A 62,273-nucleotide genomic window follows, 5' to 3' on the forward strand; every position below is an offset into this window, starting at 1 on the left:
AGAGTGACAAGAAGAAAACCCCCCATTAAAAACAGTCAGCTTGGCCTCAAGTCACACAGGGGGCACAGAAATATTTGGAAGATGGTGCTTTGTATAGCTCACCTGTAACCCACTACGTGTCACATAAAACTAACCCTGGAGCTTAATACAATGTACACAGAATACAGTTTGGTTAAACATCCGGCAGGAAGGCAGATATTAAAAAAGCAGAACTGTTTAGCATAGTAATGTGGTTGAATGGGATTCCTGAAGTCCAAATCTAAAACCTACTGAGAGTCAGCAAATGGGACGACGTGCAGCAACATGAGACACATCACTTGCTTATCACTGCACTTTCACACCAGGCAGCTATTGGCCATCTTGGGCGGCCATTTTGAGGGTCGTAGAGACCACTCTGGGATATTCGGGCCTGGCGGTTACCTTAGCCATCTAGCTTGAACCAGCTAGCAGTTGACCAGCTTTTCACTAGCGGCACACATTTTGACGCTAGCAGGCTTATTCCATTTGTCCCATACTTACTGTTGACTTGCGACTATTGTCATACATTTTACGCAGGATTTGGGAGTTTGTTTTGTCCCACACAAACTCAAGTAAAAGATGATATCATTTGACACGCCATACACATTTATATGCTACTTTTTTGTTTATAAAAAATTCCAATGAGACACATTTGAAGTCTGTGGTTGCAGATTGCATGAAAACTAATTTAAACTGAATTTAAAGCACATTTTATCCATTATATTTCATTTTAAAAATAACTATGTATACATAAGAGTTGTGTATTATAGAAGCTAAAAATTCAAACAAATGCATTGGAAAGAAAATCCTGCTGGTGAACCACAGTCAGAAGCTATTTCCGCTGACTGCTGATGAAAGGAAGCATAAAAGAGAAGCATAATGACTCTGTCTTTGTTTTGTGAATTATAAAGCCTTACAGCACTTTGGCAAATGATGTGCAGTTAACAAACTGCAAAAAATAAAAAAATAAAATAAAAAATCTTCCAGTGAAATGGCCTTTTCTTTCATCCTGAAAGACTTAAAGAGACACACATAGTAAAAGATTATTTAAAGCCATTTTAATTGATCACATTTTCCATTTCTAGTGTGTAAGCCCGCTAATCTCTTCTTTGTTGATTGTTCAGTGACAATTATTCAAAGACGCCAAATGTTGACTGGGTAATTGCACTGAGTGCAGCAAATTAAAACAAACTTATCTGAAGTGGAGGGGGAAAAAAGAGACAGTGAATTTGGTGCTGAGCTGCTATAAAACAATAAAAGCCATCAATCAGCTTTGTATTTCTTGGGCTATTTGAATTCCAAAATGCAATCTATTTTTCATCGTCTGATTTTATTGTTGAATAAACACAATGGAGTTTTAAATAGAAAGATACAAAATGATCTTTTTTTTCGTCCAGTCTATTAACTTTCTTCACTGAGAAATGTAGCCAGAGTTAGATGTAAATGTTGCTGTAATAGTAAGGTCAGTGAATCTACATACAGTTCTGTTCCTACAGAATTTTCCTCACATTAATTGTTGGTTTATAAAGAGTATGTCATGTAATTTTCTGCAAAGAATAAACTAACCTGTATTCTATTCTAAAGTCACATTTTTTGTTATTATTAGTCAAATTTCTTTTCATATATGCTTGATTTAATAATTCTCATAATGACTGTAATTCTGCTAATGCTTGAGAGACTCATATATATTTGATGTACAATACTGAGGTGAGAGTGAAATTTTATTAAAATAACCTAGAAATAAAAGAGCTTAAATTTGTGTGATTTTTATATAAATGTGTGTTTCGGAAGCTAGCTTAAATTTAATGATGTGGTGTCTATTAATCTTTTTATTTCTATTTTTTTAAGTCATTATTAAGCTTAATACGCAGTAGAATCATAGCAGACGAACTGCTCAGCAAAAGTTCAAAAGAAGCACATTCAGGGCACCAATTAGTCACATCCAATTAGTTTTATGGAATAAGATGTGACAAAGAAACTCCCAGAGGAAGTTTAGGAAAATTATCTATATACACTGTTTCGTGGATTGCCAAACATGTCCAAAAATCACTTTAAAATTACAATATGGTCACTAATTTGCTGATTTGTCCTGATCTTCTTTCAAAGTCTGGATGAGTTTTATTTTATTTTTATTTTTTTTTACATCCTTGTAGGGATTTCAAGAAGAAGGGAAGTAACCACTTTCTATTTAAAAGTCCACACAGACGAAATCACCTTGATTCAAAAATTATGATCCCTATAGCTTTGAGGAGACTATCGGCTGTCTAAATTAATGCTTTCTGTATTTATTGCACTATGCAAAATAAAATGTTAAATAATTTCTGTGCCACAGGAGGCTGAGGGGAAGTGAAGCAGGTAGTTTTCTTTTCATTTCAATCCCAGTGGTGATTGAGTGAATAGTCTTCTATTATCTTATCTTCTGTTTATTCAAAGTAAGGAGAAGTTAGTGGATTTTTATATGCATGGGCAAATTACATTTCAATCTGTAGAGACTCACACAGAGAGAGAAACAGCAGTTAGACAATTTTATTGGACCAAGAATTTGGCGCTCGGACACCGGCGGAAGACGTGCGTGCTGAGAATCGCAGCGAGCTTGAATGATCGGCTCGAATGAAGCTCAGGTAGGTCTTCCCCTGGGGCCCAGTCACTGGTGGTGGAGTGGAGCTTGGAGAGAGGAGTCTTGAGGGGACCTGGAGGCGTCTGGGAGGCTGGTAGTGGAAACGGGGAGGAGGTGGGTTGAAGCTCAACTGAAGCGGGTGGATCCGTTGCTTCGCCTTTTTGAAGGAGCTCTTACCAGTTGATTGGATCAAGGTAGAGAGGTGGTGCGTCCTGATTGGCTGGTGATAGGTGATGCCGGAAGAGTCTTACAGGTTGTATTTTCGCCTAGGGCTTCTTTGATTCGTTCCAGCAATTCGGTTTTTTTTGTTGGTTTTTTTTTTTCAAACTTTAAAATGTCAGAAAACCAACTAGAATAAAACACAAGCCCTCTTGATTTTTTTAAACATCAGCCCTCAAAAAAACCCATAACTGTGTTGTTGAAACTAAAGTGAGAGAGGTCAAGAATTGCTCCCCAAACAAAGTTGTCGCTTAGCAACAAGAACATGAGAGGGCTCCTCTCTGAAGAGTCCAAATCCACTTCTTATTGATTTGAGCCAAGATACATTATTGTAAGCACTTTTCTCAGTGGTGACCCTTTGAGTGTGTAATCACAGTTTGTGCAAATGAACAGAGATAACTGGGACGTGTGGCGCCACAAGAGAGAGACGCAACTGAAATGCAGGGTAAAAAACAAGAAATTACAATGTTAGACAGTGTGTCAGAAGATATTCATGAACATGGGTTCATATGGCTTTCTTTAAACAATGATTTTCTTACTCTCATTCTTCCATAAAGTCCAGATTTGTGGCAAGCGCAACTAATGAAAAAAAAGGTACAGCAGAATTCAGTTATGTTTGTAATTGTTCATATATGTCAGTTTTCATTTTTAGTTATTAATGTTGTAATAGACAAACATGAACATGAAAAGGTAAGAGATGTAAAGTGGTGTTATAAGACTATGTACCTGCATTCTGCCAGTTTGTGACTGAACACATTTACTCATTCATTTAAAGAGTTGCAAATGTTTGCTCATTTCTCTCATGTGGAAGAGCTAAAGCTCTTAATAAATTTAATAAAGCATATTTAGTAAATATGTTTTTTTAACAGATTTGCTGAAACTTTCACTTTGTCCTGAAAGTATATGAAACTGAAAGTCTGTGAAAAAATCGAGCTCCTCAGCCTTCTCCCTGCTAACTAGAAAAAAACGAATCAGAGACAGGAAGCGGGTCTTAGCGCTGTCAATCACGACCGTGTGCATGCCACTCAACCACCCAGCCTGTCTCTCCCTCTCTTGCTCTCCGCTGCTGCTACAGCTTCTCGTCGTCAACAGAGCCTGTCGTGAACACTAAGGCTAGTAATAGTTAGAAACCGGGCTCAAGTTCTGACAATGCACAAACTTCATTCATCGTCATGAGCGAAGAATTTTAAGCAAATGCATCGAGTCTATCTTGAGGATTTTAAGTATTTTATCGACAAAGTATGAATTAAAAGGCTTCATTTCACACACCTTCCAGTCCTTGTTTGCAGAAATCCCCCCACGTTTACTTTTCGCTCTCAAGCACAAGGAAACTTTCTGACTGTTCATCCATGAGCCGGGGAGACGGCGGTTCGAGGCTCAGCGTCGAGCGGATCCCACTCGGCTGGTGACAGCCAGATTTATTTTCCCTCCCAGCGCCGGAGCTCAGTTAGCGCTCAGCTCAGCTCAAACCCCCCGGTGCTCCAGCCAATCTATCAAGTCCATCAGTGTTTCATGTAGCCTGGAGGACACTGGCTCAGAGCCCGAATGAGCTCACTTTTCCTCCTCCTCATCTTTCTGCTTCTGCCCCTTTGGACGGCTACAGAAGCCCGTCTCTTCTCAAACAGGATATGCATATGTTGTACTGCAAGATTTCATTTTGGTTGAAAAATTTCATACTTTTAAAGCTGCAGTATGCAGTATGTGAATGCTAACTACAGTTAGAAATTATAGGGTCTGACAATCAGACTAGTATCCTATGTATTACGTGGGGGAAAAAAAACACCTGCCACTACTTTAGTCTGGCCATTTTTGTCAGCTAATGAAAATGTTGCCTCTGCATTCCCAAAAGAGGCGCTTTGAGACTAGATTGTAGAGGTAGGGGGCGCTGCAGCCCTGTGACAGCGATTTACCTCTTCTCATTTGCCAATGCAGGTGGTGACACACCCGAAAGTCCTGCAAGAATCTCTGTTTACTGCAGAAAGCACCACGCCACCTCCATCAATTATCATTTCATCAAAAAATTAATAGGATAAAATGGCCAACGGGTGATTCAGATTGATTAGTAGGAAGCACGAACGAGAATCCGCACGGTTGCCTGAGCAGCAAGCAAAAAGCCAGGCGCTCCCCAAACCGCCAGCCGTCTCCAGGCCAAAGAGGATTCAGCATCAGATAACACAGAGATGCTTACGATTCAGATCCTCCTCTAGGAGTGATGCGACACAGCTGAATGAGAAGACATCAGAAGGAAGGAAAGCTTTTGGTCCTTGCAGGGAAAACGAAAAGAGTTTGTCCTGCTTAGCTGAATTCACCGAGTGACAGATGAACTGAAGGTTCAATCAGAGGCATTTAGAGGGAACCTGAACAAGAACTTGAGTTTGTTTTTTCAAGCATACAGAACACTTTAAAAAAGAAAAAACTGTATATGTTCTGTTTATTCTTGACATTTAGCAAAAGAGAAAGAAGTTACACTTTATATTAGGTTTTAATTAAACTGGAATATTAAGTGATTGAAGGTATATTCCACGCCATAGACACCATTTTTTTTCTAAAAGAAAAAAAAAAGTTAGATATGCTGCCCTGATAAGTAAAAGTTAAGAAGCATATCCTTTAGGACGATAAATGCTAAGGTTAAATTGTATATAGTTCTAAAGCCCTAAGAAGGCAACATTTTATTTAGAAACCTGTCCTGCATCAAAATGAAAATATGAACAATTGCCTGCATTTCAAAAAATACTTGTTGGGTTTAAAGCAAAGAAATAAAGCTGAAAACGTAGCTTCGGCAATTTCAGTTACTCGCCTGTTTGTATTGAAAGATCATTTTCCCCAAAATGTATTAACATGTATTTTCAAGCCACAGACAGTATGCCTACGCAACAGATGATTAGAAACAACATGAGCTCAAATAAATTTGTTCAAAAGGAAGGCAGATGTTAAAAGCATGAGTCTTCGCTAAGTTGCTTTTACCTTCCCACAATCAGACAAGCGTTAAAGTGAAAGTGAGTGGTGTGAAGAACTTTCATTTTGCTATTATTATTTCAACCGTCAAACATCATTTGTCTGCGATTTCCGCATGGCTTCCGGCGTCGGTGGATGTCATTTTATCCAGAAGGCCTGGACGGTATATGTTGTGACAGCCAATCTCTGACGGCGTCTACCCAGCAGGCTCCTCTTTATCCGCACACTGAATGTGTTCCTTTTTATTTATTCATTCATTTCCATGTGGCCAAAGCACTGTCACTTTGATGAATTGGACCTGGAACTAGCCAATTGTTTTCACTCAACGGGACAAGCCTCCACACGCTCCGGACTTAAACATCCACCCCAGGAGGAGGGAGGGGCTCTGCCGTTTCCGTTCTTTAAAGGCGCCAGCGTGAGGGCGTGCGTCCGTCCGTCCGTCCGTCCGTCATCCTCACCCGCCGCGGCTTCGCTACCCGATTTCCCCTGGAGCTTTTCTAATTGCATATGGTTTTGGGGGGCGATTGAAGCTGTTCTTTTCGATTTCATCGGCACCTTTCAGAATACTTCATGCCAGAAGATTACAGAGGCAAGTCCCGCTTTTCACAGCAGCGGTGAGTGGATGTGAACGTAGAGTGGCCTTGTTAATTTGAGATGAGTCGGAGATTGGAGCTCCTGACTGGACCAGCTCTGTGAAGTTATAAAAAAAGGTTTTTAAGTAAAAAAAAAAAACCTTCACACCCACTGAAGGAAACAAAACCCTTTCTTTGTTGTAAAAATGTTATTATTATTATTATTATTATTATTATTATTATTATTATTATTATTATTATTATTGTTATTATTATTTAAAGTAAAAAGCAAAAGTATTCAGACCTTCCTCCAGATTTAAGTCAATAATTCCATAATTCTGATCATAAAACACTAGATCCACTGGTACATTATTGCACTTATAAAATGGGGAAAATGTCTTGCAAGTGAAATAATCTGTCAATTCAACAACCTTTTCAGCAGTATTAAGGAGTTACTGACTTCAAACAAGCTCCTATAACTTGACGAAAAGCTACTAGAAAGTGAGTTTTGTCTTATTTCAAGCCTACTAACGTATTTGCACTGGAAAGTAAACCAAATATTACTTGATGAGATTTTGAGTTTTTTCAAAAAATGTTCTCTTTTCAAATTCTTACACTCTCAAAAAAAAACTCAGTGCACATTCTAACAAGTGTTTTAAATACTTTGGATTTTGATCATAACAAAAAAAAAGGTACATATTTTCCTGGAATATCAGATCAAGCACCATTTATCCTGCAATCCTTTTCATATTGGTTAAATAAATCATACCCTACTTAAACCTGCTCAGGGTCACCGTACAGGCTGGTATCTGTATCTGTCAGTGGGTGAGAGGTGGACTTCACCCTGGACAGAAATGTAAAACAACAACTCATAAAAATATTCAAGAACCGCTGCAGCAATGCAGCAGGGAAGTCTTGGAATGTCACATTTTATTTCAACAACAAATATCTCACCAGATACAATGAATACCCAGTTAATGTAAAACTAAACTTTACTTGAAATTGTCCAATAGGCAGCATGTGTAAGACCATTCAGTGACATTGTAAAATTAGCTCTGGATGGGTGGCAATCAAGCAAGTTAAATACGTAGAAAAACATTTTCCAAGTCGTCCTACAATTGTGTGACAGTGACATTGTCTGGAGGGTCGCGACAATGAAGAGAGCAAACATCTGGTTGAGATGATGTGCGATAATATTTAGTGAACAGTTGGATCAGTGTTATCTTGAAGCTGTAAAACAATATATATGCTTCCCCCCCCCCCACCATTTTGACTAATGACTGTTCCTAAATTTAACATGACATTTTCATTCCTCGCATTGGGTAACGCGTTTACGTGTTTTCTAATTCCACACCGTTGTGAGTTGACTCCTTCCTCCTGTCACTGTTCCTGATTCTAACAATGTAATGCTTTGTTTCAGGCGATAATTGGCTCCTACTTCCCACTGTCATCCTCGCAGATGCTGAGTATACTGCCACTAAACACCAACTCGCTGCAAACTGCCATCATTATCAGCCTGCTGACAAAGCCTACTTGACAGCACAAAAATACGGCGGCAGCGGCGAGGAAAACAACACATGCCTGTGAAATATTTCAGAAATGATAAAAAAAGAGAAAAAAGAAAAATCCCCCAGAATATTTTATCCCCCCCCTGGAATATTTTATCATGAATTTCCACCCCACTGGATTTGCGCACAACAAAGTTATTTCCTCTTCTAGAGATCTGAGATCAGCCCAATATATATGCGTGGACTGGCATGCCATTGGGAATGCATAGTCTTCTCTCACCTGTCTCAGGTGATGGAGGAGAAAGAAGAAAACAAATTATCACTTTTTTTTGCAGCCTTTCTTGGTGCGTTGTCAGTGTTTCAGTAACCATGGTGAAGTCTGGAAGGGTTGTCAGGAACTACAGCTGTAATCACCTTCCCCTGGCGGTGGCGTTGGATTGGAGACTCGCAAGACTTACCTTGGCAGAATGAACAAAGAGTGCAGAAGGCCCAAGGACGCCCCACTGTGTCGTCTAATTCTTTTGCTGCAGTGACACAATGATGTTTGGTCTGTCGGGCTCCTTTTCCTGCTCCTCCCAAATCAGTTAAAGTGAAAGAAAAAAAACAGCGGAGGTTGGATAAATGATCATAAGGGACAAAAAGGTTGTTTTTGTTTTTGTTTTTTAATCAGCAGGAATAACATTAACAGAACCTTTTAGAACTTTTAGGGGATAAAGGTTGGGTTTTTAACGCTGCCTCGAATGAGCTACCGTCAAGGAAGTTGACCTAAATTTCAGTGATCCAGAGGCAAATGAGCTTCTTGCTTCAATGTACTTTCCAAGACAAAATTGTGGATGGAAGGAAAACATGCTGTCACTGTCAGGCTTGTCAAACGTCTTCTTAGCCAGGTGACGTTACTTAAAACTATGAAAATGACAATGAAGCAGCAAAAAAGTCAAACCGAGTCTGAGGGTTGCACCAACTTCCTGTTTGGTGGTAAACTTTCGCAGAGGACAGCAACATCGAATCGGTTCTGTAGTGTTTGGTTCCAACAGCCTAAAGGCTCTAATCTGTCATCGGAGGCACCTTGAAGCTGATGAGGTCAGCAAGGTTAAAGTTCAGAAGCATCCAGTTAGGGCTGTCGCGTTTTAGCTACGTTGTTTTGCAGAGGATGTAGCTACCAAAAAGCAGGTAACATGAATTAGGCCGAGTTCCTGCATGAGGTGTGATAGTTTTGTGTTCATTTGCAGGACGACAGATTTCAAAGTCAGATTCAGGATTTCTTTGAGCAAATCTGAAGTGGTGACATCAAATCTCTGTGGATGGCTTTGCTAAAATACGACAAGTGAATTTTCCAATCAGCTTTCATCCAAACATTTACTTTTTGGGTTTTTTTGTTAAACTAATCTGTGATAGATCCCCACACTGACCAATTTTTAAAGCTCTACGTCAGATTAGCAATGGGACTGCAGTACTATTAATTCACAAATAGCTTTACAGGCCTGGATGCGTGTGCAAAATGTCACGAGTTAGGAGGAACATTCAAGACCTTAGAAGGTTGTGCAAATGAGATAATAAAGGTGACAACTGCAAATTAATGTGACTTTGGGCTTGTCTCCTTCTAGGCTTGAAAGCACATTTTCTTTTCATATCCAAAGTTTAACATTTTAACTCACGCAAATAGAAGCAGTAAAAGTGGTTGTCACGCTAACAAAGAGTCTCAACAATACATCCCCAAAAACCCCATTACAGAATTTTTAAGAGCACAAAGACCCTTTTCTCAACATTATGCAGCTTCAAAATACAAAAATATTTAAGCTGTGACTTTTACTTCAGATTCAGTGACAGCAGAGGGAGGCTTACAGGGAGCTAAATGTGTGTGTTTTTAAAATTTTCTTATACTCCCACCTGCTTGAGAACGGTCGCTCAGGCAAGGTGCTACAGGCATTGCTGGAATGTAAAGCCTGTGCTGTTCCTTGCAGATATACAAACTTATGCTTTCATGCCCAGCCCCATCAACATGGCCCCGTTATAGGCTGCTATCTCCTGGGACTCGCTTCTGCACTGCAGAAGGATTAAAAGCTTTTTATGAAGCATTTTTCCCCAGCCAAAGGTGTCTGCAGGAGCAGTGTGTGTATCATTTTTGCAGAACAACGGTTGAATTGACTGCATATAGCGTGCTGGCACAGGATGGAATACCTGCATCCATTGTGGTGAATTCATTTACTGCCCTAAAGAGATGGTTATTTTTCTGCAGGCTGAAAGAAATAATAAAAAAAAAAGACATTTTCCCTAATGCATTGAAAATCTAGTACATTTTTCCTGTTCTGCTGTTCTTTCTCCACCGGGCTGCATTGGTAAAAAGTTACATGTGGTCGTTAGTTCACAATCTGTGACAATTAACAATCCCTTTGTCCCCCTGTGTGATGAATTGCATATTAAAACGGGCCATTTGTTAGAGGCTTATCTTTCGGGCCGATGTTAGGAAAGGCTGAATTATTCATTATCAGACGATGCTGGAAAGGAGTGGAAGACAAAGATTACGTCTTCAGATATGCTATCTCACACCGGGGTGTATTTGCATGTAGCCCACCCCCAGGACATTCGTAAATGCTTGGCGTCTAATCACAGTGTTCTTAAGGGATCTACAGATGTTCCTGAGAGATATGTTCGGTCCAAAAGTGATAACGTCATGTTTCACAAAGACAAGTTACAGTTAAAGAGAAGTTGTTTTTTCTTTAAACTTATATTTAAAAAAAAAAAAGAAAAAAAAAACTTTTGGCACATTTTGGAAACAAAGCAAACCATTTCAAGGGGTGAATAAATGTAAAAGTTTCACAATATTCTGACAAAATCTTAAGCCATGCTTCATTTATTTTCAGATAAAGGCAAAATTACTATACCCCCCCCTGACAGATTCAAAATACAAAACATTTTTATTCCATCAAGAATTTTGTTTCTGAAAGTGAGTCAGGCATCTTGATATTTCACAGCTTGGTGTGCTGGGTGACACAGTCGGTTGTTGGCCTCAGTTGGTTTTGCCGTTCCTTTTTCTGCCTGGCCATGTGGTTAGAAAGCTGTGTAGCGAGAGTCGGGGTTATGATTCCTGCCTGTTATGGTCAGTGAAAGAGACGGTTTGGACTTCCTGTTTCTTTCTCTGCTCTTTGATTTTGCTCTTCATCAGTGCCGCCTTTTTTCAAGCAACTCTGAGCTCTGGGGCGGTTGGTCAGGAATTATTTGATTTTTATACATGCAATGTGTAATTTCAGTCAAAATTACACTGTTGCCATGGTCACACATCAAAACAACTGTCCAGAAGTTTCAAAGAAAAAAGGGTAAAAGCAAGAATTGTTCCATCTGCACAACATCCAAAGCATAAGCGGGACAGTTCTCATAAAAGCAATGTGAAAGAAGTATTAGCTTTTAAAAATATGTATTTTATGTGTTTATGTGCAGTTATTAAAGTTATGACAAAGTGTGTTTCTCAATATTCAATGAATAAATCATTATTGTTATATTACAACATCTAAACCCTTCTTATAACTGTTAAGCAGCTTTTGGAACTTTTCATCCATTTGCAAAACTAGCATATGGATGTTTGCAGACATGTCAGTCTTTTAAATGGTAGTCTCCAGATCTACGAATTTGGTAGGAAAATACTCAAAAACAATTGTGGCTATAGACATTGCTGTGGCTGGTTCTACAAAATACCACTTTAGGGGGACTGAATACAAATGCAGGCCACACTTTTCAGATTGTATTCCCCAAAGAAGTAAAGTTAAATTACCATTATATGCATTATACCTTCTACTGTGCAATCACATAAAAAACACAAAATCCATAACAATTGTTATGTCGTTTGGGCTTTATGTATGGATACACTGCATATGTAAAAAACAACAACAACAACAACTTAACATTACATTAACTTCCTATTTTTTTAGTTGAATTCAGTGGGTATACTGATAATTATATATAGAAGCTACCTGTACTTGACTATAGTCAAGTACAGGTAGCTTCTATATATACCCTGTTTCTTAAAACAGAATTTTCTTATTTTGTCTTGAATTTGAAAGCAAATGCTTTTTTTAGAGCATTGTATTTACAATAAGCCTTTAGTAAAATAACTCTAATCCTATTAAAAGTTCAAAGAGAAAAGAGAAGTGATTAAAAATTCAGAGGTGGTCTTAACTTTTGCTCTGGTTTGAGATGAAAACACTGATGCAAAAAATGTTCCTGTTTAGATGATTCCAAGATTGTTATTGTTTCATGAAATCATATATCCACTCTCCGTTTGTATTTCACCTCATCGCCGTGTTTATGAAAGTGCTGTCCGTGGTGCTGATTCGTGTGACCGTTCTTTGTGAAAGTGCTGCCATCCAGCGGTTGTCAATGAAAGGTGCGTTCAGGAACAAAAGTGTTTGTTCCTACCCGAGCCACAAAAACGGTTGCGCCGTCAGTGAGGTTTGCTAACATTGCTCATTTCAGTTTTGGTAAGTCTATCTCTTTTTTAGTCTTGACGAATAAACTAAATTATATGTAGAAGCATAAAATCTTTTCTTTTTTATAAATAGTTCCAGGGTTGAAACAATTCGCGGTGTTTAAGTAATACTTGGCGCAGCAGACGCTTTGTCGTACCGACAGTTGCTAACCTACGAATGTCCTTCGCAGCATAAAGTTAATTGTAATCTCTGTCACAACTAGCAAAGTTTGTATTTGAAGTCTTTATTGTTAAACTGTTACGCTTAAATACATAATTCACCGTATAATACACCTGACGTAAGATGAGTTTAACGACCAAATCACGCTCTAATGATGCACATCTAATCTAACTTTACTGATTTCTGTTTTGTTTCTGTGTCGATCTGTGCTGCTTTTTCGCCGGATGTACTTCCAGCCAATGGACTGACATCAGCCAGCACTGATGCTGCTGAAGGATCTGCCCAGAGACGCCCTGCTGCGGCCCCTGTCCAGGAATGAAGTGATTGGCATGTTGGTGAGGCTGAGCATCTTTGGTGCTGCCACATACTACAGCATCAAATGGGTGGTGGAGGCGATGGACCCCACCTCTAAGCAGAAAAGCCAGGCCAAAAAACGGGTATGTCAGTCCTGTGGTGCCAGACGCACGAGATAAGGATGTGTAAAAAGCCTAAAGATGAGTACATTTATTTTGAAGTAGTCACTGTGATTTTTTTTTAATTCAAATATTAAATTTAGGTTCATTTATGCAGTGGTTAACAGTAAGGATATGATTTTCTACGTATTCACCCTTTCTTTCACTACAATCCCACAAAGTGTTTGTTTCTTGTTCAATCTTATTCTCATCTTCTCGTCTCGTACGTCTTTACCAGAGGTGCCAATAGCTACAACAGTGTGACTGTTTCGCTGTAACCTTGACAACGCACCATATACTGTCAACTCTGGATCCTGTTGTCTTTATCTGACTTGCATATCCTAACTCAAGGCAGAGGAGCTGATGAGGCGAATAGGCTTGGAGGGCATCACACTGACTGAGTATGAGATGAACATTGCATCCCTTTTAGTCGATCCCCAAACTATCAGGGTAAAGTTCTCCTTCTGTTTCCGTATTGCAGGGATTATTGAAGCCATATATTTATTTATCATTGTGCTTTTCCTGACTCTGTTGTTTTTTTTGCAGGTGTCTTGGAGAGATATAGCTGGTCTGGATGAGATCATTAATGAGCTGCAGGACACCGTTATACTACCATTTCAGAAAAGACACCTTTTACCCGACTCTAAACTCTTCCAGCCTCCTAAAGGTAACCCAGAGTACATTTAAAATAATAATAAGTATATTCCAGGGTCACCAAATGGCTCAGTGGTAGAGCAGGCGCACCATATGCAGAGCCTGCAGTCCTCAAAGCATTTGATTCCCGTTCGATTCCCATAACCGGTGCGATTAGCTTCTCTCTCCACCCCCGTTTCTGTCCAGCTGTTAATGAATGAAGCCCACTACTGTCACACAAACACTTATTCTAATGCATATTACTTGCTATGATAAAACCAGATAGAATTAGTTTTATTATTGATTTTATCCTCAGTCTGCTTGCAAAGCATAGATTCCAATCCCAAGTACTCTACACCTCAAACAACCATTTTCTATGGAAATATTTAAAGTAGTTTTCCATTTTCTATGGAAATATTTAAAGTAGTAGCCATCTTCTCAGCAAACTTTGTTAGTTTTATCAAGTTAATAAGGATTTGAAAAGTGGAAAAGCTGCTTAAAACACTTTTCTTCATAACGTAGAACAATAGATGTTCAGCATTTACTTCTCAAGTATTTCTGGTCACTCAGCTCAGACTAGATATGCGGTCACAAAAAAACATTCTCCGAGTTCCTTTAGGGCCCCGTTTACACGACAACGATTTTGGGTGAAAACGGAAGAGTTTTGTTGCGTTTGTACTGTACATTTACACGAAACCACCGAATGTTTTCTCTGACAACGGCACAGATTGAAAACGGGTTCCAGAGTGCGATGTTTCTGAAACGTACCGATGTCCTTTGTTGTGTAAACAGAGAAAATGGATCTTTTCTTCCAGAGAATCCCCAGCTCATGCATAGTATGACACAAAACATAGCTGCTTCCTACAATCCACAGAAGAAGAAGAAACTACTCACAATGCTGGTGTTACTACAATTCGTGTTTCCCCATCAGATACGGTTCCCTCAGCGTCTCTTTACCGCTCTGCACCGCCCAGGTGACAAAATACACGGCTGCTTGTTCAGCGCTCTTATCTAGAGAACTACGGACCAGCCCCGGCTCCAGACGAGTTTAACAGGGGGGGCATCGACTTATTTTGTGGGGGGCAAAATGAGTCTAAGTAGTTGAATATAGACAACAACATCAGTAGCCTACAGGCTACTTGTTAACAAGCTTAAGGTGCTGTATCGATATTAGCTAGTGATTGTTTAGCTATCATTACCTGAATCCAGCAGCTTTAATCAACTCAGTCTGTTAGTTTGGGGGAAAAACTGTGCAAAGTTATTTGCATTTTGCTGGTTTGCTGCCATGATTCTAACACACCTGCGCAGCAGCAGCAGCAGGTCTCCTTCACTGCCGCACAGATGTAAACCCAGCTCGGGCGTCTCAGCGTTCATGTGCCGTTTGAAGGCGGCTCAGAAAAACAGGTTACGACTTGTTAACAACGGATTAAACTGTTTTAACTGCTGAAAAAGGTGACAGAGGACACAGATATGGGAAGTGCGGAAGCTCCTATTGTATTAAATTGATATAGGAATAACAGACTGTTGGCCATTCCAAGGTAGAAACAATAAACAGCTTTCAGTCCAGGGGGGGTTGAACAATGTCCCCCAGTGGCCGCCCACGGACACCGTGAAAGCTCGAACAAGGTGTTCCAGTAAAGTTATCCCACTTTTTTCAACTGCTTGCGCCCTAATCAGACGCACATAGTGCATGTTTTCTCCCAGTCTATGGTACCTGATGGGGAAGCGCGAATCCACGTGCCTTCAATTTCTTCAGTTTCAACGAACCTAGCACCAACTAGGCGCGGCAAGAGCATTACACGTTTTTGATGTGTACCGTTACTGTGTAAACAAAGATTAATTAGAACGTTTTCATTTAGATGATCCAACAAAAACGGAACAAAAATTCCGTTTTTGTTGGGTCATTGTCGTGTAAACGCCTCCTTAGACGTTCAAAATAATAATAATTAAGCTATTTGAATTCCTTTCATAAACCTTCTGAGTCAGTCAGCTTAATGTCAAATGACCAGATTCATCCATGTGACGTTGTGACGACAGTGCCTGAATTGTAGAGAGAGGTGTGTGGAGTTATTTCACTGTTTGGTACAGCGAGCCCCAGGATGGCTCAAGCTCTAAATTTAGCTGCTGCGGAAATCTAGTTCAATCCTTCAACTGATTTTTATTTATTTATTTTTTCTCCTCTCTGATTTATCTTTTGTTGTTTACAGGTGTTTTATTGTTTGGTCCTCCGGGATGTGGGAAGACCATGATCGCCAAGGCAACAGCCAAAGCCTCAGGCTGCAAGTTTATCAACCTGCAGGCCTCCACGCTGACAGACATGTGGTACGGGGAGTCGCAGAAACTGACCGCCGCCGTCTTCTCGCTGGCCATCAAAATCCAGCCATGTATTATCTTTATCGACGAGATCGGTGAGTTGTACGTCGCTTTGTTACGTTCAGATCAGTGAGATCATTAGCGGAGCTAAAGAAGAAAGTCGATTTCTTTTCCATTTTGCACTTGATACTTCACATTTTGTAGCTGCAATGCAAAAACACATAATCTTACCAAATGTATTTGTCTAGTTTCTAGTGAAAATATCTTATTAGACTTGAAACAAGACAAAAGTAATTTACAACTAAGTTTTCAGCAAGATGTATGGGCTTGTTTTAAGTAAATAATTCCGATTATTGATGAAAAAGTACATGTTCCGCTGACAGATTATTTTTACTTATATGCTGGCAATAATGTCTTGTGGTAATTAAAATAATCTGCAAAGTAGTTTTTCATCAATATTAAGGAATTATTTTCTCAAAACAAGCTCCTATAGCCATCTTAAAAGTTACTCAAGTTATTCTAATCTTATTTCTAGATATTTGGACTAGAAACTAGATCAAAAATACTTGGTAAGGCATTTGGTACTTTATTTGGTACTTGGTACTTTTGCAGTGTTAATTCACTGAGTTTTACTGAATTGAATCTGTGTCTCGTCTTTTAGAGTCATTTCTAAGAAACCGCTCTAGTCTGGACCACGAGGCCACAGCCATGATGAAGGCCCAGTTCATGAGCCTGTGGGATGGGCTTGACACTACTTTAACCACCCAGGTAAAGTCAGACGTCCCCAGTTTGCCAAAGCATCCTTTGTGTTAAAGGCACAGTGTGTGAATGAGCGGCTGTGGCTCTGTGGGACTGCAGGTGATGGTGATGGGAGCCACCAACAGGCCGCAGGATGTGGATCCGGCGATTCTGCGAAGGATGCCTGCCACGTTTCATGTCGGCCTGCCGGTCGGTATACACACACGCTTATTATTTATCATGATAAATTTCTTATCGTGATAAGAATTTTGATTTATTGTTGTCACGATAAATTCTAATTAATAATGTTTACGACCCTGCAAAGCTGTCCTTGACATTTTTTTTTCCTACTGTTCAATGAAAGCAACAATAAATTAATACCGCTAAATATGAAAATACAGTTGTCGTGCGCAATTTAGTGATAGAAATCACACTTTTTCATGTGACTGGTGTCCTAAAGTAACACATTGCAATGCGGGAATGTCTTTCAAAAGTAGTATTTGTGTTCGTGTGGGTATAATTGATGTGGCGATGATTGCTGTCAAGATGTTCTTTTAGTCAAATTGCGTGAATATTCTGCTAATATTATTATAGTCTTGTAAATAAAGTGTTCATGCAGCCAGGCCCTAATATTCAGTCGTACAAGTCATGTAAGGGATGATTGAAATAAAAGCCTATTTGTACATATATTTTCTGTCAGTTTGACTTTCTGTTTAAGACAAGAACATGACAAAAAAAAAAACCTCAGTTGAAATCAGAACTGGTATTGGAAAAAAAAAATTTGAGATTGTATCTTTAAGCCATATCGCTGAGCCCTCATTTCTACTTTATTTACTAGATAGGGACTTCTTTTAGGGGTATGAGAGTAAAGGGGACTGAATACTGCATCCATAGTTTTCAGGGGTCTTTTTTTACTGTGGAGTAAAATGATCATTATGCTTCTATCTACCTATTATGTTCTACCTTGTGTTTGCAATTCTAATCACGTACAATTTGAAGTTTGTTCTTATAACTTGACAAATACAGGAAAAGTTTAGGCTGTTAAAATACTTTTGCTTGACAATGTATACTTTGATGATTTATTTGTTTAGTTCAATATTCTCAGTATAACCCAAAGCTGGCATTGTGGCATCTGTCTTTGCAGAACGCAAAGCAGAGAGAAGACATCCTCCGGCTGATTTTAGCAGGAGAAAATGTGAGTTGTGATTTTTTTTTTTTTTTTCCTCAACATGCCAGTCTCTCCAGTCACTTTGTCACAGCTCTATTTTCTTTTCCAGTCACTCTATAAAAATAAAAATAAATCACATCAGACTTTATAGCCTTCTGTTTTTTCACAGACAGACACAAACGTAGCCTCAGGACGGCCGAGTGACAAACGTGGTGTGATTTTTTTCACAGCAGCGTTTTTCCTTCTGTCCCACACAGCTGAGCAACGCCATAAATCTGAGGGAGATTGCCGAGAAGACCAACGGATACTCGGGCAGCGACCTCCGAGAGCTCTGCCGCGACGCCGCCATGTACCGGGTCAGGGATTTCGTCCGCAAGGAGCAGATCAGGCAGATTGCGCAGCAGCTGCAGAGCTACGAGGAGGAGGAAGGGTAGGTCTCACACCTGCACTTAACGTGTCATAACGATGCATACCAACGGTCATGTGATTCACTTGTTGCAGTCGTGTGATTCAGATTTTGTAACAAAACATGCTTAAGGTTAACTGGTGTCGTCAAAGTGTGCTAAAAGCCGTGAAAGTAACAGTAGAGCTGAAAAGTACAAAATCGAGATTTCTCCCTCTTTTGGCTCAGAAAAGAAGTATACCTGTGACAGGACTGGGTTAGTTTTCTTCATTTCAACCACTTGTAAAAATGGATAATAATAAAAAAAAACTGTAATATGTAGATTAGCAGTCCAGCAGGAGCAACTAATTATCCTCTCCACTCTGTTAACTCCACTTTCATTCACTCTTCCTGCTGCTGACAGTTTGAACCTGCCTTTCAATTAGAGGAAGCTGAATTTCATGTCGATAAATTACAGCTGGCTAGTTTTTCTTTTGATTTGTTTGTCACGTTTACGTTGAACACATTTCAAAGCAAACTGCTGCAGTGTGGTGGAGATGTTAGAATACAGGAAGCCCCTCCCACACGCCAATGAATGAAAAGGACAGACGGATCTGCTTCCTCGGCGCGTTGCTGTCATTTTTGCACGACCCGCAAAGCTGAAGATATTTATGACCTGAAATGTATGACATTTGAGTAAATGAGGAGTTGTGAAGTAGCAGGTGAAATGGGATGATTTATAAAAACAGATATAGTGAAGCTGTGTGATTGTTAGAATTTATTTTTATCATTAGAGCATAACTGTAGCAAATCCACACAAAAAACACAGCGACACCACAAGCAAACCATCAGTTATCTGGGTTTTAAAACCACTGGCCTGGAATAAATTAAAGTACAATGAGGGAGAAAATAGCTAGTTTATTTCAATATATAGCACATAATTTGCAATATTATTTAATAATGATGAAGATTATGAAAAAAAAACCCCCAACAAATTATTACTTATTTTTTAGGAAACCTTATGGCTGGCACAAATATTGTTCCTGAAAACCATTTGCATTTGAAATAGACTTTTCAGGACAATTAACTTAAAAACCAGCGATTTACATCTCTAAACTGCAGAAGTTACTGAATGTACTGATACTTATTTATGCTGTTGTGGAACAAACAAGTGGAGAAAATAAACAAAGTAGCTTTTCCAATACTGCTGTTTTTTTTATTGTTTCATTTTTATTTACCATCAATTTGAAATGTATCATGACAATAAATCAAAATTCTTAAAGAAAAGAAAGTGTTCACGATAAATGATCAACGATACGATGCGATAAATTGAAATTGTATGAAAATACGACATGATGAAATATGGATGAAATATTTGAACAAAGACCTAAAATTACATTTTACTTAAGAAAAAAATCATTTTCACATTGCACAGTCAAATCTGATTTAATCAAATGTGAACGTTAAATGTCAACGCAAATACTGTACAAGGTTATAAAAGTGGTCAGTACTGTAATACACAACATGCTTTGTTTTTAATATCAGTATTAATTGTAAGCATTAACCCTTGTGTCTACAGATGGGGTCCAACCGACCCCACACACGTAAAACTTGTACCATTTGCCTCAGTCCTCGCACGCACAAGGGTTAAGTCACAGGATTAAAATATATTTATGCAAATTTAAAGATACAGATTCTCTAAAAGATTCAGAGTTAAAAGCTGTGAAAACAAAAGCAACCAGTCTGTAGCGTTGTACTCCAGTGGAGGGCAGCCTGAGCTCTCGGCAGCAACACCGGCTTGTTGTTCAGCTGTTTCCAGTGAGGCAGACACTTATTACAAGAGCTTATTTAAAAACGGCTCTAAACCTTTCAGAACAGCACTGCTGTAATCTCTGTGTGAAACAGTTTTTACCACCTGGACAGAAAACACTCATATCAAGCCTGTCGAAGCTACTTTTTGAAGTGATTCTCAATAGTGGAGGCCTGCTGGTTCCTAAGTTTTTTATTTATTTTTTCACACCGAACCATGGCTTTAGATATGGTCTTAAACTTTCAATCAACTGATAACACTCAGTTTGAATTAAAAAGTAGTTAATGAAATTGAAATTGAAAAGACCATTCTATTGCTACATTGCATTTACCTTTGTTTTCCCTCATGTTTAAGATTCTGATTGGGGATGTAAGTATATAAGTTTGTAGTCCATAGAATATGAAGATCTAAAGTCAGGAAGGCTGAACGTTTTTAGTTTCCTGTTCATTTAAAAGCAAATGAAATGTAGTTTCCTTTTAGTACTTTATATCTCATAAACAATGTTTGTTTTTGTGGTTTGCTAGAAAAATATCTTTGTTATATATTTAATGTAATTTAGAGTTATTTAACATAAGATTAATGAATAACTTAATGCTGTTGGTTTTTGCTATATAAAAAGGTCCTGTGTTATTATAGAAATAAAAGTTAAGTTGGTGTCTTAAAGTACTTTTTTATGTCTTTTTTTAGATTTATTTTTTTGGCACTAATGGACTTTATTGGCAGTTACCAGACAGGACCAATCAGAGTAGGCAGGGTAGGTTGCCATGGTTTCTGACTTTTTTCTGCTCGCATTGCCAGCTTCAGTCTGGTTCCACCGTTGATAACGTCTTCTTGTTTTATTATCTGCCACATTAGCTGCTTATTCCTTTACCTCTGAGTGGATGAGGTGCTGGTCATTTCACCTCTTCATATCTGTTGGAGTTTCTATCAATAACAACCAAAAACGTTTTTTTGACCTCTTGTTAATAAGCCACCGTTCTCCATATGTTTTTGTCTCGGTGGAAAAACAGACCTGATGCAGAAGGGACTAAAAAAGGAGCAAAATATTAAGCTATGATTTTTGTTTGGCTAAATAAATGTGAAGTTTAAATCCAGCTGAAAGTGTATTCTTCATTTGACAGATTTTCAGACAGATTAAAGATTGATGATATTAGCAGATCTCAGGTCAGTGAACAGCAGAGGGAAAATGCTGAACACTCACATCAGTGACAAAAACATTAATAACATTAATTGTTTAAGAGAGAATAAAATCAACCATGAGTTGGTAACGTTGCCATCATCGCTGTTGATCAAAAGACAACTTTGTTGGTTTTCTGCACTCAGTAAGTTTTTGTTTTTCATTAATATTTTTCATTAATGCTTCCATTAAAATGGTGACTTGACTGCCTACAAACAAAACATCAACATCACACAGTTCTGGAAGCCATTAAGCCAAATGGGCCTGGTTGACTTTGCAAGCGGCTTTTATAAGATCTTATTTGTGTAACTCATTTCTGCGCTGTTGCTAAACAACCACTGGAATCCCCTGATGAAGAAATACATTATCGCTGAAGAAAAAAAATACTATTTTTCTTTTCAGAGCGCCATACATAGAGCGTTCCATTATGGCAGCAAGAAGCTTGTGGTGTCAGATGAGCATTCACAGAAAACGGCCCATGCTCTGCACACACAGACGGCTCTGATGTAGATAATGTATTCCTCATTACACACAGTGATACCACAGACTTTCACATTTACAAGTTAGTTTGCTTTATTAACACAATTATTTGCAATTAGAACATTTATCGAACATGTAATTTTCTAGAGAACATGAAACATGGCTACAAGAAAGATGTAATTTAACTAAAACTAATAAGAATTTGTGTTTGCAGTTTGTGCAAAACTATGTTGGGGACACAGCATGGAAGAAAATGCTCATTGTGGCAGAAAACTAACACCATACATAACCGTAACGAACACCTCCATGGCAAAACATAGTGGTCGTTTTTTTTGTTTTTTTTTAATCAGTGAAACATGCAATAAATTGTACAACATTGAAGCATATTTATGCGTTAGAATGGCCTAGTTAAAGTCTAGACCTAAATCTAAACTATTAACTCTGGCAAGACCTGAAAACAGTTCACAGACAGCACACAGCTGTGACTTTTAACTATTTTAAAAAGAAGATTCTGATAAAAAAAAAATTAAAAATGTTTTTAGACATGTAAAGCTGGTAGATGCACATTTACTAAAAAAAAAAAAAAAACTGGAGTTTTAACTGGAGAGTAAATGGAACAAATAAATGCCACATTTTGGAAATTTTACTTTTTTATTTTGACACTATGTAGTATTTTTTTTAATCCACTGATATGAAAAGAAAAATTAAACTGATATTACACGTATATACTATCTTTTCAACACCTTAAAACAAACACCTACACCACGAACATTGCCGATAATCCCACAGTTCTTTGCTGCATTACCAAACATACCACATGACTGCCCTCAACCCCCCGATGCCCTTTCCAGGAACACAAACGGCAACAAGACAGAAATAACCATCAGTTATTAGAACCTGGCTCGGACAGAGCGATACCAGTATGTTTAGAAATGGCCGATACCGATGTTAACGCCGATAAATCGCGCATCGCTAATGATTGTCTTTCAATTCTTCTGTTATTTGCTGCTTTGTGTGGCCTGTAAGTCCCTGTAAATCGCCTTTAAGGTTGTTGTAATTTGTGACTTGCCATAAAAAATAAAAATTATTATTTAAACTGTTGTTTGTTTTATTGTATGCAGAAGATCTCAGACCTTCACACTTTCTCCATTTCAGGCCCGTCAACGAGGATCGGTTACGGCCGGTGACGCAGCTGGACCTGCTCTTCGGCCTCGACAAGATGAAGGAGTCCAAGCAGGCCACGGCTGCTATCCTACCCGTCGTGGCAGAGGTTCCTCTGGACTGAGCGCCATTGTTAGGAAGACTCCACTCACCTTGTTAGTGGCTACGCGGTCCAGCTCTGAAAGCAGACCACTAGGAAGGTGCCTATGGAAAGGCAAGAGACAAAAATCCAGTTTTTCGGCTTGGTAGAATCCTGCAGGCCATTTTAATATTGAGCATACCCCTCATCTTCTCCACCCACCCGTACATGTGACCAGGTAGAATAAATGAGAACTGTGCAATACCGACTGCTAGCTTAATGCATGAGAGAACTGTCGATGTCCATTTGTCTAGGAGCGCATATCAGTGATAATTAATATTTCATAGAAGGTCAAATGCCATTAAATGTTCCGAGAGTTCATCTGAAAACGAGAAGCTGATAAAACACGTGACCTTTAGGCACAGTGGCCTTTTGAATCAGCCTTATTTTTCTAAATTGTCAGATTGAGCGCAAAAGCACCTTGAAAAGAAATGAATCGAGGAAATATTTTTCAGTTCTAGTGTTTACAGATTAGATCCGAAATTGGCTCAGTTTCCAATTTCTAGCCCTTTATCTCACCAAATTGAATGGAAAGTGTAGTGACTGAATGTTTTTAAAGATAATCTTAACATGGAGTTTGATCTATATTTTCTGTTTGTGGATTACATAACCGTTTTTTTTTTATTGTTTAAAGAGTTACGTCTTTGTTTTTATATGGTAAATCCATACATGTAGAGTCAAATTTGAGGACCAGCATGTGGGTCGTACAACTTGTGCTCCTGAGGCGTTTTATTCTAAATAAAAATGCCTGATATTCATTTTTGGTCGGACATCGGCCACAACAAAGGGATCTAACAGTTCGGTTTCATAGCTGCCTTTGTGCAGTTGTTTAACTTGAAGTGAAAATAGAGCTAAGTGCAGAATGGAAGATAATGTAATTAAGTGAAAAGTGCGCTTGGATTTTATGAAAATTAGCAAATGATGTGAACCACGGCTGAAGGCCTCAATTATTTATATTTATGTACATGGCTGTAAAAAGGCTTAATTTCATAATAATAAATAAAATATTTGATGAGAAGCTTCAGGGAAAAAAACATGAAAAGACACTGAAATGGAAACTGAAAGAGTACCTCCCACTGTCACTAAGGTAACACTGCTCTACTTACTACAGACGAATACTGTGACACTCTGCAGTGCGATGGAATTTATAGTCGTCTAATAGTTACCATTAAAAATCTTTGCGTACACAAAAATGAAAGCTCAGTAGTTGCTTCTAGTAACGATGTCTTGTCACAGGCTCTTTAAAACTGCAGTTAGCAAAACATGAGCTGCACGTTGAACAGCTGATGCTAAGTTGGCTACCTGAGCAGATAGCCTGACTAATTAATCACGTAACACATTTTCTGTACAAGACAATTCAATGTGCTTTACATAAAAATCAAAAAGCGTGAGAGTTTAAAATCACACATATTTAAGCATCATTGACAAATTAAGTTAGAAATAAAAAAAATGTAGATAAAGATTTTTCAGCTGTCGTATGCACAGCTAAAAAAAAAACAAAATGTTATTAGGCTGGATTTTTTTTTAAAAATGTCAGAGTCTAACCCAGCCTCACTTTTTTCCGATTTCAACAAAGTACCTCATGTCTTTGAGATATTAATTAAGCAGCTAATATCAGCTGGTTATACTTCCTGTGTTACTCTGTAAAGGACCTCATGGAAGAAAAAGGTTAATAGCAGTAAGCATGTTTATTTGGAAACTACTAGTGCTTTTAAGGGTCCGTTTTTTTTATTTGCTCATGTTTATGCATCAAAAATAACTATATATAACATACATGGTATGATAAAGAAAGTAGTAGTAGAACTAGAATAGTCAATATTTTAGTAGCAGCAGGACTCGTTGCTTTTCTCTTTTAAACTTTCAGACCAAGTTGTCAGATCATTAAATATTTTTTGTTGTGGTTTGTTTTAGCCATTAATTTTTTTGGCCATATATATATATATTTTTTGCTTTCTGTCAGCTGAAGCCTTATCTTTGGCCATCTGGTTAGAGTGTGTGTAAAATGGATCTGCTGTGAGTGTCATGCAGCCGTTTTCCTCTGGCGCCCACTGAGCAAGCTGGACCCTGTTCATCATTCATCCACACAGTGGCGCTGTAGATTCACCATCCTGTCGCCCGGGCAGCCGTTACCGACCCACTCTTACTCTGAGCAGTGTTACTGCACAACGGGAAACAAATGAGATGCCGTGTTGTCGCTCCCTTATTGGTTTATCCAGTGATGTTGAGCCATCTGTTGCTCTTCATTAAATAACCTCAGGTGACAGTTAAAGGTCAGATGGTGCTGTGTGAGCCGCTGCTGCTTGTGAAGCTTAAGTCAAATTTCTAAATGTTTTCTCTGTGTAATATCACTGACAAGGTCCTTGATCAGTTATCACAGACGCTCCACATCCGTCACACAGTGATCGTGTGTTAAATGTTGTATGTGTATGTATTTGATGTGAAGTATTAAATATGTTCTGTAAATTATATTTATTAAATTCTGTTGGGGGGAAAAAAATCATACTAGTTTTGTCATTTCACAATGCAACTCGTGTAATAACTTCCAATGATCGCAGTGAAACCGTAGTGTTTGATTTTTAAAGAACTGCTGTGTGAAATTTTTCGAGCGCGTTTGAATTATTTATAGTGATTTATTTTTGTTTTTTTCTCTTCTTTTAATACTATATACGGTAAGACATAAATGTGTTTGAACTTAAATAAAGGCACTAAACTGTTTAATGTTTAACCCTCCCGCGGTCTTAAGAGATGGGATCAGTTAGACGACTCAAGTTTTTTTTACTTTGTGCGCGGTCCAGCGGGGTCGCACTGACCCACTATGTGCTTTTACAAGGTTTTTTTTCTGTGTGTATGGTTTTGGGATGGTTATGGTGTTGCCCTGTGACAGACTGGCGACCTGTCCAGGATGTACCCCGCCTCTCGCCCGGATCGTTAGCTGGAGATAGGCACCAGCACACCTCCCAACCCCACTAAGGGACAAGGGTGTAAAGAAAATGGATGGATGGATGGATGGATGGATGGATAGTTTTGGGAACTGACGGTCTGATGGGATGACCTCCAACCCAACTCCCTGCTGTCCAACCGCGACATTTGCCGCGCTCCTCCTGAGGGCTGAAGCTACAGCTCAGAGAATAAGTTCAATATTTTGTGTCACTCATTTTAGAAAGAAAAACTCACATTCATCTCACCTGGCATTAAATATTCCAACACTCTCTTGCAATTTTAATGAAAATGGCTTAAAAAAACAATTAATTTAGTGTCTCAGAAAATGCAGATATTATATAGGATTCATTGCGTAGGATATTTTAAAGAGAAATGTGCAGCCCTTCATAGTAAAGTATGTGCTTTTCTTTGCATTCAAGACTTGGTTGGGACGCCTTGTGCATGTATTACTGCGTCAGTAAATGAAGGGACAGGAAGGAAGAGACGTAACAAGCCGGTCAGAAGGGCCGGCTCAGTTTTGGACTATTCTCTGGACTCCTTTGAGGAGGTGGGCGAGAGGAAAACAGTAGCTAGGAGAAAATCAGTTGTGGTGAACTCCTCTCACCTACAGTAGGATCCTTTAGCTGCTCCGTCAGCAGCAGACTGATACACCCACAGTGTAGGAAGGAGAGACACCGCAGGTCAGTCAAACCAACTGCTGTCAGACTACATAACACCTACAACCAGTAATGTAGCACCAATAACTTGCCCGCTGCTATATTTGTAGTCAAGTTTATTCATACAGCACATCTCAGCAACAAGGCAGATCAAATTGCTTTACATCATAAAAACGTCATCAATTACGAAATAACCAATAAACATTACATTTTGTCAAATGGCATCATCAAACATGTTCATCTGTGTTTCATTTACTACTAATTAAAGGAAACTAAACAGGTGGGGTGTAAGCCTTGATTTAAAGGAACTCTGTGTTTCAGCTGTTTTGCAGTTTTCTGGATGTTTGTTCTACTTATCACCACTACTAGCTCTCATCCATGTGATCATCATTGCATAGCTTCTTAAGCCATGTCTCATACATATGTTCCACTTTGTGCAATATTTTTTATACATTTACATATACATCTTCTTTATATCTTACATTGCTGCTTATTGTGATTTTGTTTATTGTTATCACCATGTCTGTTTTTTGCTACTGTAACGTGGTTTTCCAAAATGCAGGATTAATAAAGTGGATCATTCAGTCAGTCATCTTCCTATTGACAATAGTGAGTTTGTTGACCAATCAAGCACAGCTCTTGGGCAGCTTTTGATACCTTTGGCAGTGTCAGCAGATGCCAAGTCATGCTAGAAATCGAAACTAGCATCTCCAAAAAGTTTATCAGAACGAAATATGAATTGCCCAAACTTTTCCTGGAGTTGAGAAAATCCCAAACTACCACTCAAAGTGGATTCTCAGTCTTTAAAGGATCTTGGTTTCCAAAGGAAATGCAGATTTTACTTTTCTTCAAAAACAGACTTTTGACCATGGTCCGATCTCTAATTCAGGAGTGGCTTGACTTGAGGAATGTGATTTCTGTCGGCGTTGGTTTGTGGCTCTTGATGCTCTGACTCCATCCTCACTCCACTCCTTGTGAAGCTCCTTCAAGTCCTTCACTTGATTTTGTTCAACACTCATATCGATGCTGTGGTTATCCATGTTTGCAGGTGCTACTTTTCCTAACACACTTTTTCCTTCCATTCAATTTTCTATAAAATATGCTTGGATACAGAACTCTGAACAACCAGCTCAGGGAACTTTGTTTTGAGTTAATTAGCTGATTAAGGTGTGATACCACGAGTTTCCATTATTGAAATTTTCCTCCAATATTCTAATTTTCTAAGATACTGAAAATTGGGTTTTCGTTATCTGTGAGCCATGAACATTGAACATTACTCTGTGAGTAATGAATCTGTATAATATACGAGTTTCCTTTTCTTTTTACTTTGCCGCAACAAAACCAATCAGCTCAACATCATAGAATCCACCATGACTTTTACCGTGTTATCAGACGATGCTTGATAACAGTGTTAGACTATCTCTGAAATAATTCGAGCTGAAGCAGAACTGGGACTGAAATGTGACGGTGACCAAGAATGTAGCAGTACTTCTACCAAGGAGTGGCTGAGAAATGACGAATGTAAAGTTCTGGGCCAAGTCAAAGTCCAGGCCTTGATCTGTCTGATGTGCTGCAGTAGGTTGTCTTTAAACAGACGGTCCTCGTTTTGATGTCAGACGTCGGATCCCGGACTTGCATCTGAACTGAACACAGCGGCAGACGTTACAGTTTTAGGCGTTTTTAATAGCTGCACATTTTTTGTGGGACTTTTCAGTTTTATTCTGCCAATAACCGATGACAACTGATCAAGGAGAAACTTGCCAACTTTGATCTCTGCCAATAACTGATGCATCTCTAAACCTGCTGCAAAACAAAATGCTCAGAAGGCTAATATCAGTTAATCTAACATCACAACTTAAAATCTGTATCATAAATGCAGTCTATATTCATCTGCATAATGCTGGTAATCCTGGTTTAACGCTTGGCCGCTTTAATCCCAGCATTAATTTTGCCTGCATGTTTTTGTAATGAGAAAGGAATGCAGCTTGTGCTACTTTCATTCATTTTTGGTGAGCAGAGGAAAGCTACTTTTTTTGGACTTTCAGGCTTCTTCTAAACTGTTTAGAAATTCTCCAGCTGCTGCCGTCGGTTTCTGCCCCCATGAGGGAGACGCATTAGTAAGCCATAGTTGGCCCTGATCAGCTCCTTTTCCGCCATTCAGCGGCTGTTTGTTGCAGCTCAGTGAGTGCTTCTCGAAACGCTGTGCATGCTCAATGAGTCCACTTCTCACTTGCTGACAGCCAGACTTAAATGTGAGCTTTCTGATAGATGTCTTGCTGTGCTCATCAGTATGATGTGAAGGCATTTCCCTGCAAGTTGAATGAGGGAAAACAATCTGGCCGGGTTTATAATGATTATCACTGGTGAAAGTACCAATGATTGGGTTAATAATAGCTCATCCCGGGTTCAAGTGACTCCTGGCCACTTTCCAACATCAGGCGACTGTAGTCTGTTGATGTCGGATCTGTTGGTTCTCTTTAGATGACATCATAACCAGGTCTAAATGTTGTAATCCTGTCATTCGTATCAGAGTTTTAAAAAGACATTTAGGGTCAACTAAAGGCTAATGGATTGGAGGGATGATTGATTATCTCTAACAGACAAAACCATTGTTAAAAATCGTTTTTTCCAATTAAAAAAAATTTAATTGTTTTTAAATAAAATTCTGAAATGTGCGTTTGGTCCACAGGCCTATATGGAGGACCTGACCTTATTTTCATTTCAGAATAGATCACAAATCTTTAAAAATGATCTCCAGAAATGCTGTCCACCCAATGTGACCAAGCTTGGGCTATTTTTCAAAGACGAATGGGTTAAATAAGTGTAACTACATTTTCAGATTTTTATTTCAAAACGTTTTGAAGACCGTCATTTTTCCTGTCATTTCACAATTATTCCCTACTTTTTGTTGTTCTGTCGCCTAACATCCCAATAAAATATCCTGAAGATTGTGTCTGTAAGGAGATGAAATCTGGAACGCTACGTAGATTATGGATGCTTTATAAGACAGCTTTATTTACCTTAGTACATCTGAGCTGCAGCTGGTAATTAGAAAGTGACCAGTTGTTAAATGAAAAACAAAACAATAACGCAGTATCATCAGAAATAATCTTAGAATCGCTAAATTAGATGGATTTGAGAATGAAAAAAAAAACATATTTTGCTTTCTTTACTGATCAAGCAATAAAATTTGAGAGTAGAAAATTTCCCAGCTGGATATTAATGAAAAAAAAAAAGTCCACAGAGCATCTTTCTCATTCATAACTTATAAATGTCACAGAGAAATTTTGGAACATTTACCGTTTTTGCAATTTGTGCCGAAAGTGTTTGCAAGGATTCATAGGTGGACATTTCCTCCTGCTTGATATGTACCACATAATGCATCATTCCCATCGGGGCAACACTCTGACCAAAAGCCACAGCCAAAGCTAACGGTGTGTGTGTGTGGGTGTGTGTGTCTGCATGCAGCATAAGGAGCTTGCAAAATGTAGGAGCTGTGTACTCACAAGAAGCTAAACATAAGTTGGGACTTATCGGTGCTGACCTTTTCTTCTCTGGGCTTGCTCACCAGAATGTATGATGACTGAGAAAAACTGACTTTACCTTTATCTGGTTTAGCACAAGGTCAGACTATTTACTTCATTCAACAAATTTCCAAAGAACACTGCGCTATAGAAATTGCTGCTGTTAATGAACGGATATGTGATAGTCTTGCCAAAGTATTCAACTTTTCACTTTTTGTTACACTGCAAACACAAACTTAAATCAATTTTAGCTGGAATCTATTCAATAGGCCGACACTAAATAGTGTATAATTGTGAAATGGAAGGAAAATGATAACCATTTCTCTTGATTTTCTTAAAGCAGGCACTCGGGAAATTACACACATGGGACGCATTTTTTCATTTTTAAGCTCAGTCAGGTTTTTTTTTGTTGGTTTTTGGGTTAAACTATGAACTTTTCATTTTCAAATAATGTTTTGACCAGTGATTTCTGACATGGTTAAAGTTTCAGATGCCATTTCATGAGCTAATTCTGCTTTAAACTTCTCCCTTCTCAATCAAAAAAACTAAACAAAAACATGTATAATTTCCCCTCCATTACACAATTATGATCTTCTTTGTGTTGGTTAAAATCCCAATAAAATGCAAATGGTACCGAGTTGCACGTGAATACATTTTCAAGACCCTGCATGTAGAATGGCTGCTGCTTGTAGATGTTTGATCTTCAGATTTTAATAAGAAAGAAGGAAAAAAAAGAACTCTGAAGTCGTTGCATAGGGATTCATTTGAGTTTTTCACTGAGTCATTGATTAGTCATTCATAAAGCTATTGATGATTAATTCATGAAAAGGGAGTGAAATTAAAGTTTCCATTGCTGCTGTTATCAATCAGTGGGGGGCCAGCTACAGGTCGGCGAACACGAGGCTCTCCCACACATCACAGCTGGCTGGAGATGTCAAAGATTTCCCACGGAGAGTAGAGCTCTCATGGATTCACTTTGTCTGTCGGTTCAGCAGCTCATAGAGCCGTTTCGATGGTTTCAACCCAATTTTTATTTATTTTTTTTTCTATAAGATGAGGGCTGCAGAGTGAGTATGATGGCTCCTCTCTGCGTCCTCTGAAAAGCTCCGCCATCGGACATGATCGACTGAACCCGGGGGAATGACAGGCCGCTGCTATCCCTGCTGCATTTCCCAGCAGGATGTCCTGTGTAGTCGGCTGACGCTCCGGTCTTTTTTTTTTTTTTTTACAGCGGTATTGGGTAACTCACAAAGCCGCATTACATATAAGCGTCATGTTTGGATGGCAGAGGGAGCTCCGCGGTGGCAAACAGGATGCAACTTATTATCCCTAAATTCAAACTCTTTTTTTCTTCTTTTTTTTCTTGGTTATGGTGAAAGGGTGCAGCTCAGACCAAGGTTCGGTGTGCATCTAAAAATACCCTCCGTGTCTCTACCTGACTGCAGCCTTAGTCTTGGTTGTATAACCCTCACCTCCTATTTCAAAAGATTGTATTACTGAGTATTTCTTTCNTGCAGCTCAGACCAAGGTTCGGTGTGCATCTAAAAATACCCTCCGTGTCTCTACCTGACTGCAGCCTTCGTCTTGGTTGTATAACCCTCACCTTCTATTTCAAAAGATTGTATTACTGGGTATTTCTTTTTTTTTTTTTTTTTCCCTCATTTGCATTTCTGAAGCATCTTAATGAGGCCTGTGTGTGTAAAAGAAAAACAAACACGCATTCATGCAACATTATTTGCATTGTTTATGTCAGAGTTTCAAGCTAGGAGAGAAACGAAACAGAAACCAGCTTTCGTCTGTGAGGAACGGCAACAACAAGGTAGTAAGTTTTCGTTTTCGATAGGAAACATAACGGGGTCAAAACTGTATGAATTTTCTCCTGTAGCCATAATCTACTAAAACAAATGTTTGTTGTAGCAGTCATGACATAACAGTGATTTTTTTTATTACTCTTCTGCCTTAGCAACTCTAAATTAAAAACAAGAGATCCTCTGTAATTATGCAGTTGTTATAATATTATAAATATTCAGACAGTGTTTCTTCTGATTAATATGATAATGCTATCACAATAAAAGAAAAAAAAAAAAGTAGTTATCCATGCATTGTTCAGTTATCTTGAGCTGCTGCTTGGATCTGAGGATCGTGTGTGTGCTCCGGACGACTGGAGCACAATTTTCCTTCAACGTATGGTTTTAATATGCATAAAATGCCAATGAGTTAATTAGTGTCTGAACTGATGGAAATTATGAATAAACGTAGCTCTCTGCAGCAGCTGGAAACCAGGAAACATGAGGAAAGTTCAATCAGCAACTCCAGCGCCGCTATCAAGCAGTGACAACAATCAACAACGATGCTTTGTTAAAGGATTCAAGAATCATTTGAAGCGTTTATGACCAATGGTTTGACTGGGAAACAATAGTGACACCAGTGATGAAATTCATCATCATTCATAAAGTGTTCAGTCAAAATTTTTAAGGCCATGTTTTGTTTAGTTTTTTATGTCTGTTTAGTTGTGATGTTTTTAAATTCAGATCAGAATTTGCACCACAGCGTTTCATATTTAGTCACACTGTGCCCGTCCAGAAAGAAAAGTCACACAGTCTAAGGCACATGTGTCAAACTCAAGGCCCTGGGGGCCCAAATGTGGCCCCCCGCCATAGCTATTTATGTGGCCCCCTAGACTCCAAATTACATGAATACGTCCCTGCAGTTTGTCACTCAAAGTTCACACAGAATCCACAGATTCCCACATTTTTCACTGATTTTTACTGCAGGTTTTTCTCAGAATTGGCCAAAAACATTGGGTTTAAGTTACTGCTTCCTCAACCGCCCATGATTGATACGGCAATTAGTAAAAAGTCACGTTTAACCTCATATATTAGCACAAATATCATTAAAATTCCTTACAAATATTTCTAAATTATTGCCACAAAATCTGTGATTTTTTTATTGGAAAACCCCTCACCCCCATATAAAAACAACCACGAAACCCTGGATGGACTGAGAAAAGATGTTCAATATGATTGAATTTTAGGGCTGTGTAGCGTTTTATTCTCGATCTCTTGAGTTCCCTTCACATTCTGTGTGGAAACGATGCTCATACTTTCACTATTGAACACAGCTTTAAGTTCTGCTGGTGGTTTATTTTTATGATTTGATTTCACCAACCATTTAAGTCATGACCAATAATGGACCAACAACCAGTCCGGTGTATACCTTTCTTCTTTCTATTAGATGGATGGAGGGATTCTTCCACAAAGCTGATTATTCCTCAGTCCTTTCAGTTTTTGGATGGTTTTTGATCTCATTTTAATAGTTTCAACAATCTTGGTAGTTGTTTTCTTTGCCTGCATGCAAAAACAAGAACCTTTTTCTCCACCATCACTGGATGTTTCTTCCAACAAGCTTGACTGAAATGCATGACTTTGGGTTAAAGTACTTGTTACCAACTGAAAGATAATTGTTTTAGGGTCATTTTGATGAACTGAATCCAAAAATCACATTGGTTTTGCTCAATCGGGTCAACTTCCTGAACTATGGAGCAACATGAGTATCAAAACTTGTTCTCACATCTGGATTGGTTTCCTGAAAATCTGGATCAATAAGCAGGAGGAGAGACTACATCAGGACAGAAAAAAGACGGAGACCTAATGTTACACGTACTTACCCTGATCAGTGTTTATTAGTCAACTTACAGAAGTTTTTTATTTTTTATTTATTTTAAGTTTTTATTCTGGCTACAAACAGTGTAAATAACGATAAGCAACACTGTACTAATCAAACCTTGAGATATAATTACTCATGGACATTTCTTTGGGTTTGTTGGGGGCTGAAACTCTGGTAGTGAAACTTTTATCATGCTAGCTAGCTGGGTGTCATGACCTTAAAAACATAATCAGCTTCAGAACTTTAGAAAGCCAAAAAGAAAAGTGCAACTCTGAAACGAAGATTGCGTGAAATGGACTTCGATCGTAGAGCTTGATAATTGTTTCAAGTAGTGATAATTGGAGCGATAGCCATACAGTGTTTTATCCCTTTGAAGTTTTGTTTAAGAGCTGTCTACAATTACAGTATGACCCCCCTCGTTAAAAAATAAAAATAAAAAATAAAAAACAACCAGGTGAAGCAGAACTTCTTTGCTCAGCGTAAAATCACTGAATAATTGAATTCAACAAAGCTCTCCCTCGAGAATTTGAACTGTGCCTTTTTGCATACCTCTTCTTTTTTTCGTTTCATCATTTCTGTCCAATTGCGGGATTTGTAAAGTTGTAAAGAAGCCTTTTAAACCACTCTGCTGATTTTTAGATAACCCATCCGTTTTTTGTTTTTTGTATTTTTTACCTGTCACACTGTTACATCACAGCTAACCCGAAGGAAGGAGAGGCTGCTCCATTAGCGGGTGTAATTGCAGTGTCTGAGTGCTGCGGCGCTCCAGATGAAAGGTAATCACAAGGTGTGTGGTTTGTCGGTGGGGGTGTTAAGAGAGGGTTCAGCTCCCGGAGCTTACAGCTGCTGTTATCAAGAACACCTCTCCAGACCAGCAGCGCTCCACATTCTGAGGCGCACACTCCTACTTTTCCATTTGTGAAACTTTGGAGTGTGTTGGCTGATTTCACTCACAAACGCCAGCTGCAGTCACCTGTGTTTGTTTCAGGATGTGGTGAGAAATGACGTACGCTCGCCATGGGCTGCAGAATCAGAATGATTGTGGTATTTTATTGAATTTGTTTGACTTTTGTTTTTTTTTTCTTTCTCAGGTTGGAATGATTGTAAAATAACAACTCCGATGAACTGATTGCACAAGTTTCATTTTATTGTAGATTTTCTCTCACTCACACTAGGTCAAAAATCTATATAGAGACTCAAATATACACAATCAGGCAAGAAACAAACCGACTGACTCACTTTATTATTCAAAAACTTTACATATTTGTTTTGATTGAGACGATGGGAGAATTGGCTGGTTCCTCTCTGGACTTTTATTTTGAAGTCACGTGGTTCATGTTGATACAAGGACCAAATGCAGGCCTGAAGAGGCAATAATGATTTAACAGTCAGGTCTGAGTTATATACCTTAGAATGATGTCAAACAAGATATTAAAAAAAAGCCTTACAACATTCAGACTGCAGGTTGAGTACTCTATCCCTAACACCAAAGTTGTCCTAAAATGCCTGTCAGCATTATTGGCCAATCCAGCACCTTTACCATCAGTTTCTTTAACTAAGTCAGTGGAGAGTGTTTGGGTTTGTTATTATGTTTAAACATTACCCTGCAGCCCCGTTTCCAAAGGGAGGTGCTTTAGTATGTCACAGTGCATGCTGGTATTCATGATACCCTGAATAAACTGCAGCTATCCACTCAGGCATCCCCCAAACCTTGTCTTTGTGTTGCCACCGCTCACGTTTGACACTATCTGAACCAAATAAGTTTATCTCCGTCTCATCAGATCACAGGACATGATGGGTTCCAGGAATACATGACCTTACTCTGCTTGTCTTCTGCGAACCGTTTGTGGACTTTCTGGTGCATCACCCTTTGAATATCTAAGAGTGATGAAGCTGATGCAGTGTGGGTCATGTTGTGTGAGCGCTGACAGGCTGAACTCGGCTCCCCTTACACCTCTGCAACAACGCCGGCTGTACTAATCAATCAACCAGGTTTATTTGTAGAGCATAAGTTATTTTGAGGGGTAAATAAATGTGTAACGTTATACAAGAAAGTTCACACAACAACTTGCCTTTTGTTGCACAATGACTGACTATGATTACTGCTTGCAGCAATACCTTTATAGAATTACTAAATACGATTTTACTCATAATTAAAATGTATACATAAATATTATATCATATAATTGGAAAAATGTGGATGACTCAGATAGATAAAGTTTTGTCCTTATTATATATTCCTGTAAATAATCTAATAATGTAAGTGGATGTATATAATACCTCTCTTTGTATTTTTCCTTCATAGGGCTCAAAATAAAGCAAAAACCCAAAAACTAAAACATGTATGCTGACTACTTTTCATTGTGTCAAAGTGTCGCATCTACAGTGTCGTCCAGTGAAAGTATATAATACCTGTTTACAAAAACATGAGGCATCTACTCACTTTCAAGTGAGATACTATATTTTGCACTTTGTATTTTTCTAACCCATCAAATCAGAATTAGTTACACTAACGTTCTTTGTCGCCATGTCAATTCACGGTGTGATCAATCCACCGAATGACTGTTGGTTCTTCCCGTTTAATAATCTGCTTCAAAACTTCGCTTGTCACACCGTCTTGTTCTGTTTTTCAATGAGTAGCCTTCTGTCTGGAAGACAACGCCGCTGGCGCTGCCTCCTCTCTGGGAGAACTAATGACATCCTGGCCGTAAACCATTGAACTCACTGGCGCCTCCTTCCTTCTCACCCATCCTTCCTTCTTCATTCAGACTTCATGGAGAAGACATTAGGAGCTGAAAAGGACCGAGGCGTGCGTTCAGAGCGCCGGACGGCCTCTGCCAGACCTCTGTGGCACACATTCCCCGCGTTCCACAGTCACGTCAAAAGGCGACTGGTGGAGCAGCTAGCTATGCAATTAAAGCCAAGGACAAAAGCCTGGTTTCTCTTGTGAGCAGCGGAGATGGGATAATGATCACTAATTAATCATGCACCGGGGTCATGTGGCTCATCTCTTCACTCTGACACCGGGGTGCTGTGACTCACTTCCCACTCTGGGCTCCATATAGAGAAGGCGAGCTGAATGAAATGAAACTCTAGTGTCTCAGCAAGAACACTGGCTCACAAGTGCGTAAACCAGGGATGCAAATGTGTTATTTGCTTTGGGAATAAAGAGGGTTATTTCTACAATTCTGCTCATTTAGCAATTATCACACATATATTTAACGAGGGCTCTCTGAGCTTTGTGTGAATTTGTTGCAGAATGTTAGAATTAGAATCAAAGTTAAATATTACTAACATCAACAGGACTCCACACGCTATTGAAACCGTAATAAAACTGGTTTCAATGTAAAAATTATTACTGGTAAACAACAAAAGCTGTATATTTATGTGAGCGGTGCAGACACTGGCAGGCAGGTGGGAGGTGAGAGATGCGCAGCGGCTCTCCAAAGCGTGCACATCGGTGTTTAAATGAAGAACTAAAAAAAAAAGTTAAGAATCCTCTTAGGAGCCAAAAAAATAAAAATAACTTGCATTCATAACTATGCGCACTATGATATTTATAGTTTGTTGAAGCAATGTTCTGATTCGTTTTCAGCAGATTTTCACATCCTGACCAGATAACATTTGATCGCTCTACCTTGCTGAACTTTTCCAAATCTCTGGGCTCTTCACCCATGCACTATTGATTTTTTTTTCTAGTTTAGGAGTTTGAAAAGACTGTTTTAAAACTTTAATTTTCCTCTCACAAAGCCTGATTATGTGGATGAAGGCTTGGATCACTGTGATCCTGAAAAATAAAATGTATTTTTCATCTTCTGCTGTCCAACAAACACTTGCAGGTGTTTGTGGGTTGGAAATGATCTACTAAAGTTTCTATCTAGTCTTTTTTTTTTTCCTTTTTTTTTCAATTGAATTCAATTGGGAAATATTTATCCCAAAGGGAAATTAAATGTTGTAACTCATTGGTTTAGATTCTTCAAAGAGTCATTTAAGACGGTTACGGCTGTTGGGAATTTTCATTTTTAAAGATTTTTGTTGTTTTTATTATTATTATTATTATTATTATTATTATTATTGTTGTTGTTGTTGTTGTTATTTTTTAAATACAAAAAAAACAAATTTTTAAAAAAGTAAATACAAACAATGCTATTGAACATTTTAATCCTTCTGACTGATAACTTTATAAAATAAGATCATTTTGATCTTATAGAGCATTTCTTTGAACTATGACTTTATTTCAAAGATCCACATCTATATACATCTGCAATATCCAGCTGCTCCAATTAATTTCAGGCCGGTTGTACTTTAATAAATAAGACTGGGTGTGCATACAACAGGACTAAAAACTTAAATTATAAAAAGGTTATCATGTATGCAGCAAAATTATTGATTTTTTTCCTTTGAAAAGATACATTTGTCACATCATACGAGGAAAAATTTGCTAAGTGATTCAACATGATGTCATTTTTCAGACGGGAGGCAACAGGAAAACTCACAAAAAGGGGGGAATGTGTTGTCAGTTTCGTTTTTGGGGGCTGTGGAAGAAAATTGGAGTACCTGGACAAGAACCCACAACATGCAGAGGCAAAACATGCAGAAACTCCACGCAGAAAGAGCCCAGCCTCTTCCTGCTTTGAGACAGCAGCGGCGCCGGCCTCACAACATCCAGAGGTTAATTGGATATTAGAAAATAATTCTTTAAAATTGTAATCTCCCATTAAATCATAGCTCGTTCTGTAACTGATAACAAACGTTAAAATCGTTTCTATGGGGGAGTAAGCAGAAGTCTGGCTGAATATTTGTGTTTTTGCTCAGTTCAGTCTGAGAACATCACGATTATCCGAGGTCATCTTTTGTCTCCTCACCCTGAAGATTGCGAGCCAGATAATAATAGATGTCCCTTTCAGACTGATTGTAGAAATTATGGCTCTCGGTTTTCTTTCAGATGCTTTTATAGATTTTCAGGGATAGAAATTTTTACAACCTGAGTTTTGATAGAACTTAATTTTTTTTTTTTTTTTACCTTCAGCAGCAACTGTAAACCTAGAAAAAAGTGCAGACGAGCTGGACAACATTTTTTATGAGAAATAAATAGTTTCTTGTAACACTGTTAAAACAGATCACTCAAAGCGACATGGCTTGTTTCAATGCTTCAACTATTCCCACATTTTCAAAACAAATAAGGTACAGTACCCTTTCAACAGTCACATCAGTCATCTAAGGTTTTTCAATAATGCATTTAAACTGTTATTTTTTTCTACGCTGGAGTCACTATGCAGCTTTGGTTTTTTAAAGACAACACCTGGGTGTACATACTTACCCATCTCTTCTTCCTGCAAAATTTTTACATTCCAACATCTGTTAGATCACAAAATCTGTGCGACATCATTTTTTTTTTTTCAGCTGTACCCATCCCTGATGGTTGTCCACAACTGCACAGAGTGCGTTGTCAGCTGAGCAACAAACAAGAGGACGTCAGTCACATCATTATTCAGACGTCAACACGGTTGAGTTACACCGTTATGGATTTATTTCAATCAGAAACTGTGTCTGAGCCCGACAGACATTAGAGATGCAACAGAAAATCATTAACGAGGGTCTTTAAAAAGCTCAGTAATTGGCAACACCTGGTTCCTTTTTTTAACCTGAGGTAACGCTGCTGTTTGAAACATAGTGAATGAACTGCATTCAGATTCAGACTGCCAAACAGTAGGCAAGGCCACCTCTGACGTAGCATGAACAAAACCATCAGCAACGCGTCTGATTGGTGTTCGCCCATACGGCATGAAACCCGTTCAATGATTTAGCGTAGCTTTGAAAAGCCCATTTATTTCAGGAACTTTGTCACTGAGTGAAACACATTACATGGATTAATTACACACAGATCGGGTGTTTGAAAGCCTTTGTTTCTGTTAATTATGTTTTTTTTTTTTCCCCACTTACAGCTAAAGAAAACATGACACTTAAAATGAGGTTATTACGTCAAACCAACAAAAAAATGTTTTAGGAGCGTCTGCTGCGCTCCTCTATAATAAAGTCTATAATGTATTCTCCTGTGCGCCAGTGAAGTGATTCTCCTGTGAAGGGTGTGAATTATAAGCTGTCAGATGACTGACGGGCTTCAAATTTTTCCATCGTTAAAAATAAAAACGGTCAACTACGGAAAATATTCCGTTACCGCGACCTCTGACCCTGAGATGCTTTCATAGCTACTGACAGTTCGTCAGGCTCTGTGGTTTGCTGTGATCCGTACCATCGTCCATTAAAATGCAGGAATGAAACCAGCAATGGCACAGAGAGAATGTGTGATGATAACAACACTGGTCATCTCAAAATGTTGTTGACTTCATGGCACAACGCTGAGATAAACCATAATGAAAAGGCTTTAATGACACCAAACTGGATTTCCTTGACATCTTTTATAAACAAGGCTTTGTATTCGCTGCACTAAAATGCTCTGCATCCCATCATGCATCTCAGAGCTGTTTACAATCCATCCAGTATTTGGCTGTTAGCTTTCAAAGCGCAGTTGATTACACTTGTATGCGGTTATTTGATCGGAGGAATACAACTGTGCCGCATAAGAAGTGAACATTTCTGAAGCATCTTGAAGTCGGGTGGTTTGCTAATGCATATTCAAGCAGGCACTTGAAAGGGAGCGTAGAGGAAGGGGCTGGTAAGGAAGCGCCGGTTGTTTATAAGTGAGGCGTGTTGCTAAATTTGTGTTCCTCTTCATCTGTGTGTGTGTGTGTGTGTGTTTGCTGTTCTACAGCCAAGTAAACACCGACAGTGTCAAGATTGTAAAATAACTAATAACCAGTATTTTTACATTAAATCAGGGACGTCAAATTGCATTTGGTTTTCTTTTTTTTTATACTTATATTAGCTTTCTTTGCATTCGATGAGTACTCGCAAAAATGTAATAATATTTAACAAGTGAAAACTGATTTGATTTGACAGATAAAATAATGTGGTGAACAAGAAGGGTTGCTACTGCTGTGAGAAGCTGACGAGCAGCAACTGGGCTCACCTGTATGGGCAGGGATGAGAGGGAACAGGAGTGGAGACTCGTTTCTTGTTGTGCTGTTTGGCTGGGCACCAGGTGGGACGGTGCCGTTCGCAGTGACCAGTCTTGCCGGCGGCGCAGACAGCTACGCAGGGGAGCTGTTCCTGTGTCAGGAGGAGAGGCGTGTTTCCTCTTTTAGCGACCGGGTGTTAGATGTGCCCCTAAAGCCAGAGTTAACCTATCTGATTGAGGTGTGTTCCAGCAAAACCTCACCTTCCAGTTCCAGCCACAGTGTAACCAAAGTTCGTCTGTCCTGGTGAAACATCCTGAGCCAGAGGGGCGTCAGTCTGCTGTAGGAGGGGGTGTCCTGCATTTGAACCCTATGGGTGGGGAGGTCTTGTCATCAGACCGGTAGCTCAATGGCCTGTGAAAAACAAAACCTTTACGAACACTTTTGTTGACTGTTTTTAGCTTATGGGACCAGATCTGATGGCTGCATTAGAGCAGTGAAGGACAGGCTTCTTCCTCCCTTGATGGTGTTTTGCTGTGGAGTGATTTAGACCGTTTCAGTATAACGGTGGTGCTGTGCCATAACATGTGTGGGTTTTTGCAGTGGTTCTGGAGGAGAAACCTGGCCTGGGATGTCGGCTCTCAATGGTTGCCATTTTGAGTCCTTAGACCCATTAACATGAATGGATCTAAGGACTCCTTTTCAGATTTACCTTTTCGATAAAAGTAAACGACTCTTGTTTGTCCTCTGCCGCAAAATACATTACAATAATATCAAATCACCTTGATGTTTTTTTTTGTTTGTTTTTGTTTTTTGTTAAAAAGCCAACTTTGCATTAAATTATAATTTACAAAATCATGCAAAGTTGGCACTTTTAATGGACTTTCAATGCAACTTTTAGAGCAACTTTGGATTAACAGTGTCATTATTTACCGAATGACACTTCATGACAACTGTCATAAACATTCATAAAGACTTCTTCACCTTCATGACAGATGTTATGTCATGTTTATGACAGTGTCATGTCAGTCTTATGCACACCCCTTCAAATAAAGTGTTACCAAACACTTTGTAAAAGTCAGATTATTTTACTGTTTAAGTCTCTGACAATGCTCTGCTGAAACAGGCTCTGGACAGAGGGGTCAGGAGGTCAATGACCTTCTCAGCTCCCCTCACTGTCCTCTGCAGGACTTGTCTGTCACGTTGCAGCTGAAATCCGGTATGTCGACACAAATTGGCTTGAATTGAATTGAATTGAATTGAATTGAATTGAACTTAGAGGGTGGTTCAGTCATTTTGGGGGTGATGTGGGACGTGTTTATATTTGGCATCGAGGCACACTCCATACTGCCATCATTATCCCAAACAGCAGGAGCCGTTTCTGAGAAAATCAAAGAAACCACAGAGTCATGCAAGAATTACATCACTGACACATAAAGAAAGCCATCCAGTTTTGATGAGTGTGATCTGTTTCCAACTATTTCAGCATTTTATCTACGGTTCCTTTCTGGGGTTTGATTGTTTGTGTCAGAGGCTTACCTACCTCTACATTCTTCATTATTAAAAATGCCTGTCACAGAAAAAAATAAATAAATAAAAAAAAATAGGTTACAACAAACACTGAAAGAAAACTAACAACCAAAACTGCAAAAAAGTGTCTTCAGCGTCCAGGGATTTCAGTTCTGGCCGTCCACCAAAACCGAAACAACTCATTTTCCAGACACTGAAAAACATGAACTTATTTGGGTTGTTTTCAGAAGCAATAGAAACCCAAACGGAATTACAAAAATGTCAATTTTGCATAAAACGTCCCTTTAAAATATGCATTTAATATGTGTTTATTTTTAATATTTTTTATTTTGAAAACATTCTCATTTGTAAAAGAAGTTCAACACAGAAAACACGTTTTTTCAAATTGCATGCATAACGTAATTTGAGATTTGCCATGTGACATATTGTTAAAAGTATATCACAAAATATAAGTAAGACTATTCTGCTCATATGAAAAGCCAGATTATCTATGATAAATCCCCAAATTCAAGCCAGGCAGTGATAGCCTCATCCTTTGGGAATGCGTCAGTGACTGGATGACCTAAAGCTGCAGAGCTGCACCCTGTGGGAACCGCAGCTGTAGCTCCTGCAGAAAGGCTGCTCTGTACAACAGATAAGATTGAAATCTAACATTCTGCTGCTGGAGCTGAAACAAGACCACTGTGACTTTTGACCTCTTGGTACATTTCCTGAGAGCTCCAGAAAACCCAGCTTGTTCCTCTAACACCCTGTACAGTTGATTTTTAATCTAATTTCTTGTCAGTCAGAAGGGCCGACCACCATCAAACGAGTTAAACAAACGATCCGAATCCTATTAAAAAAAAAATCCTATTTGCAGCTGTAGGACAATGTAGAAGGTCGTAAGGCAGTAAATGATGTAATGAAGCAAAACAGAGCAAACATTGTACTCTACGGAGGGTGCGCAATAAAAATGGATCCCTGTGTGATGCGCCGTTTTGTGCATCATGTTCTACAAGTTACACGAAGAAACGCTCAAACTCATTCTATGAAATGAAAATCGTTTGAGGTTATATAGACACAGCTATTGCAGGAAAGTGGAACGTTTTCAGATGTGTGTGTTCTAATGAAAAGCGTTTACACTTCGCCTTACTAATGGAAACTTTCCCTTTGAAGTAACTTAATAACACGGCAAGGACAGAAATGTTCAAGTCGTGTAGAGATGGATAATGCCGTGTGCTGAGGTGGCGTTTTGTCAAATGCTAAGCTCTAGGCTGGAAGAGTAAGTGGAAACCACAACTTTGATTTCTTTTATGTGATGAGCAGTGGGCATAACACCCTCACAATTAATATTCCTGTCTCTGGAATAAGCACGCACACACACACATACACACACATCCATTCCATCCATGCCTCATTTGATGATTAAGGAATCTAAGCAGTAATACAGTTTGAGGTTAAATGGATGCACAGTTATGGATGAGCAAGCAAAGAAATAACTTGGCTTTTGTCATGGGGGTGGTTGGTGGTGGTGAGAATGAACGCTGAGACCCAGATGATGATGATAACTAAAGAGAAGCTCAAACACAGTCCAGCACAGGCGGCACGGCAGGAACACTAGCACACAGCTAATACCGGTAGCAACTGAAAAAGCTGAAGACTGAATACTAGAGCTTAACCAACACAGGACTATACAGTTCGACTGTGATGGCAAGCAGACAAATGACTAATGACTTACGACGACAAGGATCCGACAAAGGACAGAGACAACAGGTGGGCTTAAATACACAGGGAGAAATTAGGGGAACTAGACACACCTGGGAAACAATTAGGGAGCAGACAGGACAACACAGAGACTCACAGGGAACAGGATCACAATAAACAGAAAAAACCAGACATAAACACAGAAAACTCAAATCCTAACAGCTTTTTTTTTCTTTGAGGTTAAATTAATTTTATCTGGCTTTTATTTTAGCCTTTTGTTTTTGCCTTTTCTTCCCCGGCACGACGGTTTTGCAGTCTTATATTTGCTAAATGTTATCAGAAAACTGTCATTTCAGTGGTGATTTGAACATGTTGGCGTGCTGCACGTTCTGAAGATCTTCGTAAGCAAGTTCATCCTCTAAAAGTGCCTAAAAGGCTTTAGGGCAGAGCTGCTGCTACTTCATATCAAGCTATTATTTTTTAGCATTTTTAGCATACAGTGCTCGCTGTTTTCAGTACAGCAGAAACTCAGTCAGACCGGATGATGAACATTTGTGAGAATTGCGATTTAAAATCTTGCAACATCTTTGCACCGGGTTGTAGTTCATGTTATGGACTTTTACATTACATTAATCTCAGTTCTCAGAAGTGTACACTTTTGAGAGTCCACTCTGAATTGGACAAACTTAATGAACTGAGTTTTCATGATCATAATATATACTGAGTTGGTCAGACATAGGATAGGAAACTGGCATTGGACTCGATTGTTTGAATTAAATTCAAAGTGAAAAGTTCCTTTAAATTAAAGATTTGTAACTTTTGAGTTAAACACATGAAAATAATTTGTCATAACTAAAGCAAAAGAATGAAGTTAAATTAATGTAAATAAGTCCATGAGTTTAACTACAAACCAAATACAATTTTGAGTAAAAAGTGTACACTTTTGAGAATACAGTTATTAGAGTGCACCTTTTTGTGCTCTTTTTAGTTGCACAAAGTGAGTGTACACTTTTGAGTGCACACTCAAAAGTGTACATAAGATGATCTACAGCCCAAATACACTTTTTAGAGTGCAGAACCAAACTCGGAGACACAGCATTCAGCTTCTATTCTCTACAGATCTGGAACAAACTTCCAGAAAACTGCAAAACAGCCAAAACACTGATTTCCTTTAAATCAAGGCTAAAAATCCACCTTTTCAGAGTTTCCTTTGATTAGTAGAAAGTGGAACAGAAATGAGCATATTTGAAATGAATGTGCTTGATGAGAGCATTTGACAAACCGTAATGCTTGTGGCTTGTTTCATAATTGGTGACTGTATGATGTTTTATGGGGTAAAGCACGTTGAAATGCCTCGTAGGCGAAATGTGCTACACAAGGGGGCTGCAACCTGCAGCTCTGGAGCCTCAAGAGGCTCTTTGGACCTGCTTCCACAATGGCTCTCAATAACTTTGGCTCAAGATGATAAAAAAACAACTAATACTTTTAAATATAGATATAACAAATGCAGCTTTTACCAATTTACAGGCTTTTCTTTGAATAATTTAATTGAATTTCTACAGCAGAATGACTCCAAGTACCAACAACATTTTTCTATCTACTTATTAGTTTGAAAAAAAAAATGCTTTTCTTTTGCTAATAACATCCCATATAAGAATTATATCCATTTCTTTTTGCTAAAAAAATGTTTTTCAGTATTTTAAAACCTGAAAATAGAAATAAAATGGTGGTTCTTTAAAAATAACAAATTTTCTATAGTAGATATATATCAAAAATTAAAATGTGTGTTTTATCAAAAGGCCATGTAACACTTGTGGCACTGAGTGAGTTTTATTTCGCTGGACTGTATAGCAGCTATACTAATAAACTTGACTTGACTTCCACATATTTGACGAGGCCCAAAACGTTGACTGTGTCAAACTGCAATCAAAACTTCCAATGGCCAATCTCTGAGCAGTGGCTTTCCTCCTGCCACTCTTTCATAGCAGCAGCAGGTTTAGGGAGTAAATGGATAATAGCTGTGCTGCCTGCAGAGGTCCCCACCTGAGCCGTGGTGCCCTGCAGCTCATCCAGAGTCACCATGGACCTCTTTGCTGCTTCTGTGTTGCACTTGCTTTGCAACTTTGGTGACTTCTGATATCAAAGCAATAGCGTCTAAATACATAGGCATGCCACACACTTCAGACTTTTTTTCTTTTGTCTGAACTTTGAAAGCCGTATATCCTTTAGTTAATTAAAATGCTTTTATGTACCTTTGAAATTTGTCTCTCACAGAAACCCAAATAAAACTACAGAGGTTCAAAGGGAGGCACTGGACATACATGTTTGTCATCACTAAAGATTTATGGCATATTTATACATAGTCTCTCTATAAATACCGTTCCCACTGACTGCTTGGATGTTTTTGGATCAGCATCTGGGAACTTTAGTTTATCCTGACGTTGATCACAGCCTGTGCGAGGCACAGCGATCACGACCCCGAACGTAGTTCATACCAAGACGTTGTGCAAAACCTGAGTCTTTACAACCTTAGGCTGATGAATGAAAACCTCTTATTAGCAGCAATGAGACTCTCTACTCTTATCATCACAAAATAGACACACAAAACATTTTCAGCCTTGGACTCCCCAAGGAGCGAAAGCATTGCCGTCACCCACAGCAACCGCACCGCCAGCTCTTTGACGGCTCATGTGCCAGCTGCACAACCAGTGGTGGTCCAGAATGGGCCGTTCATGTCGGTGGCTGCTGCTGCTGTTCTCCTTCACTTAACATTCAGAGATTTTTTATTTATTTATATATTTATTTCCAGGCTGCCAACTGGAAAATCATCCCAAATCAGTAAAAGGTGAGCAATGAGCGTAAACGAGCACTGTAGGATTTGTCAGCTGGGTGTCTGTGTGAAGCTTAGTAATAGTCTCTTTTTCACAGTTTGATGTGCTACAAAAGCATTTATAATGGGAATAGATATTAAAGGAACAGAGTGTATATTTCTGATAAGCGCGCTCGTCCCTGTGAACGGCGCTCGGTGCGCTCCTTTTTGGGTTGCAGCTTTTTTTAACCCGGGTCCTGGGAGTCTTGTGACTTCAAAGCGTAACATTATTCTAACCTCGGCATTATTCGAGCCTCGGCGCAAGCTATTGCTTCCTTCCTCGCATTCTGATGGGGAGCGAGGAGCTGGCGGCCCCCTGGCTCACATCCATCACCCAAAGCCGCTTCTGTCTGGAGCTTATTCCCTCTGCGCCCTCGCTCTTAATATTTTGATTGTTTTAATCTGGTGCCCAGAAGCTCCAGCTAAAAGGACGGTTTGGGGTTTTTGAAGCGAGTTTCAATCAAAAGGTTAAAACCAGGTAATGTCTTACCTGAAGCAGATAACTCCCCTGGTGACCTTTTCATATTACTTATTTATTTTTTTACCATAAACTCAGATTAATCAGTCCCTGCGGGTGGCAAATCAAACAGCTATAGTCCAGGACAGGCTGAGAATAAATCAGATTTCTACTTTCTTTGAACAACTCTGAAAGCAGCAGATTATATCACACAGATTTCACTTAAACCATCCATCCATCCATCCATTTTCTGAACACCCTTGTCCCTAGTGGGGTCGGGAGGGGTGCTGGTGCCTATCTCCAGCTAACGTTCCGGGCGAGAGGCGGGGTACATCCTGGACAGGTCGCCAGTCTGTCGCACACTTAAACCATGAAAATGTTATTTTAAATGGTGGGTTTTATGGAAAATCATCTTTTTTGATCACATGTCATCACGCTATAATATCATTCCCTGATCAAAAACATATCTGGAGTGTTGCTTTGATTCTTTCACGCATGTTTGAGAAACCCTCAAATGTCCAGTGGCAACAATTCAGGGGTGCCTAAACGCTTGCGCTCACAAAGCCCCACCCATTTCCACACAGCTCCTCGTTGTATCTGCAGTCTCCAGCCGAGCTTCTAACATCGTAGCTCCTCCAGACCAGCAGCAACAGGCAAACACCTGGAGGAGCTGCACACCTGCTGAGCTCAGCTCCTAAGAACGGTTGTTAACGGCTTAATGGCGGAGCTTGTTTTCGCAGCGTACCAAAGGCGGAGTGTCGGAATGAGCAGGAGCCTCTTAAAGAGACGGAGGCCCAACTTCAAGGTGTCAAAGTCACATTTCTTTAAAGTTATTTGCTTGTGCTATAAAATGTCACTATGTCCCTGGAAGATGCATAACACCACCTCTTTTGAATTTCCAGAAAAGCTTCAAAAGTTCCCTTTCCCAACTTTTCTTCTCACAGGAGGGTTAACTGGTTGTTGTTAGGACAATGACTGGTTATCAGTTTGTGACCTTAAGCCAAAACTCACTTATGTTAATGATCCAAAACAAATCAACATGTCCATTTCTGGATACTTTTAAAACTGTGAGAGTTTTTGTGTCTTTGGGACACAGAAACCGCCCTTTTCCTAAATGATGTCATGATGTCATGTCTGGATGTTCACATGGTGTTTATAGGAATCTTTAGGAACCCTGAAATGATTGCAAAACCCATGACATCATCATCTAGCCTTTCACAAATACACTGAAGGCAAAGTAATTCAGACGTAAACGTCTGAAGTTAAAGAAAGTAATACCAAATTCTGAAAAGAATAAAACACCTAATTAAACTAGAATTTCTGAAAGTGAAATAAGTTTAATCCAAACTGGAAAAGTCTGATCTCGTTTGTAGTCAGATTGAGATAATAAGGTTCTGTGTCTATTTTTTTTAAAACAGTCGATGTCAAAATCTGGTTTGAACTGAGAGAAATGTTATTCCAACATGAGCCAAAATTTAAAATCCCCATAAATAAGGCCTGGCTGACTGCTCCCGAATAATGGACATTCCTTTTCTGCTTATGAACTGACCCGAATATTACAGCTTTTGTTTGGTACTTTGTCAGCCCCTGTGCCAAATCAAATACAACACACAGAAGGGGGAAGACGGACAAAATGAGTGTGCTTGTAGGTCACAGGAGCCGAGAGACGTTGCGCTGACATACTGAAATAAAAATACAACTCGGTCCCAGGGGAAGAGCTAATACTTTCCCCCGCTAACAATAATAAATTCCTTCATAAAAGTCAAGAAGTTTTCCAATTTGAAAAACATAAAGGAAAAGTCACTTAATAAAACTTAAAGCTGCTATCATATTTTGCTTGGTGTGTCTGAAAACATGTTTGCATGGATCTAAATGTAAAACAAACAAAAAAAAAATCTCACTTGATGAAACTTCAAGTTGGCTTGAGCTGCTAAATGAATTCATCCTCCTCGTAGATTCACCTTTAAACTAATCTCTTAATTGTATCAAGGTTTACGAAAGACTAAGTTACATTTGTGGTGATGGTGCCACTTCATTTTGTTGAACTTATCGATGCCCTGACAATCTGGGGGTTACCACACAACGCTCCAAACAGTCTGCAAATCCCCCAACAAAGTCAAATAATCACTTTCCACGTTTATAGGAAATTTGGAGAAAAATATTCATCAGTGCAGACAGAGCACCTGCATGTTGGTACGTGAGATTAAATAATGTTATCATGCCACTGTTGCAACATTCACGTAAAACAATTGTGCAACTCCCACTGTAGAGGTTCGTCAGCAAACGCAACCTCTGGAAATGCCTGAAAAGGTTTGAGTTCAGGGTTGCTGTTATTTTTAGCAAGCATGCACTGACTTGCAAACATCTTCACCCTTACAATTTTCAATCTATTCCTTTCTTTCGATATACAATTGATGAAACTCAGAGTGGATGAAAAGCATTAAAATTTTAAATCTTGCAACAGATTGCCACAACCCTGTGCTTTGACTGGGCCATTCTAAACCATTATCGCTTTGACCTAAGCCATCCCGTTGTAGCTTTGGCTGCACGTTTAGGGCGGTTCTCCTGCTAGCTACCTCTGTGCAGTATAAACTGTGTCTCTAAGTTGTTTAAGCCATTGATTTCTTCTTCTTTTTTTTTTTTTTTAACATGACAAAAATATGTTGAAATGCCGCAACCTTCAATTTGAGATGCTTTAAAAGAGAATGCTGGAACATTAATCACTTAAAGTTGCCATAAGTCACCAAATGGAGCCCAGACAAACAGTGGGGACATTAGCCTATTGCTAAAAAAAAAAAAAAATCTGATTTGGTCCCACTTCAAGTAAACGTCAAATAAAATTTTATTTTAGCAACAATAAAATCACTTAAAATAAATCCGTTTTCACCCTCTCCACAAAAGTGGTTTGGTCTCATACCTGTCTCCTCATCTGAGGGCGGTGAAGTCGAAACCGAAGCCTGCAGGTAAACAAATGCAAACCGTTATTTCTCCCCATTTCCAATTACAATGTTCTGCAGGCATTTTAATGCCCTTCACTAAGAGCGGCTGCATAAAAGAAGCTGTACGAACCGCACTGTCTGTGTGATGCAAACGATACACAAACCCACCGCCCACATTCATCGCTCGTACTCTCGAAAGAAAAGAAGCTAAGGGCAAAAGCAGCTGGACTTCTGTTATTTCCTTTCATGTTGACGGACCGCTGCAAGATAAAATAGGAGAATAAAGCTCCACAGCTGAAAGTTGGCCATTGTGCAGCTCTTTTGCACACAAGGGGAAAATAAATGGAAGTCTGATTACTGTAGAGGTTGGGCATTCAATAGTGGGGTCCCCAGGAAACAACAGCTGGAAATAATACTGTATGAAAGGGCACAAATAAATGGGGGCATTAGTGTCATAACAGGTTGCTTTTAAATTACCATACAGTAACTGAGCTGCTCTCTGATAAATCAGACCCTTGTCGTTCTCAGAATTGCATGAATAAAGGAAACCTGCATGCTGAGCTGGCAGGAAGACCTTTTGAACAAATTGGCTGCAGCCAGTTTTCTTTGCACAGCCTGCCCTGACAGTAATTACAGCCCTGTGAGTAGTGTGTGATCGTGCTTGTTTGTACAGTAAGTGTGTAGAGAGCGAGGCTGGCTGCTGAGATAAAGTATGAGGCAGAGCCCCCACCCCCACTCCTCCGGGTGAGAGTTGCGGGTGCGGGATCATGCCACTGCTGAGATGACCTTTGGAGTAAAAGCCAGCTCCCTGACAAAAGTCTAGGCGAGCGCACGGATTCTGGTGCATGGCGATGAGCTCAAACGGCACGACTGCACAGCCGAGATTTGAAACCAGATTTAATGCCACTGGAGGACGACTGAACCCACCGCTGAGGAGAACACGTAGAGACAAACACGTAGGAATGAATAATAGCTCAAAAATATTCCAAGAAGACATTTGAGCTGATCTGTGGGGGTCCGAGGTGTTGCACTAATGTCACAAATAAATTTGCTTAATGGAAATTTCGCAAAAAAAAAACTCGTTTTCGATAAAATAAAATAAAAAAAAGTTTTGCTGAAGCGGTTTCTCGGCTGAATCAAATTTGGTTTATTTTTGCAAAGCTGCAATGGAAAGACTTTTTTTCACATGAAACAAGTCACATGATCAACAGCGAGATGTTGCTCCTGGATCAAACCATGAAAAAGAAGACAACGACAGGAGGATAATAGAGCGGCAGGTTTTTTAATGGTTTATCGGGACCTATTGATATTTGTAATGCTAACTCAGCTACAGAGTGCCCTGCAGGCTCCGCCCACGTTTTCAGCCCCATGACCTTCATATGTCAGATGTGTCTGCGCTCCAACACACCTGATACAAATGGTTGCCTTACCTCCTCTGCGTGCCATCAAGTGCCAATCGCCCAATCATTTCGCAGGTGATCATTACACCTAAACCCTGCTGAACCCTGAGGACTGGGGTTGAGCTCCATTTACTCCCTGTGTGCGTTGATACTTTAACAATTTAACCTAGTGGTCAACTGTGATTATTAATCAGCGTTCAACGTTCTCTGGAGTGCAAAAGTTATCACCCTTGGCTCAAACGTGAAGTGGCCTCGAGTCTGAAATTGATTAGAAACAATTACATTTTAAGAGAATCTACAAAACTGGACATAAATGGCGACACGTGGATTTTAATTGCTGCTGTCAAACAGCTCTAACAAGTTAAAGTTTGATCATCGTTTGTACAGTAAGTGTGCAAACGATGCAGTGTTTTCACCGCTTTGTGAAAACACTGCATCCTCACTCGCTAATGGTGTGAAGTGAAATTTGATTCTATATTTTAAAATATTATCGCTTTAAAGAAACTGAGATGAACACACAACTCAACAGAGTGATTCTGCACTCATTCTGTGTCTTTACCTTCATTTCAAAACTACAGTGAATGAAGGTTGTAGATATTATCTGAACCTTATAAAATTTAATATGTTTTTTTAGTAGCAGTAGGACTTCATTATTGCTCTTCTCTATTAAATAAAAACGATTAGATTTTATATTAGTTTTAAATCTCTGTTAATACCACGATGAAGTGTTTTTATTCAATATTTTCATGTGGTGAGAATCTAACGCTGGCCCCTTTCCCACTCGAGACATCTGTTCTCTCCTTTCTATGGTTTGTTGTCTGGCGTGAAGAAACTGCGAACCGGCAGACATCAGCGGTTCAGAGGAGCCGACCTGGAGCAAATGCACCAAATAAAAGCATTCCTCTTCTTGTTCCATTTGAAGTGTTTGTGCAAAGTTCGACCAATGCGGTCGTTGCAGTGAGGCTTTCTGCGTGATGCCTCGTGCTTACTGAGCAGTAATCATAACGCACAGGTAGGTATTTTATCCAAACCTTCCACAATTCTGTAAAACAAAAAAAATAATAATAATAAAACAAAAGCATTAATGCATCGTTAATCGTTACACCGTTGTGCAGCCATGATGACAGATTTGATGTGCAGGAACAACACAAGAGGTCATTTCTTTGTAGAAAACCTGACATGATCTGCAACAGAAAACTAGGCAAGAAAACATTTTTCATAGTTTTGGTCAACAAAATACATCACTTAATGCAACATCCAATGGCAGAAAGTCTGCAGTATTTATGCAGAATCTCCATTTACTTCAAGATTTCTCAATTGATGACATTCAACGCTTAAATGTGAACACTTAGGATCATCCCACAGCTATTTTTTCTCTCCACCGCTATTCAGTCAAACACTGAGGTTATTATTTTTTTTCATGGTCAATGAGAGTTTCACTAAAAGCCTTTAATTCTCTTCTCAGAATGCTGAGTCACTGCATTCTGCCACTCCTCGGCTTGTTTTTTGATCACGTCACACGGTTTGCCCTGCAACATCTCCAGGTCTGCAGAGCGCGACCTCGGTCTGGTTGATGTCGTAAAGTGATGGCAACCGCACAGAGCTGGATGTGAAAAGTTTGTCACTTATGTAGAGAACAGAAGCACAAGATTCTAAAACTGTGAGGTTTCCAAGTTAGTCCATAAATCTGTTGTGTTTTTGTAATCAATTATTTGAGTCAGGATCTTGTTTTTTTTTTGTTTTTTTTAAGGATTTTTTTCTGGGTATTGTTGATTGGCTTGCTGTGTTTTACTGATATTGTACATTTTTCAGTTTTATCATTAAAAGAACCTTTAACATGAACCTCTAAAATGAACGTTTAAGATGCAGGAGTTTTCATGCATTGCCAGGGGTCAAAGTTCACCTATTCGCCATGAAACACTAAACTCTTATGCCTCCTACACAAAACCTCAACAGAACCACCAAACTTCCAGTGATTGATCATCATCGATTGCCCTACAATGCCCAACGGTCAGATGATGACATCACTCAGGCTACGCTCCCTGAGAACAGGACGTGTCACATTTTACTTTCAGCGGTCTCTATCTGACCCCTTTGACCTAATCAACATGAAACTGTGACCAGAGAGAGAAGACATGTTGGTGTGATGTGGATTCCAACCCCGACCGGTTTCGGTAGAGCAGGTGGACGTGGCGGCGTGGCGAAGTGACCTGTAATGCTGTTGCCATACGTTTGGTTTTGAATTCTGGTGGTCGCCAGGAGGCTGGAGCGGCCCTGAGCTGCGAGGGCCGTTCGAAGCTGCTTGCAGCTTTCATTTTCTTCTTCTTTTTTTATCCCTCGGGCTGTTTCTTTTCTTTATCCGTGGCCTCAAACACATTGTTTTTTACGACTTCTGCTTCAGACGTGTAATAAATGTTTAACCATGAGTTTGTGACACAGACATCACTGAGATAGCTGCACCTGTGATACTGACCCTCTTAGCTTGGAGAGGAGACTTCCTCCAGTTGCTGAAGATTTGAGAGTCAAATTGTAGAGAGGAGAAAATTAGAGTGTGAAATGAAAGGAGACCCTGCAGTTTGAGATCACCCTTGGAAAAAAAAAAAAATTCTGAGTAAAACAAATCCACACCAGTTCAGAATGCATACACAAACACACATAAGGCCTACAAAACAGACTCAGCCCCTGTGTATGCTCTATTTTTTAGTACTTTTTTGACAAGAGTTTTATAATGAAGACAGTGTACATACTGCTGTTCCCCACCAGTGGTGTCTGGGACAGTCACAGGAAATATTTATTTAAAAATTTTCCTAGAATTTTCCATTATGGCAACTCCAGAAATACAATAAAAGCTATTTGGAAGTGGTTCAAAAACAACATCTCATATATTCTGGAAGTGGCCAAATCAAAGCCCAAATCGTAGCTCTACAGACAATTTGGAGCTCGGCTTGAAAGTATCTGTTTTCACACAGTTCCTAAGCAACATGCCAGAGCTGCTGTTGCTGTATTGTAAGAAAAAAAGGTAGAAAAGTACCAACAGTCACAGGTGCATTAACTAAACACTGACCTGAAGGTAGTGATTGTGTACACAGTCCTTTTGTTATTGTTTTCTTTTTGAGGAAAATTTTTGTTTGATTGGTTAGTTTTGCAAATTCAGTCCCAAAATTCCAAATAAGACTCACCATAAATACATAAAGAAACTTTTAGGGCAACACATTTCATTTGTTTATATTCTGATGAAAACACTCGAGCTAATTATAACCACGTTGTAAGCTGCTCTAACAGAGAACCCGAAATATCTTTTGATTATTTCCAACCTGGAGCAAAGCGCTGAACTGGATAATGTGCGAGCTCATATTCGGTTTTTTCTCTCTCTCTTTCTATTATTATAGACAAAAATAAACATAACAGATGCTTAGAACATTAACAAAACTGCCAGAAAGAAAATTACTCTGTATAATTTGGAAAGAACAAGTTTTTTGTGGGGCTTTTTTTTTTCTGCCTTTGGTTTGGCAAAGAAGCCACACGCATGAATGTCAAGCAGAACATCGAAATCCTGTCCTGCTTTTCACAGCCTGTTCTTTATTTCAGCTTTGTCCCGTTTGAAAATTACACTCTACATGCTTTTTAGCTGCCATGCTGAGAATTACACTTCTTAGACTGCACTTCACTCATTTTACTCTTTTACTGTTTCATACTTTTCCAGTTTGGTTTGTTTCATCCACCAACATTTTCAGGTCTCGATCCTCGGGTCGGTTTTGCTAACCATGCTAACCATGCTAACACAGATGCTAAAGATACTTTGTAATTTCAACTCCAGCTCACTTTCCATTTTATTTCTAATTAGTAAAACCCTATTTTGCACACTGTGTGATTTCATTTTAACTCTTCACATAAATAGCGCTGGCTCAGTAATTATCTCAACAACATAAAACAGAGAAACTGGAATTGTTTCACAAGCTTTACAAAAACCAAGGATTGGAAATCGGTCATGATAACATGACACAAAAACGAATCATTTGTCAAACGTTACTTTGAAATCCATGTCCAAGGGTTCATGAAGAATACACATAAAGTACCCAGAAGCATAAACACAAAAGTTTTTTGTTATTTTTTCTTCCCAGATTTCCACAGGATCTCCAGCTGGTTGAGACGTAACTGTGTAAACACTCAGTCATCATAATGGCCTGTCCAGATTATGCTCAGTCCACCGCCCACTAAAATCAGATTATTTTATTTGACTTGAGTGAACATGCAGACCAAAAAAATTGAATTACAATCCAATATGCTGGAAAGAGAATTTAATCACTTGTGTGGCCTTCCTTGTAGTTTCAGCAATCATTCTTTAAATAGCAAAACATTTTGGGGAGAATTTTTTTTTTCTTTTTATAAAATGAACCTGAGCAGCTGAAACATAAAGTATTTAAAACAACATGTTGGTTAAAAAAAATATAGGACAGAACTGCTGACTGGGAATCCATATTGGACAGTAATTTCTTGTTTCAAACGTTTCGGACTTAAAAAGTAACATTTGTGGATTAAGCCACGTTTAATTTTTGTTTTGGGAACTGACGCAGTCGGAGAACGGATTTGCAGTTTATTTTATTTATTTATTTTTTTTACCTGAAAGATGTTAACGTTATCAAGTGAGGAAAAACTGCAACAAAATCCGTCTGAACTTGAAATAAAGTATATCCTCAGCATAAGATAATGCCTTCTCAACACAGGAATATCACCATCGCTTTTCACCAAAGCTTTGAAAAAAAAAAAAGGTTTTTCACCCATTGTAGTTACCATTGTAATCACAGTACAGTGGTTAAAAGCCACCTTGCATGACAGTTTGTCCGAAATGACTAAGATGTAAATGCGAATTAACATCAGGATTGAAGATGAAGAGGAAAGTCCCAAAGCAGGTAGTGAACGTCTCCGGGAAAGTGAACTGACATGTTCGTGTCCGATCCGATTTGGCGACTGAAGCTCAGTGAGGCTCAGTCTGAAAGAAAAGTTCTCTCAGCAGCTCGTAAAGATCGCCCGTGTTTTTTTTTTTTCTTCTTTTGTTTTTACTGTTCTGTCAGGAAGCCTGTTTTCAGAGCAGTTTTCATTTCATCACCAAATCAGCGCAGTGTGCAAAAGCATTGCTGGAAATGTGAAGCGTGTCAAGCAGATCGAGGTGGCCACTTGCTCTCAGCAGCAGCTCACAACAAGTGTCCGAATCCCACACTTCTTGTCAACACACTGTCAACAAAACAAAGGGTGGCTTTTGTGTTCCTGGAGAGGAGTAGAATGCCGAGGCTATTAAAGGAAGCGGCGCTGGTCATGGAATTGCATTGATGGGCCGAGGAATTATGTTCTCCCTTTTGGTGCTTTTGTGACACAAACACAACCGGATTTAGGTCAAAGTGGACCCTGGGGGCCAGAGCCGGCGTTGGTGCCCGACCCACACAAGTTTCTTTTACGCATGCTAATCACAATAGACTGATAGTTCGGCATATGACTCTTCTGCAGATTTCTTCTGTTGTGCTAAAAAATAAAATAAAAAAACCCTGAGGACATGTACATTTCTGTTTCCAATTTTTTTTTGTTTGTGTTGCTAAGAGAAAAAAGAAGTGATTTAACCCATGTGTGAAAAATGAAAAAGTTCCCTGAACACAATAAACACCACTGAGGGTTTGACTACTAGTGACTCTTTTGACTTTGCTCTGGAGGAATTGACAGATTGGTTTGTTTGGGAATGTGCTGCATAATCTACTAAATAAAATAAAAATAAACGCAAACTTTGAGAAGAACACCCAAAGATCTTTGTTCTACATTTGTTTTAAGATTCTGACCAGTGATTTCTTCCATGCAGAGATGTGACGAGTCAACGAGTTGTTGATGTATTCTTGGGGCAATTGGAAAAGTTCGACGCGGTTGGTCCATTTGCCTATGAAGGCTGGAGATCCAAACAATTAGAAATGGTTCTGTAAACCTTTCAGTCATAATTCGATGGCTTTATTTTTCCTTTTCTTTCAAATTTCTTTAGACCTGCTTGTTTTTTCAGATCTTTAGCCTGCTTCATGTCGCCAGGCAGGTTCTGCTCACAGCAAGATAGAGCTTCTGTATTTCAATTCATGGTGCAAAATAATGGAACAAGTTAAATAAGGAGTTAAAACAAAGTCAAAATTTAATACAATTTAAAAGGAAATAGAAGGAGGTCATTTTTGACAAGATATAGAAATATGGGTGAGAGTTTATATGTAAATTGAGGCTAACGCATATGAGTGTGTGGGTATGGATGCTTATATTGAGACATATGTAAACCCAGATAAAATGGAAAATTAATAACCTTTTTTTGTTTTCATTTAATAAAATAATGAGGGTCCATCTGAAAATATGGTATGAGTTTATGGGGTTGGAGTTCATAAGTTTCCTACTTCTTCCTTCTCCGTTTTGAGGGTGTTAAGATTATTGTCGTACATAAATATGTTTTTTGCATTCCTTGTTCATGTGTCTCATTTTATACTTCTATCATGTTCGAAATAAATAAAATAAAGAAGCATTTCTTCAGCATATTGGTCAAGCAGCTACCAGATCAGGATGTTATCATTGAAATTGAACCTGCTGTATTTACCAAAATGTACCAAAAACAAACAAAAAAGGAAGCATGGAACACGTTCTTTTAGTCTACTGTTTATTTTTTTGCATTCAATTAATTCTGCATTGTTATTCCGCTGACAAAAACTAAAACCCCTCATTGTGATATGCACTTAGCCAGTTATTACTGTTTTTTACTTATGAAATACCATGTTTCTAAATCAACCATTTGTTTCAAAAAGTAAATAAATATCTTGGCCCACACTTTGAAGCTCCTCCAAACACAATAAAAAATATAAATAAATGTCTTCAGAGTAACTAAAAAAACAAAAAACAAAGTGGTTCACAAGCATACAAACAAAAAATAAAATCTTTTGTTCAGTCAGATTTCAACCTTGTGATTTTGGGCTTTTTGTCGCGTTTCACTTCCTAACGTGACATTTTTTATTTTTTAAAACATGTTTACAGTAAAATAAGCTTTTCCTCTAGCTGACCTAATCTATCTGACCAAAAGGCGTCTGCTTGCTGACGACCGGTTTTGCCTGCCACGATCTTTTGTTGCTTCACCTGCTTCCTCACCTGCCCCGGGGCGCCGTCGTCGCCTCTGACACCACGGACTGTCATGACGGACCTGTAAAGGGAGCAACAATTGACGCACATGAGGGGAAGCTAACTGAGAGAATTCTGTTCTTCTTCTTTCCGAAGTGTGAAAACTGAGGGTGTTCGAACACAGAAGTGTTATTTTTCTTTCATGCAAATGCCTTAGTCATGCTGTTTATTATTTTTTAATTTTTTTTTTTTTTTGCAATTTGCTCTACATCAGTGGTCAGTTTGTAGTGACAGATCAGAGGTTTGTAGCACATTCCTTTGAAGTGACAATTGGAAGTTGTTGTTTTTTTCCCTGCCCCCCAGCGCACTCAGTAAATGTTTGATTTTCTGTCTTGTTTTCCACTTTGTAGGGTTTTTTTTTTAATTATTTTTAAACTGTATGGACTTGTTCCTACCTGAATGTGGCACATTATTCTGAAGTAGAAAAAAAGTTGAATACTTTCTATCGTCACGTTTTTACCTAAAGGGTTTGTTTGGAGCATCAGGTAGACTGTGACACAGTGACTAGCTTAAAATACAACCATGCACCAAAGTATAGCATAGCTTCACCCTCTGTTTTTATTTAGATGATTAGTGTTGACAAGTTTAGATAATTTCTAAATTCATATTTTGGGTAGTAGCATAATCTGTGTCCAAATTCAGGAGCGACATTCATCTGAAGTCGCATTTTAAGGTTGCGGTGTGACATAGGCTGTCCAAATTCACATGTTTCTTGAACAAAGGTTTTACTTCAGTTTGAAGGACTGCTCTGGTCTTGTGTATCCTTCGCTATTTACTCTTTCCCAAGATGCAATGCAGGCCAAAAGCAAGATCTTTGTCATAGTGACAAAGGCGGAAAAGGCGGAATAGGAATTAAGTTTTAAATGCAAGTATATTAAAATCTGGCAGGACAAAAGTTAAAAACTTAAAGAGGTTGTGTTGTTAGGTTTTTGTCATTTGCACATATGCTTTTTAAATGTATTTATTCAATTAATGAAAAAGTATTAAGTAAATAAAAGAAGCTCAGCAGGATTTTGAGCTCTTTTCTTACTAGCTTGCGTTTAGCATCGTCACGGTTGCTATGTGACATTAATTACTAACTAGCAGTTCCAAGAAGGTCAGAAAAATCTAGAAATACAATAATACATAATCCTTAAAAATGTTTTGATGATAAGTTAAGCAAATCGTAAATGACACCAGCTAGTTTTCTCACACGTAAAGTAAAAAGATTTGTCTTCAGACTTTCTATGCATCTTTTTTACCAGTATTGAGTCCAACCTAACAGCATTTTTATTGGAGTAAAAACAAAACAAGAAGTAGCATGAAGTGAGTCACTCTATAAAATCCTATTCGACAACAATGTTAAAGATATTCCAGGCACTGATGGCAACAACAACCCAAAATGACTGAGCGATTCATTTTTAGGTCCACTGCTGCTCAAGTGCTCTGTAACCTGTTCCAGCGTTGTCGTTTTGCATTGCATAAGTCGATCACATACCAAAATATCTAAACCTAAACGCTTCCAAAGAGGCTGGTGCTGTTTTGCCATGACGTTACAGTAGGCCACTGCTTTACAGGTCAAGTCAGTGAGCTCGAGCGATTCACATGAAGCCTGACTTACAAAACACACTTAGGCCTGAAGCATCTCTTCATGATGTAATCCAAACATGTCCAAACATTTTAGCTCAGCCGTTGTCGATCTTCTCGGAGCCGGTGACCCCCTCGCTGAGCTGCTACTGGTGTTTTGTTGCTGCTCTCAGAGAAGAGGTGGAAAGCAGCAAGCAAAATGTCCTGAATGCACAGAAATCGACGGTCTGTTTGAGACTGAGAGCCATCAAGCTTGTTTCTCTGAGACCGCTGCCATTTGCCCGGCCATTCGCCCCACTGTATGGATTTATAGAAGACGAGGCGGACAGAGAAGGAGACGGACATCTGCTGAAGCCTTTCAGACGTTTTTCACTGCTAAAGGAAAAGGGGAAACGACAAAAACGGACTGAAAACCACTTAAATCTCTGAAAGTCGCAGTGGCCTATATGTAAACTTTATTTTAGAAACCTTTAAACTTTTGTCACGTTTGTGTAGGTCAGTTTTTTTCGTTTGTTTTTTTTACAAACAAGATGATGATAAAATAATGGTAGGAAGCATTGCACCACTAGAGATCTGCCTCTGGGAAACTGCTGAGAACCAAACACTTAGGGTATTTCTGCTCAGATTAACCATCTGATACGAAAAGTAAAGCAGAACAAATACATTAATTTAAATGAACGTATTGTAGTTAGTTCATTCATCCTGTCGCAACTAAAAAAAAAAAAACCCGTAAAGCAGCTTCATGAATGTTCTGAGCAGGAGAACTTGGCTCAGACTCGGGATTTAAATGTCTTCCCACATGTTTGGCTGAGCCAGTCGTCCATGTGGGTTAGTGTTAGCACAAACATGTGAAGACAGCCTCAGAAATTCACACATTCTTTGAAGCACTCTCCACATCTAATTTCTTGCTGCTTCTGCACTCAGGGCTTATTATCCTTTTTGGAAATAGGCTGACAAACATATTCAGTGTACATACCAGGTATTTGCTGTTTGTGCTATTTAAGTAATAAAGTAATGCATTTAAAGAAATCTGTGGGCACTTTGTATGTAAAAATATATATATTTAAGATGATGGCTGTATATCATTTTTGTTCAGTGGGTTCAGTGAATATTGTGTTTGATATTTTTCCCCAAAACATCAAAACACTTTTCAGTCAACTTACTTATATAAAATATTTCTAATAAAGTTTGTTCCTTTTTTTTTTTTAGTTGTATAAACTCAGAGGAGGAAAAAAAGCAATCCCTGAGCCATCAGTGACTGATCTCAGTTTCTAAAACTCCTCTACTCCTGCCAGCAGGGTCACAAATGGAAATGACTCCATCCTAAATAAATCCAGATGGATATCGCTCAGTTTTGTTCAAACCTTTAACCTTGACCCCATCTGACTCAGTCAGGTGCAGCTTTCACTCTGGATATCATACGAAACGGATGGGGAAAATCTCTTCACACACCTATTTTACCTATTCTGCAAGTTATAATAACAATAGAATAGAAATGAAAATGTCAATTTAGCTCAGAATTAGCATATTTACAAAATGCTAGCGGTCACTGTTTAGCTTTATGGCTGTGGGGATGAAGGACTTCCTGAATGAAATGTGAAGGAGGGAATACAAAGCAGATTTAATACTTTTGTAATATTTTATGTCACAAAAGTATAAAATGTTTTAGCTTTTTTTGAAGAATAACAAAATAAGGGAGACAGAATGGTACATAATTATAATATCTAGCAAGAGAGAGGTTTTCCCTGCATGTTTGTTAAATAGGGAGCGCTCTATTAGCCTTCATGGTGCAGCTGTGCAATGTTGCCCTCAAAATGGTTAGATTCTGAAATTGTGTCTCTTTATTTATTCTAAAAAGCAAAAAAA

The 62,273-nt window shown here is 38.9% G+C and overlaps 1 protein-coding gene across 1 annotated transcript; it reads left to right on the plus strand.

The window, feature by feature from the left end:
- The first annotated feature begins 12,261 nt into the window (after positions 1-12,261).
- On the plus strand, positions 12,262-25,579 carry atad1a (ATPase family AAA domain containing 1a). The gene is made up of 10 exons (XM_007556977.2): positions 12,262-12,361; positions 12,766-12,966; positions 13,333-13,431; positions 13,528-13,648; positions 15,822-16,022; positions 16,589-16,695; positions 16,786-16,875; positions 17,810-17,860; positions 18,091-18,263; positions 22,838-25,579. The coding sequence occupies exons 2-10, from the start codon at positions 12,793-12,795 to the stop codon at positions 22,965-22,967; spliced, it is 1,146 nt and encodes a 381-aa protein (XP_007557039.1). The 5' UTR covers positions 12,262-12,361; positions 12,766-12,792; the 3' UTR covers positions 22,968-25,579.
- The last annotated feature ends 36,694 nt before the right edge of the window (positions 25,580-62,273 follow it).

This window comes from Poecilia formosa, unplaced genomic scaffold (genome assembly GCF_000485575.1).
Source record: "Poecilia formosa unplaced genomic scaffold, Poecilia_formosa-5.1.2 Scaffold82, whole genome shotgun sequence".
Lineage (NCBI taxonomy): Eukaryota > Metazoa > Chordata > Actinopteri > Cyprinodontiformes > Poeciliidae > Poecilia > Poecilia formosa.

Coding starts and splice junctions, on each gene's coding strand:
- atad1a (XM_007556977.2), top strand. CDS start 12,793: ATGCTGCTGAAGGATCTGCCCAGAGACGCCCTGCTGCGGCCCCTGTCC. Junction 16,696..16,785: donor ACACTACTTTAACCACCCAG/GTAAAGTCAGAC, acceptor GTGGGACTGCAG/GTGATGGTGATGGGAGCCAC. Junction 17,861..18,090: donor TGATTTTAGCAGGAGAAAAT/GTGAGTTGTGAT, acceptor TGTCCCACACAG/CTGAGCAACGCCATAAATCT.